The sequence below is a fragment of the Astatotilapia calliptera genome, chromosome 12, assembly GCF_900246225.1.
Source record: "Astatotilapia calliptera chromosome 12, fAstCal1.2, whole genome shotgun sequence".
Taxonomy (NCBI): Eukaryota; Metazoa; Chordata; class Actinopteri; order Cichliformes; family Cichlidae; genus Astatotilapia; species Astatotilapia calliptera.
This window is the reverse complement of record NC_039313.1, coordinates 4,009,383-4,081,471: the sequence shown is the minus strand read 5'-3', so window position 1 is coordinate 4,081,471 and position 72,089 is coordinate 4,009,383. Positions and strand designations below refer to the sequence as shown.

General features: G+C 40.1%; 3 protein-coding genes across 3 annotated transcripts; 1 reads left to right on the top strand and 2 right to left on the bottom strand.

Annotated features, from left to right (window-relative positions):
• Nucleotides 1-25,567: 25,567 nt before the first annotated feature.
• Nucleotides 25,568-31,584, top strand: LOC113033852 (kelch-like protein 10). The gene is made up of 5 exons (XM_026188005.1): nucleotides 25,568-25,947; nucleotides 26,882-27,368; nucleotides 28,354-28,947; nucleotides 30,853-31,002; nucleotides 31,237-31,584. Exons 1-5 carry the CDS (start codon nucleotides 25,814-25,816, stop codon nucleotides 31,534-31,536), a joined length of 1,665 nt encoding a protein of 554 aa, XP_026043790.1. The 5' UTR covers nucleotides 25,568-25,813; the 3' UTR covers nucleotides 31,537-31,584.
• A 67-nt stretch (nucleotides 31,585-31,651) lies between these two features.
• Nucleotides 31,652-51,482, bottom strand: LOC113033286 (gonadotropin subunit beta-2-like). The gene is made up of 4 exons (XM_026186953.1): nucleotides 51,479-51,482; nucleotides 50,964-50,986; nucleotides 40,454-40,537; nucleotides 31,652-32,571 (listed from the first exon to the last, which is right to left on the bottom strand). Exons 1-4 carry the CDS (start codon nucleotides 51,480-51,482, stop codon nucleotides 32,338-32,340), a joined length of 345 nt encoding a protein of 114 aa, XP_026042738.1. The 3' UTR covers nucleotides 31,652-32,337.
• A 1,261-nt stretch (nucleotides 51,483-52,743) lies between these two features.
• On the bottom strand, nucleotides 52,744-63,674 carry LOC113034305 (glutathione hydrolase 5 proenzyme-like). Its single transcript, XM_026188750.1, has 12 exons — nucleotides 63,208-63,674; nucleotides 58,610-58,737; nucleotides 58,428-58,535; nucleotides 56,662-56,839; nucleotides 56,413-56,573; nucleotides 56,042-56,188; nucleotides 55,773-55,903; nucleotides 54,938-55,122; nucleotides 54,742-54,833; nucleotides 53,287-53,393; nucleotides 53,010-53,120; nucleotides 52,744-52,923 (listed from the first exon to the last, which is right to left on the bottom strand). Exons 1-12 carry the CDS (start codon nucleotides 63,567-63,569, stop codon nucleotides 52,786-52,788), a joined length of 1,848 nt encoding a protein of 615 aa, XP_026044535.1. The 5' UTR covers nucleotides 63,570-63,674; the 3' UTR covers nucleotides 52,744-52,785.
• Nucleotides 63,675-72,089: the final 8,415 nt, after the last annotated feature.

Genomic DNA, 72,089 nt, shown 5'->3' with positions numbered 1-72,089 from the left:
CGCTGATCATTTTATTAAAGATGAAAGACTTTAGACAGTTTTTCAACTCTCAGTAATGCCATAGTGATCGTTTGATATATGGACCTGCAGCGGAGTTTAGACCCAGACACGGCTAGTGACGTCAGACTGAACAATCGGATTGGGGATCAGGCCTGTCTGCCCTTGTGTGTCATCCAACAGCAGCAGGTTTATTTGTGCAGCCAGGTGCTCATGGAGTGCAGTTAGCTTCTTTAGCCACTGGGCAGAAATCATACCAGGGCCTGGTGCTGTCTAACACTTCATGCTCGAGGCTCTTTCTTGGATGTCTGTCACTGTGATGGTCACTGGAGCTAGTTCAGGGAGGTCGCTGTAATGTGCTCTTATCTCCACTAGCCACTGGACATTGTTGTTATGTGTTGTGTCTTTTTCCATGTGCTATTCCAGTATTGCTCTGCAGCATAACTAATCAAGGATTCAGGGTCACCTGACCAAGCTGGTTCCACAGAAGAGGGACCTGAAAACTGAAGGCTCTGCCTCCCATTCTACTTTTAAATACTTTAGGAACAACAAGTAAGCCTGCAGTGCAAGAAGGAAGTGCTCTAATGGGGTGATATGGTACTATAAGGTTATTGAAATAAGATGGGGTCTGATTGTTTAAGACCTTGTATGTGAGGAGCAGGATTTTGAATCCAATTCTGGATTTAACAGGGAGCCAATGAAGGAAGCCAATATAGGAGAAATATTGAAGGGCATTTCCTGGTCAAAAATGACTCCAAGGTTCCTCACAGTGTTACTGGAGGCCAAGGTAATGCCATTCAGAGTAAGAATCTGGTTAGATACCATATTTCTAAGATTTTCTGGGCCAAGTACAATAACCTCAGTTTTATTTGCATTTAGAAGCAGAAAGTTAGAGGTCTTCCAGGTATTTATGTCTTTAAGACATTCCTGCAGTTTAAACAATTGCTGTGTGTTATCTGGCTTCATGGATTCATAAAATTGTGTGTCATCTGCATAGCAGTGAAAATATATGATATGCCTTTTGATTATACTGCCTAAGGGAAGCGTGTATAATGTAAACAGAATTGGCACAGAACCCTGTGGAATGCCATAATAAACCCTAGTGTGTGAAGAGGACTCTTCATTTACATAAATATATTGTAGATGTGATACAAACCACTGCAGCGCAGTACCTGTAATCCCTACAGCACGCTCTAATCGTACTAATAAAATATTATGGTCGACAGTATCGAAAGCTGCACTGAGGTCTAGCAGGACAAGTACACACCGAGTCCACTGTAAGAGGCAACATTTGTAACCTTCACTAAAGCCGTTTCTGTGCTGTGAGTTCTGAAACCTGACTAGATCTCATTTACAGTGGGGGCAGGCTCAATTACAGTGCATATGAAAAAAATAGCTATTTACAAAATCTTTAAGCAAGGAAAATCTACAGTATTTGTTTGCAAAGTCCATTGTTTTTTTTGTTGTTTTTTGCCTGTCCCGTTTGGCTCTTTTGTCATCAGAATTGTTGTCTAAAGGCAAAGAAAGATGCCCAATGGATTTACTTTACCAAATTGACCATCCCAGCCTTGCTGTAATGGTCCATTTGATTCACCTTTTATTGTTTATTTTATTTTCACTTACTGAATACGGGACAGACTTGACTGGGGGAAAGAAGGGGAGAAAGAAAGAGGGAAAGAAAAACAGCTGAGAAGAGGGACGGGGGAGAAGGGCAAAAAACAAAAACCAACAGAATGAGCAGGAAAAAAAAAAAAAAAGAAAAAAAATGCATATATCAATCACCTGGATCACCTGCTGAGAAAGAAAAAAGAAAACAAGCAGAAGAGAACAAGAGTAATAGAATAAACAACATCACAATGATATATGGGAATATGACAGTAAATACTAAATGTTAAACATTATTGTGCAGCACATAAGATCAACAGAACACAGTGTGCTTTGAGGTAGGAGCCAAAAAGGGTGTAGTTTGTGGGTGTGATCACCCGTGTGTACACCTGTGAGCATGGGCGCGCTTGTTTTTTTTTTTTTTTTTTTTTTTTTTTTAAAAGGTTCCTTCATGTAATGATCTGCTAGAGGGTGTGGGGGGGGGCACAGCCCCGTCCTCCAGGGCATGAAGCAGGTATGGAGGAGATCAAAACTCCAGACATCCAGAGGCCCCCAGAACACAAGCGACCAAGGAAGACCAACAGAGGGGCAGCCGCGCCACTGTCCCAGAAAGAGCTGAGGAGAGTCCCAGATGAGGGCTCACTCAGCAGCCGCGGAGCAGAAGCCAGGGGGAGTTGGCAGCCAGCCGTGCCTGAGTGACCGAGCCCCAGGCCGAGAGGCCGGGGGCACCCCACCTCCGAAGTGGCCCGAGCGAGCCCCAGGCTCCAGGCCCCGATAAGCGGCCGCCAAGGAGTGAGCCGGTGTGTACCCGGACGCCCATCCCCGGACACAAAGAACCACCAACGCACCGATGTCTGAGGGAGTCCGCCACCGGCAGGGGAAGTGGTGGTCGGGGGGAGATGTAACACACCCAAAGAAAGATTCTAGGTCTGACCAACCGTCTCTGTCGTGGGCAAAAAGATGACAGTCAATAAAATTCTAAAAGATAATTTATTGACAAAAAAATATATCAAGAGATAAAAGATAAAACAGTCCAGTGTCCCATTTATGAATTGTATAAAAAACACACAGTCCCAAGGCCAGAGCCAGCTATGCCACACGGCCAGTTGCACTCCACGTGTTGCCTGTAACAGGGTTAGAAGTTGTCCTTGGAGACCCACCACCCTGCAAGCATATAGCCAGTGGTCACTCCAGCCTCTGCAACTCTGCTACCTTTAGGCTGTGGCATATAATAGGCCCTGGCCTGCACAGAGAGACAAAACGACACTTTCACTATAGAATTCATAGCACAAAATCCATCCATCCCAAACATATCTGATTTCATCACATTACATACCTGCACAGAGAGACAAAACGACACAGCAGTGTTTGTAGTGTGGGCTATAAGTAGACCAGTGTATCAGTGCAATCAAGTACACCTGCCTCTAATTAGTCCAACCCCATTCCAGCCATTGGCTCACCAAAAATGTGACACACACACAAAACCACTCCCAACCCAGTGCAACTTCACACAATAATATGGAGCTGAATTAACACAGGCACATTAGTCTACCATGTTACAGGAGATAGGCCTCCAAACCTTGGAGGGCCTGAGATGTCCTCAGAGAGGTGGCGTCTGACACCCAACCTGACATATAGACACAGACATACAGGCACACACAGATACACCATATATAAAAATAAACACATCTAACCCTCACTTGATGCTACTCCAGTGTTGTTTACGTCCTGTTTGTAAATTAATTACTGTGCTGTTTACAGTCAGGATTGCACATGATGGGCTTCGGCCTAAAACTTCTGATACAGTTTAGTTGTTGTTGTTTTTTTTTACCTGGCCAACAGCCTGTATCCACAGGCTGTGAGGCTCCTGAACTCTCTGCCCCCCTCTCACGGACAATAACCATATCCAACTTCTTAATAGCACTGAACTGGTCTGGTGCATCATATCTTTATTCTCTTTCCCCCTCCTGCCTCTTTCTTAAATAGATAACTATTATATCTGACATCATATCTCACAGTACAATAATATTGAATGGGTTGCATTGTTGTACTTTGTCATGTTTCTCAGGTCTTTGTCTGAATTTCTTATGAACATTACTTGTCATGTTCTTATGTTGTTGCTAAGGATTGTCTTATTGCACTGGAGTCACACTGGGTTAAATATTTACACTTGGGTTTTAAGGGGTATTTATTATTTTCTTCATTATTTTATTTACGGGTTGTACGGAAGCCCCAAACGCAATTTCATTGTTCTCTGACAATGACAATAAATACTTAAATAAAATAAAAATAAATAAAATAAACAAACATCCATTCCCACCCTCATGCTCTCATATGCACTTACTCCACACTCAACCAACGTGGAGACAGACATGAAGAGACGCTATACACACGATCACACTCCCCAAGCGTACTCTACGAACCGGGTCTAGGTACCCTTGCCCCTGGAGGGGGGAACTGCACCCAGACCCAGGTGGTGTTACCCTTTTCCCTGCGGTGGGGGGAGGCAGACCGCCCCGACTCCGCAGCAGCAGGAAGGCCCCACACTCCAGACCGCAGTCGGAAGGACAACTCCTCCACCTAGCCCCCCCGCTCCAGCAGGCCGCAGAGAACGGGGGTGAGAGACGACTCCAAACCTCCCTCCACCCGCTCATTGTAGTGTTGATGCATGTGTGTTCTAAGGTGCATTTAAAACCCAGGAGGGCATGGAGCTACCTGCCAGAGAGCAGCAGGTAAGCGCATAGTCCCTCCTGCTAGCCCTCAATGTCTACGTGTATTTAAAATTGAGAGGTGGGCAACAACGCCAGGGGTGAGGTGTACACCCTGATGGTAATTTGGATTCCGTGTATCGTGCCCACCCCCAAGATCCTATATGTATGTGTAATGAGAGTGTGAGTAATGTGAATGTCTAAGTTGTGGGATAAAATTGAGGCAGAGGCAGCCAGAAGGGGACAGAGGGGGGGGGGGGTAGCCTCCTTTGCACCCTGGTGACATACCCCTACTCCAAGGTCCTGCATGTGTGGGTGGTTGTGGTGGAGCGGGAAGAGGGAGGCAGCTGGAGATGGGGAGGGAAGGAAGGGAGGGGCAAGTGACCCTAATAAAATCTAATGTATAGAAAAAAGATAATAGGATATGCCCATGACAATAAGAATGATAAAGGACTTCACAAAGTCAATTTATTGCTAAAGTGTGATCTTAGAAAATTGCTATTGTGCACCACACTAAACAGAACAAATTCTGTCAAAACTTACTTTTGCAAGATCCCACAAATGTTTTGCAAGATCTTGAGAGTTTTTTTCTTTGCATTTATCATGCTTCCATCAGTATCTGTAAAGCTGTACAGAGTACTGCAGCTGGTTGTTAATGAATGCAACAAAGACCACCAGATCAAAGTACACCTAGCAACGAGTGTTTCCCCTTCCACTGAGCACTATCTTCATCTCGCAAAATACATGTTCAAATTTTTTTTCTTCAATGTGCCTTGCGAGGCTCCATAACATACCTATCAATCTGTGAGCATTTCTCAGAGGCTGCAGCAACTGCAGCTTTTGAGGAAGTTGCAACAGCACATTTGTGAATTCTCACGCGTAGCCCTACAGGAACACCCACAGTTACAAATACCATAGCGACCAACATCAGTGCTACTACTGCCCACAGTTCATGTAAAGGAAACATAACGGTGTCATACAATAAACTACAGAATCAGCATTGTTGTCTGTGAAGGTTCTCAGTCATTCAGGTCATCGTAGTCAAAGGAGCTTGTAAAGAAAAGCATCTGGACTTCTTTAAGTTGCTTGAAGACGTTTCACCTCTCATCCGAGAAGCTTCTTCACTTCATCAGCATTGTTGCACAACCGTGTATTCAATCTTGTTACCCTTCTTTAAAGTCCACCACCTGTGCTGCAAGTGAAGTTGATGCATTAACACATTGAAAGTTGTGGCACTTCTCATTATTTGACGTGCACAGCTGCTCTGTGTGAGGGTCAAACATTTGTTTATTCAACACCTGTGAAGGTATCAGAAAAAATGCATAGATAGCAAGAGAAGCAAATTAAAGCACTGCACGTGCTTTACGTGCTATGACATGCTGCACGTCATAAAACCCAGTTTCTTGATTAACATTTTTAAGAGTTAAGTTGTAATACTTTTGTGCATTATTAAAACAAATCCTAAAATTCTGTATCACTGTGCTGTTACGAGAAGGTAGCTTGAATGTAGGTATCTGGCCCTGTGTAAATCTTGAGCATGAGTGATGTTGTGGGACAGTGCACCAACTACACAGGTACAACAGCCGGAGAACCAAGAACCAGGAACAGCTACTTGGCGATCCCGACACAGACTCCAGCTTTCCATATCTGCATCTGCAATGAATATTAATAGAGATAAAATACAATCTTTTATCCTGTCTTCCTTCTCTCAGCCCAACCGGTCGCAGCAGATGGCCCCGCCCCTCCCTGAGCCTGGTTCTGTCAGAGGTTTCTTCCTGTTAAAAGGGAGTTTTTCCTTCCCACTGTCGCCAAAGTGCTTGCTCATAGGGGGTCATATGATTGTTGGGGTTTTCTCTATATCTATGAAGCACCTTGAGGCGACTTTTGTTGTGATTTGGCGCTATATAAATAAAATTGAATTGAATTGAATACAATTTGCGCTCTCAGAGTGCTTCTTGTTTGTTTTTGTTGTAATCTGACTGTGGATTTTGATGTTTTTAAAAGCATAATACAGCAAAAAAAAAAAAAAAAAGCAAAAAAAACCAGAAGGCCTTTTAAATTTCTTTAAATATTGTTCTGCTTTAGTCAAATCAAAAGATTGTATATTATTAACTTGAAATTGAATTGTGATTTTAATTTTAGGAATAGAATTTTAAGAATATTAGTTTTTACTGTCTCCAAATGGACAGGTAAAAAGCAGCTTTGAATTGACAGACCTCAAATAATAATATATTTCTTGGATTCTAGGGGGCACCCAAACTCCAACTACACTAATGACCAGGGCTGGACTGGGACAAAAAATCGGCTCGGGCATTTTGACTAGAGACCGGCCCACCAGGTATTATAGGAAAAACCATAAATCCTTTGAATGAAAACAAACGCTGTTGTCACAGTGATGTACACTGTCTTGTTGGTATATATGTATCAGTCTAATAAACTTAAACCTACACCATCCTCCCTATTCTGGTATTTTAATCAGTACCCGAAAGTAGACTGCTTGGTCGAGTTAACCTCCTGAACTATCTACAACACTTGGTGAAAACCTGAAATTAAGACAGAGAAGACTAGAGGTGAGACATGATCATTACTGATTACTGATGACAGATTTAGATATATTTTCATAAACCATTCATTTGCCACATCAATAAACAGCATGGCAGGACTAAATATTTTTTCTAACATGGCAACCTTTAATAAGTGAAAGGAGACAGAAAGACAGGTGAGAAAGAATAAAACTTAATTGACTTTTTGATGGCATTTTACACACAGTACTGGTACAGTATCTAGAAAATGTGGGAAAATATTGGCATCATATACAGTACTTAGCTACTTCTGAAGAAATTATGATGGGACCCTAAAACAATTACTATGTACAATAATGGATTTCTATACATTTTACATCAGATGAAAACATTTGTTGTAAGATTTGGATAATTATTTGTTAAAAGCGAGACATTTTAAATGAGAATAAGAAAGAAAAGTATTTCTCTGTGTCCCCCTTTCCCTGTTAATGCCCTACCTGCCCCCCTGGCAGCACTTTGCTAGACCCGCCCCTGCACAGTTACCAGCTGTCAGCTACATAGAAAAGGATCCTGGTGTTATTTGTCTCTCAGTTCATAACTTCCCTTCAACTCATTCATGTCACCTAAAAGGTAAACCTGTTTCTCCATCACCTGTTCAGCTCTGATGATCCAGTAAGGACATCTCCTGGTTTCACCTTCATGTTTCCCTCTCACCAGATAACCAAACCGACATCATGACCAGCAGCTTTTTTTGCAGCTGTGGCTCCAGCAAACATCAGCTGATACTAGAAATTAATATTAAATACATTCTAACAACAGCTGATCAAGCTTAAAAGTGCTGCTGTTGTTTAGCGCGACATCAGCTGGTTTCCTCTTTCTGGCGCAAAGTGGGCGATAAACAAACAAGAGAGAAAAGCCGATCAGCTGATCACTGATCAGTTTCATGGTTGAAGTAGAAACGGGAGAGGGAGGGGAGAGAATGAGAGAAGAAGAAAGAGCTGTGCAGCAAAGACACAGAATAACTCCAGCTTTGTGTCTTTTTCATTGTAGCTGAAGTCCGGGACAAACTGTTCCTTTTCACCTCAAAAAGAAACGCGCAACATTTTCTCTGAATACGAGACCATTCCGATTTTTTACGGGACGGTTGGAAACTCTAATAAATAACCTTATAAATAAAATAAGATAAAACAAGTTCAACATCAATAATATCATAGCACCCACCCAGCAGTATATAAACTCTGTCATGCAAGCTAGTAAGCAGTACGAGTGTCAATAGAAAATTGTACTTAGTAGTCAGTATAATCTTTTAATAATATAAGTTTACATATGGTAGTGATAGGATGTGCAATCCTTAATAGTCTGGTTTAATTGGGCTTCAGTGTTTGTTAATGGGCCGTACTCCATGGGATCTGCCCGGGCACAGCCCAAAAAAGGGACATGGGCCCACCCTCCTGTAGACCCACCACACACAGGAGACACCATAGGGGTCGAGTGCACACACTGCACCCATCCCAATCGAGACTAGACTACCGGCTTGATATAGGTGGGCTCACCTCAATGCGCGGCTCGGGCTCTGGAACCAGTCTCCCGGTGAGGGGCTGCAATCTGTCTCAGTCTGGAGTTGATGAAAGGCGGCAGTCTGGGGTGGAAGTCTTAGCATCCCCTCAGGTTGCTGCCTGTATGTTGGAGTTTTTCCCAGTGGATGAGAGGGTTTGTTCCCTGCACCCTCAGGTTTGGTAATGTGTGACTGTCGTTTATGCCTATGCACCGAACAACAGTTAAGGGTACCCGGCCTTCTTGGAGTCCCTGGGTTGGGTGAGACTTGGAGGGCCGTGATTGGGAGAATTAGCCTGCCAGATCTGAACCTGAGCGGTGTTCTGTTACTGGATTTCTGTGCAAAACATTGTGTCGATAACAAACACCATGTTCAAACATAAGGGAGTCTATAAGTGTATGTGGTACCAGGACACCCTTGGGAACGGGTCAGTCATTGAATTTGTAATCATATCATCAGATCTGTGGCTGTATGTTCTGGAGAGTTGGGTGAAGAGAGATGCTGAGCTGTCAACTGATGAACACCTGGTGGTGCGTTGGATCAGGTCGTAGGAAAGGATGTTGGACAGATCTGGGGTGCCTAAACGTGAGGGTGCACTTGGAGCGCCTGGCAGAGGTCCCCATCTGTATTCTCACACATTCTCGTGCATCATGAATTCTTTCTAGAATTTTATTTTTAGCATTTATTTTTATATTGTAATATTTTAATTCTTGTTGCCTTCTGACCAGTGCTGTTTTGACTGTTTTTATTGTAATAAACTACAACTCCTTGGGGTGGAAAAGGTTTGCCATGAGTAACTGAAGGCTCTGGATGTTATAGGGCTGTCCTGGTTGACACGTTTCTACAATGTTGCATGGAGATTAGGGGTACCTCTGGATTGGCGGACTGAGGTGGTGATTCCCATCTTCAAGAAGCGGGTCGGGAGGATGGATGAGTTTCTTCCACTGACAATATGTATGTCCAGAGGCATAGATTAAACTTTTTGTGATTTCCTTACCTTAAGAGGGTTGTTTTTTAATTTTTTAGTTATAAGTTTTATTCACGACAAAATAAGTGTTTGTTGTAGAATGTGCAGCATGAAAGTAGCATGCATGTTTTGCATAGAACTGTTTTATGAAATTACATCAGCATTTCACAAAGAATGACAAATTGGTATACGGGACAACAAATAAAATCTAATGTATAGAAAAAAGATAATAGGATATGCCCATGACAATAAGAATGATAAAGGACTTCACAAAGTCAATTTATTGCTAAAGTGTGATCTTAGAAAATTGCTATTGTGCACCACACTAAACAGAACAAATTCTGTCAAAACTTACTTTTGCAAGATCCCACAAATGTTTCGCAAGATCTTGAGAGTTTTTTTCTTTGCATTTATCATGCTTCCATCAATACCTGTAAAGCTGTACAGAGTACTGCAGCTGGTTGTTAATGAATGCAACAAAGACCACCAGATCAAAGTACACCTAGCCACGAGTGTTTCCCCTTCCACTGAGCACTATCTTCATCTCGCAAAATACATGTTCAAATTTTTTTTCTTCAATGTGCCTTGCGAGGCTCCATAACATACCTATCAATCTGTGAGCATTTCTCAGAGGCTGCAGCAACTGCAGCTTTTGAGGAAGTTGCAACAGCACATTTGTGAATTCTCACGCGTAGCCCTACAGGAACACCCACAGTTACAAATACCATAGCGACCAACATCAGTGCTACTACTGCCCACAGTTCATGTAAAGGAAACATAACGGTGTCATACAATAAACTACAGAATCAGCATTGTTGTCTGTGAAGGTTCTCAGTCATTCAGGTCATCGTAGTCAAAGGAGCTTGTAAAGAAAAGCGTCTGGACTTCTTTAAGTTGCTTGAAGACGTTTCACCTCTCATCCGAGAAGCTTCTTCACTTCATCAGCATTGTTGCACAATTCAATCTTGTTACCCTTCTTTAAAGTCCACCACCTGTGCTGCAAGTGAAGTTGATGCATTAACACATTGAAAGTTGTGGCACTTCTCATTATTTGACGTGCACAGCTGCTCTGTGTGAGGGTCAAACATTTGTTTATTCAACACCTGTGAAGGTATCAGAAAAAATGCATAGATAGCAAGAGAAGCAAATTAAAGCACTGCACGTGCTTTACGTGCTATGACATGCTGCACGTCATAAAACCCAGTTTCTTGATTAACATTTTTAAGAGTTAAGTTGTAATACTTTTGTGCATTATTAAAACAAATCCTAAAATTCTGTATCACTGTGCTGTTACGAGAAGGTAGCTTGAATGTAGGTATCTGGCCCTGTGTAAATCTTGAGCATGAGTGATGTTGTGGTGTCCCACAACATCACTCATGCTGCACCAACTACACAGGTACAACAGCCGGAGAACCAAGGACCAGGAACAGCTACTTGGTGATCCCGACACAGACTCCAGCTTTCCATATCTGCATCTGCAATGAATATTAATAGAGATAAAATACAATCTTTTATCCTGTCTTCCTTCTCTCAGCCCAACCGGTCGCAGCAGATGGCCCCGCCCCTCCCTGAGCCTGGTTCTGTCAGAGGTTTCTTCCTGTTAAAAGGGAGTTTTTCCTTCCCACTGTCGCCAAAGTGCTTGCTCATAGGGGGTCATATGATTGTTGGGGTTTTCTCTATATCTATGAAGCACCTTGAGGCGACTTTTGTTGTGATTTGGCGCTATATAAATAAAATTGAATTGAATTGAATACAATTTGCGCTCTCAGAGTGCTTCTTGTTTGTTTTTGTTGTAATCTGACTGTGGATTTTGATGTTTTTAAAAGCATAATACAGCAAAAAAAAAAAAAAAAAAAGCAAAAAAAACCAGAAGGCCTTTTAAATTTCTTTAAATATTGTTCTGCTTTAGTCAAATCAAAAGATTGTATATTATTAACTTGAAATTGAATTGTGATTTTAATTTTAGGAATAGAATTTTAAGAATATTAGTTTTTACTGTCTCCAAATGGACAGGTAAAAAGCAGCTTTGAATTGACAGACCTCAAATAATAATATATTTCTTGGATTCTAGGGGGCACCCAAACTCCAACTACACTAATGACCAGGGCTGGACTGGGACAAAAAATCGGCCCGGGCATTTTGACTAGAGACCGGCCCACCAGGTATTATAGGAAAAACCATAAATCCTTTGAATGAAAACAAACGCTGTTGTCACAGTGATGTACACTGTCTTGTTGGTATATATGTATCAGTCTAATAAACTTAAACCTACACCATCCTCCCTATTCTGGTATTTTAATCAGTACCCGAAAGTAGACTGCTTGGTCGAGTTAACCTCCTGAACTATCTACAACACTTGGTGAAAACCTGAAATTAAGACAGAGAAGACTAGAGGTGAGACATGATCATTACTGATTACTGATGACAGATTTAGATATATTTTCATAAACCATTCATTTGCCACATCAATAAACAGCATGGCAGGACTAAATATTTTTTCTAACATGGCAACCTTTAATAAGTGAAAGGAGACAGAAAGACAGGTGAGAAAGAATAAAACTTAATTGACTTTTTGATGGCATTTTACACACAGTACTGGTACAGTATCTAGAAAATGTGGGAAAATATTGGCATCATATACAGTACTTAGCTACTTCTGAAGAAATTATGATGGGACCCTAAAACAATTACTATGTACAATAATGGATTTCTATACATTTTACATCAGATGAAAACATTTGTTGTAAGATTTGGATAATTATTTGTTAAAAGCGAGACATTTTAAATGAGAATAAGAAAGAAAAGTATTTCTCTGTGTCCCCCTTTCCCTGTTAATGCCCTACCTGCCCCCCTGGCAGCACTTTGCTAGACCCGCCCCTGCACAGTTACCAGCTGTCAGCTACATAGAAAAGGATCCTGGTGTTATTTGTCTCTCAGTTCATAACTTCCCTTCAACTCATTCATGTCACCTAAAAGGTAAACCTGTTTCTCCATCACCTGTTCAGCTCTGATGATCCAGTAAGGACATCTCCTGGTTTCACCTTCATGTTTCCCTCTCACCAGATAACCAAACCGACATCATGACCAGCAGCTTTTTTTGCAGCTGTGGCTCCAGCAAACATCAGCTGATACTAGAAATTAATATTAAATACATTCTAACAACAGCTGATCAAGCTTAAAAGTGCTGCTGTTGTTTAGCGCGACATCAGCTGGTTTCCTCTTTCTGGCGCAAAGTGGGCGATAAACAAACAAGAGAGAAAAGCCGATCAGCTGATCACTGATCAGTTTCATGGTTGAAGTAGAAACGGGAGAGGGAGGGGAGAGAATGAGAGAAGAAGAAAGAGCTGTGCAGCAAAGACACAGAATAACTCCAGCTTTGTGTCTTTTTCATTGTAGCTGAAGTCCGGGACAAACTGTTCCTTTTCACCTCAAAAAGAAACGCGCAACATTTTCTCTGAATACGAGACCATTCCGATTTTTTACGGGACGGTTGGAAACTCTAATAAATAACCTTATAAATAAAATAAGATAAAACAAGTTCAACATCAATAATATCATAGCACCCACCCAGCAGTATATAAACTCTGTCATGCAAGCTAGTAAGCAGTACGAGTGTCAATAGAAAATTGTACTTAGTAGTCAGTATAATCTTTTAATAATATAAGTTTACATATGGTAGTGATAGGATGTGCAATCCTTAATAGTCTGGTTTAATTGGGCTTCAGTGTTTGTTAATGGGCCGTACTCCATGGGATCTGCCCGGGCACAGCCCAAAAAAGGGACATGGGCCCACCCTCCTGTAGACCCACCACACACAGGAGACACCATAGGGGTCGAGTGCACACACTGCACCCATCCCAATCGAGACTAGACTACCGGCTTGATATAGGTGGGCTCACCTCAATGCGCGGCTCGGGCTCTGGAACCAGTCTCCCGGTGAGGGGCTGCAATCTGTCTCAGTCTGGAGTTGATGAAAGGCGGCAGTCTGGGGTGGAAGTCTTAGCATCCCCTCAGGTTGCTGCCTGTATGTTGGAGTTTTTCCCAGTGGATGAGAGGGTTTGTTCCCTGCACCCTCAGGTTTGGTAATGTGTGACTGTCGTTTATGCCTATGCACCGAACAACAGTTAAGGGTACCCGGCCTTCTTGGAGTCCCTGGGTTGGGTGAGACTTGGAGGGCCGTGATTGGGAGAATTAGCCTGCCAGATCTGAACCTGAGCGGTGTTCTGTTACTGGATTTCTGTGCAAAACATTGTGTCGATAACAAACACCATGTTCAAACATAAGGGAGTCTATAAGTGTATGTGGTACCAGGACACCCTTGGGAACGGGTCAGTCGTTGAATTTGTAATCATATCATCAGATCTGTGGCTGTATGTTCTGGAGAGTTGGGTGAAGAGAGATGCTGAGCTGTCAACTGATCAGCACCTGGTGGTGCGTTGGATCAGGTCGTAGGAAAGGATGTTGGACAGATCTGGGGTGCCGAAACGTGAGGGTGCACTTGGAGCGCCTGGCAGAGGTCCCCATCTGTATTCTCACACATTCTCGTGCATCATGAATTCTTTCTAGAATTTTATTTTTAGCATTTATTTTTATATTGTAATATTTTAATTCTTGTTGCCTTCTGACCAGTGCTGTTTTGACTGTTTTTATTGTAATAAACTGCAACTCCTCGGGGTGGAAAAGGTTTGCCCTGAGTAACTGAAGGCTCTGGATGTTATAGGGCTGTCCTGGTTGACACGTTTCTACAATGTTGCATGGAGATTAGGGGTACCTCTGGATTGGCGGACCGAGGTGGTGATTCCCATCTTCAAGAAGCGGGTCGGGAGGATGGATGAGTTTCTTCCACTGACAATATGTATGTCCAGAGGCATAGATTAAACTTTTTGTGATTTCCTTACCTTAAGAGGGTTGTTTTTTAATTTTTTAGTTATAAGTTTTATTCACGACAAAATAAGTGTTTGTTGTAGAATGTGCAGCATGAAAGTAGCATGCATGTTTTGCATAGAACTGTTTTATGCATCTGCATTTCACAAAGAATGACAAATTGGTATACGGGACAACAAATAAAATCTAATGTATAGAAAAAAGATAATAGGATATGCCCATGACAATAAGAATGATAAAGGACTTCACAAAGTCAATTTATTGCTAAAGTGTGATCTTAGAAAATTGCTATTGTGCACCACACTAAACAGAACAAATTCTGTCAAAACTTACTTTTGCAAGATCCCACAAATGTTTTGCAAGATCTTGAGAGTTTTTTTCTTTGCATTTATCATGCTTCCATCAGTATCTGTAAAGCTGTACAGAGTACTGCAGCTGGTTGTTAATGAATGCAACAAAGACCACCAGATCAAAGTACACCTAGCCACGAGTGTTTCCCCTTCCACTGAGCACTATCTTCATCTCGCAAAATACATGTTCAAATTTTTTTTCTTCAATGTGCCTTGCGAGGCTCCATAACATACCTATCAATCTGTGAGCATTTCTCAGAGGCTGCAGCAACTGCAGCTTTTGAGGAAGTTGCAACAGCACATTTGTGAATTCTCACGCGTAGCCCTACAGGAACACCCACAGTTACAAATACCATAGCGACCAACATCAGTGCTACTACTGCCCACAGTTCATGTAAAGGAAACATAACGGTGTCATACAATAAACTACAGAATCAGCATTGTTGTCTGTGAAGGTTCTCAGTCATTCAGGTCATCGTAGTCAAAGGAGCTTGTAAAGAAAAGCGTCTGGACTTCTTTAAGTTGCTTGAAGACGTTTCACCTCTCATCCGAGAAGCTTCTTCACTTCATCAGCATTGTTGCACAATTCAATCTTGTTACCCTTCTTTAAAGTCCACCACCTGTGCTGCAAGTGAAGTTGATGCATTAACACATTGAAAGTTGTGGCACTTCTCATTATTTGACGTGCACAGCTGCTCTGTGTGAGGGTCAAACATTTGTTTATTCAACACCTGTGAAGGTATCAGAAAAAATGCATAGATAGCAAGAGAAGCAAATTAAAGCACTGCACGTGCTTTACGTGCTATGACATGCTGCACGTCATAAAACCCAGTTTCTTGATTAACATTTTTAAGAGTTAAGTTGTAATACTTTTGTGCATTATTAAAACAAATCCTAAAATTCTGTATCACTGTGCTGTTACGAGAAGGTAGCTTGAATGTAGGTATCTGGCCCTGTGTAAATCTTGAGCATGAGTGATGTTGTGGGACAGTGCACCAACTACACAGGTACAACAGCCGGAGAACCAAGAACCAGGAACAGCTACTTGGCGATCCCGACACAGACTCCAGCTTTCCATATCTGCATCTGCAATGAATATTAATAGAGATAAAATACAATCTTTTATCCTGTCTTCCTTCTCTCAGCCCAACCGGTCGCAGCAGATTTGGCGCTATATAAATAAAATTGAATTGAATTGAATACAATTTGCGCTCTCAGAGTGCTTCTTGTTTGTTTTTGTTGTAATCTGACTGTGGATTTTGATGTTTTTAAAAGCATAATACAGCAAAAAAACAAACAAACAAACAAACAAAACCCAGAAGGCCTTTTAAATTTCTTTAAATATTGTTCTGCTTTAGTCAAATCAAAAGATTGTATATTATTAACTTGAAATTGAATTGTGATTTTAATTTTAGGAATAGAATTTTAAGAATATTAGTTTTTACTGTCTCCAAATGGACAGGTAAAAAGCAGCTTTGAATTGACAGACCTCAAATAATAATATATTTCTTGGATTCGAGGGGGCACCCAAACTCCACCTACACTACTGTGCTAGACAGCAATATCACAGAACAGTGAACTCTTGGCACACACAAAAAATCCCCAGTGTAATCAATCCTCCACAGCAATGAAACACTGGATTATTGGGTACAGACACTCTCTTGTAGCCAAAAGGTCAGAGGGTTAGTCCTTTCCAAAGCTATCAAAACATCATTTAGCAGGGCAGCGGCAAACAGTGTCTGAAAAGTGACTTTTCATAACCACTGTCATACTTATTAGATATTAAATTTATAATTGTTTTCTTCTCTGTATTGTTATCCATTCAGAACCAATACAATTATCCTGATAGATGCAGAAGGGAATGTGATCTTCACAGAGCGCACCATGCTTGACTGTGACACAACCAAATGGAGCACCAGTTCTTTCCAGTTCAAACTGCAGGAGTGAAGACACAATGGAGGAAACCTACTCTGTGCCTTTCTGCATCATCTCTCCTTCCGTTACCTTTTCCTCACCATCTCCTTCAGCTGAGCCTCATGTGACCGCAAAGACTCATCAGCACTTTTTTTATTCAGCTAGTCACTAGCTGCCTCGTTAACATCAGTTTCATATATTTCTTACTTTTGATTTAATTTAAAGATGTATGCTAATTTTAACAAAAAAGCAAAGATGCCAAAGGACATTTAGAGTTTTGTAGAGGAAAATATTTTACCTACATGTCATGAACCTTCTCAAAAATTATAGCTTGAATGTAATTTGGTAAATATAAGATTGGTGTGATGCCATTTTCTGTCATGAACGCTAGACATTGTGGCCCTTTCACACACATGGCAAAAGACAGGAGATGATCTGTGTTAGGCACATTACATGCAGTACATTACGACTGGTTCTGACATTAGTGGTTTTAAATACAGCTTGTCTGGGTGAAGTGTAGAAAAGCTCGTCTGCGGTGCATGAATACATGCTTTTTGGTGTCCGATGTAACCTTCCATCCATGATTTACATTTTATGCTCTATTTTCAGGCTGCAGGCTAAATTGGCATCCTATGACAAGTCCTAGGGTCACATATATTTTTCTAGAAGATTTAAGTTCACACGAGTCATCACCAGGATTACTGGCTACTTTGTAAGTTTCTGATTACCCTTTCATTGGTGTTTAGGTAATTTTGCGTCACAGCATCAAATGTTTCAATGCACTGTTAAATGCACTGGATCTTGAAAAAACAGCCTGAAAATAAATAACAGTTTATCCAAACACCTCTCTTTTTGATTGTTGCATTATGATTACGGATACAAAATAACTGTCAGGAACCATGTGCTCACACACATATCAGTATAGGACGATCTGATTTCCTCGTGTCAGCATAAATCATCGTTTGTGCTGCTTCTGTTTTCAAAGACATTAATGAAAATGTAAAGGTCAAATGTACTGTTTATAAGATTGGGGAAAACTGCAGTCAGCTGAGACTGAAGAAGTCACTTGGATGAGTGACGAAACGTTTCTCCCACTGAAAGTGTCCGGATGAACAGAATCAACCTTTTGGAATTTACTTACCCGGATGATTAAGCACGCATCAAGACGTTGTTTTATTAATATTTTTAAAATGATAGCGGCACAAACAACAATTTTAGCAGCACAAACCAGCACAAACATAGCACAACTGATTGACACCAATTTTGTTTGATTCCATTAATATGAGGGGGCTGGTTGACCTCTGATGACCTCTAGAAATTTTTATTAATATCTTTAAAATGATAGCAGCACAAACGAAAATTTTTGCAGCACAAACGTAGCACAAAAGTTTGATACCACTTTTGTTGGATTTGAAGAAGGTGGGGGGGCCAACTTCACTCACATTTTGGAGACCGTTGATCAAACGTAAATATGTCCAGTCACTTTTGATTCAACCTGCTTAGCTTGATCTCACATTTGCCGTTTCCTCTATCTCTATCCCCTGTGTGTGTCTGTTTGTGTGCTTGTGCGTTTGTGAGTGTGTGTGTGTGCGTGCGATGATCTCACATTTGTCATTTCTTCTTTCTCTCTCCCCTTGTCTTGTGTGTGTGAGTGAGAGAGAGATTATCATCTAACATTTGCCATTTCCTCTATCTCTTTCCCCTGTGTGTGGGTGCATGTGTAAAGGTAAGAAGCTTAGTAATGAAGTAAATGAATTCATTGACGGGTGAACAAACAAGGGCAACACGGTGGCACAGTGGTTAATATAGTTGCCCGCACAGCAAGAAGGTCCTGAGTTCAACTCCACTATCAGGCTGAGGTCTTTCTGTATGGACTTCTCATGTTCTCAAAGTGTTTGTGGGGGTTCACTCCACGTGCTCCGGCCTCTTTCCAAAATCCTAGTTTGTGGAGAAACTCTGAAATGCTCTTAAGTGTCTAGGGTTGTCTGTATCTGTGTTAGCCCTGTAACAGACTGGTGACCTGTCGAGGGTGCACCCTGCTTCTCGCCCTAAGATAGCTGGGATAGGCTCGAGCTGCCCTGTGACACTGGAAAAGAAACACAGCAGAGAATGGATGGGTGGCTGATCTAACGTAAACATTTCCAGTCACTTTCAGTTCAAGCTGCTTAGCATGATCTCACATTTGCCAATTTCTCTATCTCTTCCCCCTCTGTTGTGTGTGTGTGAGATATTCTCACTTTTGCCATTTCTTCTGTCCCTTTCAACTGATCTGTGAGTGTGTGTGTGTGTGTGTGTGTGTGTGTGTGTGTGTCCCACATATTGCATACTCTGCTTTTGTCCTCAAATCAGGTAGGAAGTGTCTGTGTGGTTGAGCTGGTCTGGTCTGTCTAGACTTTCACTAGATAGATCAGGCTGCACCCACCTGTGAAACAGGTGGAGGGTCACCAGGACATGCAGAACTCGCTGACAGACTCCTGGCCACCTCTTGCCTCCTTAGTAGAAAGGGGCCACTCCCAGAGGCAGAGGGCTGTGAGGCACCGCCCGCCGGGCCCTCTCCTTTGGGAAAACCCTCAACACTGGGCCGAACCTTGGAGTTCTGTATGTCCATTCAGGCACACTCCATGCTTGATCTGTGGGCAATTCCTCTCAGAAGTGGAGGTCACGGTGGAGGCGTCGGAGGGCGGAAGGCGTTCCCTCAGTGGCTCTCCTCTTCTGAGATTGTGTAAAAACATAAGTCAATGTAGTGTAAGCAGCTTGAAAAGAAAGTAATTGAACTTGTTGAGATGGTTGATCAAACTGAAATATTACTGTCATGGTCCAGTTACGCTACATGTATTTGTTTTTGTTTGTCTCACTTTCTTTCTTGCTTCCCTGCTCACAACGCGATGCCTGGGTGGACCTAATCATGGGCTCCCGGTTGCTGTCCTCACACCTGCAAGCAATTTCTCACCTGAGGTTCATCATCCTGTTTACCAGCCACTTCTGAAGGCAGTTGCTTGGAGCCCTTTGTCGCTGGACTACTGTGTAACATTCGTTAGTGCAATTCTAGCTTTGGAAATATTTTGATTTCTCTTTGTGCTTTGCTTGGCATTTAACATTTTGTCCTTGTATATAGATTTTCCGTGCCCCGCCTTGAGACCCTGTTCGTGAGTGTGGCAGTTGCAGTGAGCCTGTGGAGCCCCCACCCTCCATGGACCTCTGGATTCGCTGGACCCCTTCTCCCCACTTGTATATAGTGCACTCTGTGTCATGTACATAAAAAAAATGTTTATTGTGATTCGTAGTCTGCGCTTGAGTCCTGCTCAGCCTTGACAATTTTTAGTCACTTTCGGTTCAAGCTGCTTAGATTCCCATGATCTCACATTTGCCATTTGTGTGTGTGTGTGTGTTTGTTTGTCCCACATATTGCATACTCTGCTTTTGTCCTAAAAACAGGTAGGAAGTGTCTGTGTGGTTGAGCTGGTCTGGTCTGTCTAGACTTTCACTAGATAGATCAGGCTGCACCCACCTGTGAAACAGGTGGAGGGTCACCAGGACATGCAGAACTCTTGCCTCCTTAGTAGAAAGGGCCACTGCCAGAGGCGGAGGGCAGTGAGGCATCCAACCCCCATCTCATCAATAGGGGGGTATGATCTGAAATAACAATAGATTGATAATTGCAAGTTTCAATAAGTGGAAGAGGACATTTATCAGTGACAAATGAATTTATCCAATAGAACATTTTGTGGACAGGAATATAGTCGGAGCATGCCCTGGATGAGTATCCTTATTAGAGCTTCTTTCTAGGTTAGAGAGCACACAGCTTGTACCTCCAGCTAAAATGAGATTGTGTGTTGTCATATCCAGAATTCACGAGAATTAATAGACAATTAAGGTTTCATCATCCCATTTGGGGGCGTAAATGTTGGCTTAAATCAGTTCATAAAGTTGTCCATAAAGTCCATAATGTTGGCCAACCACAGTAATACGGACCCATAATAAGGACCCATAGGATCAGATAAAATGGTTGATACAGGAAATGGGACGTTTTTACCCATAAGGATGGCCACCCCTCTGTCTTAGAGTTAAAGTTGGAATGGACTATTTGGCCAACCCAACCAGTCTTCAATCTATATCGGTCTGCTATACAAAGGTGAGTCCCCTGTGGTAAAGACATATCAGATTTTTTCAGTTGTGTAAGCACCTTTTTGTGCTTAACAGGGTGATTCATAGACTTAATGATCCAACTTACAAAGTTGGCTGCATAACCCGTAAGCTTCGCCTGTATATTGACAGCAGCCATAGAGTTATCTAATCAAAGAGCAACAGTATGAATGTGTGTGTGTGATAGCCACTAACGTCTAATCACACTTATGTGAATTAACTTATATTTCAGCTATTTTACTTTAAATGTAAGTGATATTTTCTTTTGAAAATCCTCTAAATTAACTAGTTTTAACTATAGACCTGGTAACTAGTCTGGGATATTTGTAGCTGATGCTCCATTTTTGTACCAGTAGGTGGCAGTGTGAGACCATGGTTTGGCCTGTTGTTAGTAGTCAGAAGCATGCTCAGCACTGTTTTCTCATAATGTTACATGTACTCCCTGCCGTATCATTTCTTTCCTGCTTGCAGGCTAGTATTGTACCAGAAATAGAAAATAAAAGCAGTCACACCCGATATATTGCATAGATTTAATTGTAATACTTATTACTTGTTATTCTGTTTTCTTTTTATTCTGTTTCTTCGTTACTCTGTTTCTTTCGCTCCGGGACCACGTGCACGTAATTTTCGTTACACCTCATGTAAACATGTGATGCGAATGACAATAAAGAATCCATGAATTCTTTTGGACCTAATACTGATCTTTGAGGTATGTCACAAGCAACATCCATCAATTTAGATTCCTACTCATTTATTTGTACATATTGTTGCATATTCACTACATAGCTTTTTATCAGTCCAAAACCACTCCCCTAAACCCATACTTTCCATTTTTTTTATTAGAATTTCATGATTGACAGTATCGAACAGGGCTGCCACAAACGTTTATTTTGATAGTCGACTAGTCACCGATTATTTTTGCGATTAGTCCACTAATCAGATCATGCAACACAGAGCTTACTGCACCAGCATGCATCTGCTCTAATATAACTATCATTAGCTTACAGCTTTAAGTGTATGTGCTAACTAAAAAATAAAGACAAGATGATAGTTTATTAAATTTTAATTAAATTTGCAGATTGTTTCGGTGAAGTTTAATAAACTCAGCCGTCTGCTCCTTGCTATCTAAAATATAACAGGACACCGGAGTAAATTCTCAAGCATCTCACACTTCTGATGATCAGTTGTCTGCTTGACGTTTATTCAGCTGTGTAAAAACCAATGACTGTATAAACTATAACTTTAATCTCAGCCAAACCGATTTACTCAGGAACAAATAAAATACTGAAAAAACCCAAACAATAACATTTTTAAGTTATCTAAGTGACTTATATATCATGTTTAACCTGAGTAGCGAAAGACGGCGGTGGGTTTGAAAACGATTTGCCGGGAGTCCGGTGTTCTCACCGGCTCTAGCGAGCCTTGAACCCCAGCTAGCTATCGAGCTAGTGCTCTTGCTCTAGTGTGAGAGATAAGTAGTTTTAAACCTTGTGATCCACAAAAAGTATAACGATAAAAGAACTGACTGCGTTACAGTCAGTGCGGGAGCAGCGGCTTCGCTCATGCGCGATTCATTTGCCGTTTGGACGCACAGGTGTTGTCTCATGATATCACAGGTCTCCTGCCCTGATAGCAGCTGGGGGAGGACTATCCTCCGCCTGTGAGCGCTTTGGCATGGGTGAGGTGCCCAAGGTATCACCGCTGCCTGTTGCGAGTAAGAGCGATATGCGTTTTCACGTCAAAAAGTCGTCATAAATAAGTCTCCAATAATACCAGAAAAAGTCGCCAGATTTGTCGCTAGTCGCTTTTTAGAAAAAAAGTCGCTAAGGGGGTCTGAAAACTCGTTAAATATAGCGACAAAGTCGCTAAGTTGGCAACACTGCAGCTGGCGTCCTTGTACATGCAGTGCTGCCATCTTCTGTTTCAGTCCGTTATTACACTCTCAAATCCTACTACTTATTCATGTGTCTTTTGGGATCTTACAAAGCTACGGAGCCCCGCAGGGGACATGGGAGAAAAAAAAAATTAAGACAGACTTTTGCGAGATCTCGCAAAAGTTTTAGCCGCATTCTTCGGAGGCCGCCAGCTCGAAGCCGACCGGGAGGTCGAGGCACGATGTGCCGGGAAAGCGGTGTTCCTCCCGGCTGTAGTAGGTCTCGACCTCCCGTTAGCTTCGAGCTAGTGGGTGTCAGATCTCCAAAAACGTCGGAGCACTTTTGCAAATATGTGATGTCTTGTAAACCGAGCAGGTATCTGACGTTTACACAACTACATTCACGCCTCAAAATATCTTAAAAGTGTATTTTGTGACCCAGAAAGAGTAATATTACAACTAAGTAGCTGCCGCCATTGTTGGAATTCAACTTTTGCGAGATCTCGCAAAAGTCTGTCTTAATTTTTTTTTCTCCCATGTCCCCTGCGGGGCTCCGTACAAAGCTTCAAACGACACGTCGACTATTAAATTAGTCTTCGACGATTTTGATAGTCGACGTAATCGTGACTAGTCGACTAATCGTGGCAGCCCTAGTAAATGGTAAATGGCCTGTATTTATATAGCGCTTTACTAGTCCCTAAGGACCCCAAAGCGCTTTACATATCCAGTCATCCACCCATTCACACACACATTCACACACTGGTGATGGCAGCTACATTGTAGCCACAGCCACCCTGGGGCGCACTGACAGAGGCGAGGCTGCCGGACACTAGCGCCACCTGGCCCTCTGACCACCACCAGTAGGCAACGGGTGAAGTGTCTTGCCCAAGGACACAACGACCGAGACTGTCCAAGCCGGGACTCGAACCGGCAACCTTCCGATTACAAGGCAAACTCCCAACTCTTGAGCCACGATCGAACAGTTTTTTTAATTAAAAAAAAAAACTCCAAGTGTGTACTTCTTATTATGTAGGCCAGGGGTGTCCAAACTTTTTGCAAAGAGGGCCAAATTTTATAAAGTGAAGACGCCTGGGGGCCAATGGTTCCTTTTGACTTTTTTTTTCATAACAAAGTTACATGAAAATATAATGAAGAACAATTTTAATAGTCACAATTACCCGTTATTTTTAAAATAGAAATGTACCTAAATAAAAGACACTCAGGCAAGCATTTACAACTCTAAAGACACAATTCTGCCTTTCATTTATATCTGGAGAGTCAGACAACATTGAACAAACTGTATAGAATACCCTAAATTTCCATGAGTTTGCAATATCTTTGCCTAATGAACATTTAAACAGGCGTTATAAGTAATGAAAAGTGTTCTGTTATCAATAAAGTTTTTTTTAAAGTGAATTTCGCCCTTTGACTTTTACAAGACCTTTCAGGAAGCCAAAGTTTTTCACATACTGGAAGATTGCACAACTGGAAGTTCACTTGCTGCAAGAAATAAACACATTTGTAAATTTACACAATATGTACACAACACACTCAACTATGAATTAAGAGCATAACATCAACAGTTAAAACCAAATCTTAAGAGTTTAACAAAATACGTTTCCTTTTGTGTATTGCATTAGCATGCTTTATGCTTTTTACTGTTGAGAAACACATGAGTAATGCAGGGATGTCACTCCTGGAGGCCTGCTCTTCATTTGATTCAACTGTGCTAAACCAGAAAGAACTAAAACATGCATAGCAGCTCTCCAGTACAGAATTTGGGCATCCCTGGACTAATGAGAGGGGTGATACTGAGATCTAGATTTTAGTAAAGCAATTAGGTGTGCTTTGAGGGCAGTGGTTGAGATGCATAAAATATCACGCAAGTGGGAGTCACTCATCCTTGATCTCAATCGGTTCTTGTTTAAGTTCATGACAGAGAATGTTTGCTCACACAAATATGTGGAACCAAATTGACCCTGTGTACGAGAAAATGCTAAATTCCTGGTTTGAGACCGGATGTGGGGTTGTACATTTCCGGTAGCTTGACTTTGCGGTCAATCGCTACTGCAAAGATATACTCCAAAATCATGTCCAAAACTCGAAAACGGAAAGATCGCGTTAAGTTACAAAGAGCAGAAGGTGGGAACACTCACCACTGTTGTGTCATAAAAAAATCTAATGATCAATTTTGACATTTAAAGAGTTTAGATCGATCAGTTGTTTACGTCACTCAACACAAGCAGAACTGCATCACTGCAGCAGAAGACACCTCGTCCACATTCAGAAGCACATCTCTGTATAGTGACTGGTCTCATGATTTAAACAGGCAAATGTTCAGCATTCAAACTACAGGTGAAGAATAGTCAAACCAGATGTTTCCCCCATTATGTCGAGATCAGCTAGTCAAGTACACACCTACACAGCATGTTAACAAACCCTGAAAAAAGCCACACAAAAAATGAATGATTGCTGGTAACGGTTTCTATACATTAGTATTTACGAAGAGTATGTTGTGACTTACCTTCAAAATTACAGCGGTCCCTCGCTAATAACGCGGTTCACCTTTCACCTCGCTGTTTCGCAGATTTTTTTAGTGCAAGTTTGCATGCTTATTTTTTTTTATGTCACATTGTGTCCTGATCGCTGCAGACGATCTCCTCCGTGACGTCTCTCCTGTACAGTACAGAATCGCTGCATCGATCGCTGGCAGTGTGACTCTGAAGTGCAGTACTGTATGTCCACGATGTCCACGAAACGTTTTGCACCGTCAAAAAATAAAATTGGCAACTTGATTTCACCTATCGCTGGTTATTTTTAGAACATAACACCCGTGATAAACGAGGGACAGCTGAGAAATATAACATTTGAATCCCTTTTCTCTTTTGCCCTGAGGTGCAGGGAAAAAATATCAACAAGTCGATGAACATCATTTACAGATATATTGGGTAAATGCCCAAGACATCTATAGAAATGTAAATTGCCGCTTGATTCATTCATTTGCTTAACTTGTTTTGGACCATAAACCAGGTGCGAATAGGACACCGGAAACAAAGCTCCCCAAAGGCGTTTCCGCACCGGAAGTAGCATATGCTAACGTTCACACAGTCAATTAACGGAATGATGCACTATGATTTTCAAATATAAACAGAGTAGTGACACTTTCCAGGCAGCATAAGTTAACGTAATCAGTAATTTAGACAAAGTACCTCACAAACTGTAGGCAGATCTCTAAAGGAAAACACTAAACAGGAGATTTTTTAGAAGTTTAAACATCTTGAGTAACATCTGAATAATGACCAGCGCCCGTAGTACCGTCTTTAGGGAGCTTTTTCTGGATGGACAGGTTTGTGACTCTGTGATCCGAGCTGGAGATGTTGAGTTTAAAATTCACAGGATCATCCTCTGTAACTGCAGTGCATACTTCAGGTGAGCAGGCCTGTGTTGTTTGGCTGTGGTTTGGTTCTGCATTTATCCTACTTCAAAGTTTTCATGTAACACAGTGCAGCAGGTATTGGGAGGTTTCAATGTTACACTGTACTTTTTGATCACTAGAAATGTTCTGGAGCAATTTTTAGGGGGGAAAAAAAAATCAGTCCTGTATTTTTATTTAGTTATTTATTTTGGGAGGTTTGTTGGGATACATATATAGTGTAGGTTTGTGTTTGACTCCACAATGAGCCGTTAAGAGGTAGTTTGAAAGATTACAGACGCTATAAACTGGCTTTCTGATTATATTTCATCAGCACGACAACAGCAGCAGCAGTTCTAATAAATTTGTGCACAAACTGGCCTGCACCAAAAGGACCACATCAGTGGTGATATTAGCTGTGCCTTCACCAGTTTAGCTGAAATTGTATGTCTAAATAGGCAGGTAATCAATTTGGGGCCAGACTGAGAGGTGGCCAATGATATGCCATTTCTGTTGCAGTGGGACATGTCCGCTCTTTCCAATTCTGTCTAGTCAGTAAATTTGATAATGTGAAATTCAGTTATTATATTTGCAGCTATTTAATGCCTGCTGTCCCCTGTCGCTCTAACCCTGTTACTGTATAGGAATATTTGCTACAATGCCTAGACAACTCTATATCTTTCTGTCTGTCTAAACATAGCAGCAATGCTGAATGTTTTTCTGCACATGTCTGAATAGATGACCTTAAATAGGAGATTGCCCATTTGAAATCAAGTCATTTTAGATTTTTGTTACTTTAATTTCATATCTCTTTGATCACAGCTTGCTCAAGTAAGCATGCAGCTGAAAAATTATACAAATGCTATTTAACTATGAGCTGCACGACATCAGGTACTTTTTAAGTTCCATGACAGAGAGACAATGTGAAAATGCTGATCTGAATCTGCACAGGGATCTCTTCTCCTACAAACCACTACCATCAAACAAGGTCTACAACTTCCCCACTGTGTCTCCAAAAGCAATGAGCCTCATTTTGGAATATGCCTATACCCAATCTGTTGTGGTGACGGAGGACAATGTACTGGAGCTGTTGGCGGAAGCAGACCACTTTATCGTGACTGGCATCATTCAAGCCTGCTGCGACTTCCTGGAGAGGAAGCTTTGTGTAAATAACTGCGTCAGTATCTACAATCTGGCACACTTACACAACTGTCCTGACCTCAGGGGAAAGGCCTTTCTCTACATCCTCCATCACTTTGAAGAGGTTGGTGCACTCTCCTTGGAGTTCCTTCAGCTCTCTGTGCAGCAACTATCAGATCTTATCGAGAATGATGAGCTCAATGTGAAGCAGGAGAGCACTGTGTTTGAGGCCATTCTCAGATGGATCAACTATTCCCCTGTGGAACGTGGGTGTGACATGCCCGCACTGCTCAAGCAGGTAACTGAAAATGGGATATCAATTTAATTGCTCCTCTAAGTGCATTTATTTTGTTTATTACTCAGTGAGGGGCTGTTGAATGAATGGTACAGTTTGAAAGTATAGAAAGCAACTTCCGCTGTAGCAATTTGAATTGGGAATAAAAAATAAAACATAAGCTTGATGCCTGATGCAAAAAAAAAAAAAAGAAGTTTGATTGTACACTATTGTGTTTACAGAGTTGGGTGTCCAGGCCGCCCACCTGCTCGCCCATCAGCCTTTTATGGCTGACGTGTAAAAAGCTAAAATTGCAATGGCAGAATTACTCAAACTTAAGGCTTGGTAATAGAGTTAATGTAGGGGAATCATTCTTCTTCATTCTTAATCACATTGGGGGGGGTGTTTCTAATTCACTTGGGAGTGTGCATCAGAAGGTGCTCATCATTTAGTCCTTAATAAATTGTAAAAGTATTATTTACACTTGCGTCCAGATAAAACTGGCCGTTGATTTGTAGTTTCAGAAGTGCATTATTGATAATGTGTCTGAACTGCACTTTAGCTTTTCTGACAGAAAAGTTGACTATGCCCATAGTGTTCTGCCAGAACTTACTGACTGGACCTTAGGCATTTACAACAGGACAAACCCTCATTGTGGGACCTGTTTCTACAGCAGGAGGTTACTCAGTGCTCAGATAATGGCATTGAAGCTTGACTGTGGCACCACTGCTTGTTTGGAGGTAATGCCATGACCTGCCTTTGTTGTTTGGCAGGTGATGCTGTGGCTCTTTACAGGTAATGTTAGGGTCTTTAAGGGCAATGCCACAGCTGATTGGAGGCAATGCCAGGAGCTACCATAGCTATCTGGGTGATTCCATGACATTTTGATTATAGGGATAGTGCTATACTTCACTAATGGGTGGTGGCATGGTGGCTACATCCAACTCTTATATACAGTCTAATGTTGTATTTCTTGCCTTTTTCCCTTATGATTCTTGTTTTCATCCAGGTCCGCCTACTATTAATACCCACTGAGTACTTGGTTGGCACTGTGAGCAGAAATGATGTGGTGAGTAGTAGTCCGGCATGCATGGATATGGTAACCACTGCCATGAAGATGCTAAATGAGTCCATTGTGGAGAGACCTATACCCCAAACACGCCTGCCGTCTGAAGTCTTATTGGCCGTTGGTGGATGGGTGAGTCATTTACCAAGTGACAAGATTGAGATGTACAATGTTCGAGCTGACTACTGGGTGCCGCTGAGCTTGACACCGTATGCTTCTCTGGGATTCTACGGTTATGCTTACCTCAATGGATGTGTCTATTGCATCGGAGGTTTTGATTTCACAAGCTTTTCAAGTCATGTGAGAAGGTTCAGCCTCACCAGCCAAACCTGGACAGAGGTGGGGCCGATGCATGAAGAGCGGGGCTTTCTCAGTGTGGCCACACTGAATGGCTGCATATATGCTATGGGCGGGTGCCAATACCAAAAGACACTGAAAAATGCAGAACGATATGAGCCTGACACCAACCAGTGGACTATGATTGCATCGATGCACAAGCCCAGGGCAGAAGCTGGTGCTGCAACACTACACGGCAAGGTAAGTGGAATTGAGGTAGTGGAAGATCTCTGCCATGTTGGTTTTGTGGAGAAAGTGGTGGACAAAGTTAACTGGTAATGCTAACAACCTTGGTTAACAAGCTGCGTCAATAAAATGTACAGTCACATAATTCCATTAGAAATGCACCTGCCACTGCCTTAATCTGTCAGTACACGTCCCAAAGCAGTCACAAACCCAAATTGTAGCCAGGACACTATCCATATGGATTAGGTTTTTTTTGGCCTTTTGTGTCTGGCTGTAAAAATGATTTTTAAGGCTATGTAGTTGGATTTACAACATATGGGGATTTATTATCTTTTGGAGCCAGCCAACCAACGCATTTATGCACTGGAACATGAGAGCACAGTAAAATATTACTTTTCTGTGAGCTTCTGTGCAAAAAACATTTTTTTAATAGTCTTATAAAGCTGGCCAATGGGAGTAATTTTTAAAAAGTGAATATTTATTTATTTTTTTTAGATTTATGTCATGAGTATTGAGAAAGACATTCTTTCCTTGGTTGGTACTTTTTTTTCTTGCAAACTTATAACAATCCTGCAAAGGATTGTTTTGGTTTTTTTTGGTTCGGTTGGGATCTCTTTGTTAATTTAATCTCAGTAAACATATGTTTTTTTAAAAAGAATATTATGGCTTGGCAATTTCTTTATTCCTGTTTTATTTGTTTTGCTTAACATGGCACTGATTTGCAAATGTACTTTTCAGCTTGAGGGCTTAATCATCACTGGACCTTTCTGTGGAAAATATGAATAGTTTATGAATTGTATCAGTTTTATAATATTTTATTTTTAAGCTAAATATTTCTATTACCATTATTCCAACAGCTCAGGGAGAAGGTTATGGTTACTTCACCCTCACATCGTGAAAAATAGCAATTTTATAATTTCTGCATCCATATTTTTTAAGTCTGCAAAATACAGAAAATAAATGCAGCAAACCTCTGCTAAAACTAAATGTTTTAGGATAACACCATCATTTTTAGATTTTTACTACTATTATGCAAAGTAGCTACACAGAAATCTGATGAAAACATTTTTAGTTTTTCACAAGCGCATGGCACAACATCGAAGAGCCACCTCCACGGGACAAGACTCAGCAGTCCATCTGCATCTAAAGGACCACGGTCACTCTTTCGAGGATGCCAATGTTCACATTATGGACAGGGAGGACAGATTGTTTGAAAGAGGAGTGAAAGAAGCCATTTATGACCACTGTGAGCGACCATCTTTGAACAGAGGCGGTGGCTTACGACACCAGCTGTCTGCCATCTATAATCCAGTTTTGAGTTCCCTTCCCAGACGTCTTAACGCCCACTCACATCCTGGGCCATCTGATCTCAGGAATTCGCTTGATAAGGTGGGGCCAGGTTTCACAATGAGCTCACCTGAAACCCTGGCTGATTGTGACCCACACCCTCTTTCACACCTTGGCTCATGTAATTAGGTAGAGGATCATCAGGGGGTCCTTTGTCCCTCTTGGGGGGAAACTCCCACAGGGCTTAAATCTGGGACTCTCCACCATTTGACTCTTAGATCTGAAGAAGCTTCTCGGATGAGAGGTGAAAAGTCTTCAAGCAACTTAAAGAAGTCCAGATGCTTTTCTTTCCAAGCTCCTTAGAATACGATGACCTGGATGACTGAGAACCTTCACAGACATTTTTAGTGTTTGTAAGTTTTTTCTGGAAGCTGAAACATTTAATTCTAGTAAGGCAAGGCAAGGCAAGGCAAATTTATTTGTATAGCACAATTCAACAACAAGGTGATTCAAAGTGCTTTACAGAGACATTAGAAACAAAAACAGATAAAAGGCATGATTTAAAATTGATTAAAACAAGCAAGCAAACAAACTAACTAGTAATTTTGACTTAAACTTGATTTTAATTTCTAGGTGTACATTTTTGGTGGTGTTACTGAAGATGAACCTCTGTCATGTGCTGAGTCCTACAACCCTGACACCAACCAGTGGACACTGATCACACCCATGGAAACCGGGAGGACTGGGGGAGCCGTGGTCGCCTACAATAACGAAATCTTTGTAGTAAGAAGAGCTTAAAACATAATCTTATTACGGACAGAAATTCAAACATGGAATGTTTACTGTACCTGTATTTGGGAGTCTGTATTATTTTCCAAGTACCATGTACTGGGTTATTGGAATGTGATTTCTATAATTACCCTAGAATCAGATATTTTGGAATCTGGAGACCTATTTACTTTTTTACAACAGAACATTTTTACGTTACAGACTGTAACAAGTCCTTTGTCTGCACAGGTTGGTGGCTTTAACGGTATCACTCAGTTGCGTAGTGTCATCGCATATGACCCAAGAACAAGACGCTGGCGCAACGTTGCTCCCATGTTACACCCTCGTGAAAGCTTCGGCATTGCAGTGCTGGAGGACCAGCTGTATGTGGTTGGAGGTTTCCACAATGGCGGCTTATTCTGCAATCTGGAGTGCTATGATGAAAAGACCAACAGGTGGTACATTGTCAGCGACAAAGGGATGACCCAAGGTGCTGTCAGTTGTTGCGTTCTGAAGCGACACCCCGATCTGACTGCTTATCTTCCATAATTATTTCACATAAAGAAATAAAGAAATACATTTTTCATCAATAAAAAACTGGCTGTTTCTCTGCTTAAGATCCTGAGGTCTGACATCCCAGTGAAAAAGTCTCTTTTAGCTGAACAGAGAACTTGAACTTTCTTTTCAACATGATGGGCATTGCAGCTTCCACATTTTATGGCCACAAGGGAGGTTAACAGCTATGATATTAAGATCCCATTGGTAAAAGTCAAATCGTTTCTTCACTAATAGGTGATCCATTCAAGCCGCCATCTTCATCTCTACCACCAGCGTTTAGCCAGCTCAACCATCTTCAATGTAGTTTTCTTGCCTACTTTAATGTCCAATTAAAGTAGATGAAATCCAATTAGAGTCACAAATTAGAGTTACTAAGGCTGACTGTAATCGGATCCACAGTTTATGAAGTGAATGCATCGTGTCACATCAGTAAGACTTGAAACTAGCAATGGGACATAAATTCTTCATAAACTGTTGAATTAGGTTATATATCACTTTACAGAAAGAACTTTTTTCCATGTAAATTTTACACAGATGTCATTTTGAATCTCTGCTGGCCTTAGGATATGAGGAAAGTTAAAGTTACTCCAGCTGTGGCGTCAACTTTCAGACGTCAGGCGTCAATTACCTTTTATCTTTTTTTTTAAGACACTGTTTGAGAGAAATATTCATCATGTGTTTATTTCGATAGCAGAAACATTTTTTTTTTTTTTGTAATTACTGGTTGATTCTAAACAACAGGGCAGCTTCCGTATACTCTGTATAATGTGTTTAAATATGATTGAGCTTCTTTTAGTAGTAGAAAGGGATGTCATTCATGCAGAAGTCAGGTTGCAGGCTCTCAAAGGTGCAGTCAGATGTGTCCATGGCACAGCGACCGCAGTGGCAACTCAAAGCCACAGGGTAGGTGACGATCGGGTCTACACCAGGTGGGCAGGCGGGAAGCTCAAATGTTTTATAGTACAGGTCCCGGTATGTGCACACATGCTGGTACACATTGCTGAATGGTATCTTGATGACAGGGTCCTAAAGGGAGGGGAAATGAAAACAGTGTCCTTACAAAAATGTTGTTATAACACTACAGAAGCAACTGTTTTTAAACAAGAAATTCACCTAAAATGTTAAATGAAGTTTCAAAGTCCTGGTTTTAGGCATAAAGTCTTACTGTTAAACTGTTGTGCATCACAGTGAGGGAAAGTTGATGCTTTCAATGAACCATGTGCCAACACAGTGCAGGGGAGCTACCTAAACGCTACTCCCACAGAGGTTGATTATCTTGTTAATAGTGTTACATCTTCAGTGCGTTCAAGTCTGCATACTGTGCTCCTCAAATTTAGAGCTAATGGACTCCCTGGTATAACTCACAAAGGTACACCATAAAGTCATCAAATATACTTTTGGTTCTGAGGGATTTTTAAAAGTAGAAAGGGAGGCAGAGCCTTCAGCTTTCAGGGCCCTCTTCTGTGCAACCAGAGTCAGACACACTCTACTGTTAAGGCTTAAACCTTTTGGGGTTTTTTTTCATAAAGCATATAGTTGGGCTGGATCAGGTGACTGAATCCTCCCTTAGTTACACTACAATAGGTCTAGCCTGCCGGAGGCTTCCCATGATGTGGTTTTATTGGATTTATTTTCTTATGCTCCACTCTGCTTTTAATCATTATTTATTATTAATCTTTGGCTCTTTTCCACAGTGTGTCTTTTTTCCCGTCTTCCTCCCCTCACCCCAAACCAGTCACAGCAGATCGCTGTCTCTCCCTGAGCCTGGAACTCCTGGAGTGTTATTCCTGTTAAAAGGGAGTTCTTCCTCCCCACTGTCACTAAGTGCTTGCTCTAAGGAAGGGGGGGGGGGGTCATCTAATTGGTGGGATTTTGTCTGTATTATTATTGGGTTTTTGCCTTATGATATAAAGCACCTTGGGGTGACTGTTGTTGTGATTTGTTGCTATATAAATTAAATAGAATTGAAATTTAATATATTCCTTTACTTTTGCTGAGAAACCAGAAAGTTTTTAGTATCTGTGACACAGATACAGGTGAAATACACTGACTTTCTTCCCAGTTTAGTCACTTACATGTTTATAATAAAGGTCTGGAGTCACATGACAAATATACTAGACACACAGCTTGACTTTACTGCAAACAGCAGCTGGCAGCATGTTTGTGACTTTATGAGTCATGAGTTTTTCTTTTTGAAATGACGTCATTTTGCTGAGCGCGGAAATCTAAATGCGGCGATGGTTTCCACTATCAGCAAAGAATGGATGAATGAATGAATGAAAGACTGGAAATAAAAACAAACTGACTGACTGGTAAAAGCTGACAAGACTTGACCACGACTCAAGGTTAACCTCCACCAAGGCACATGAGAAAACAAATAAGAGATGCAGTTTTTATGGAACAGTTTAATAGGGGGCTCATAGTGATAAAACAAGTGGAGTGACATTGCTTAAGGAAGTCACTGATTAAATTGTGGATAAAATAAATTGTGGCACTAATAGTGATTTAATGATTTGAGAAATCCTGAACATGATACTTGTCTGTTATGCTGAATACTTTATCGCTTTCATGATTTATAGTTGGTTGTAAATAAGATGTTTGATTTAACAGATTTGTTTTCCAGGATACAGGTTCCAGGTGGAGCTGGGAGTTAATTCAATTCAATTCAATTCAATTTTATTTATATAGCGCCAAATCACAACAAAAGTCGCCTCAAGGCGCTTCATAGATACAGAGAAAAACCCAACAATCATATGACCCCCTATGAGCAAGCACTTTGGCGACAGTGGGAAGGAAAAACTCCCTTTTAACAGGAAGAAACCTCCGGCAGAACCAGGCTCAGGGAGGGGCGGCCATCTGCTGCGACCGGTTGGGGTGAGAGAAGCAGATGAAGTTAAATGAGCTTAACATGTAACTGCTGACTAATGTTTTTACACAGGGTTACAGGTTGGCGGGAGATTGTTTTAGAGAGAATGTGTAACATTCTTGTACAGGTCTCAGTAGGGAGTTGACACATGGCGGAAGCCAGGTGCAAGAGGAGGGTCATTTTAATTTGTAGGTGTCGTGAGGTGCCATGACGAGAAGTGAGTGAGGAAGGGCGCCTACAGGATGGAAGCGGAGGCCAGGATAGAGGCTTGAGGAGGATCAGTGATCATCTTGAGGAACGGCAGAAATAGTACAGGCAGCTGTGCTACTGAGCTTGCAGGAGATTGAGAGGAGTCTTCCCACAGCAACGTTTTAAATAAAATGAGAGATTCATCGTGGACATTGAGGAAGACAACTAAGGTGTACGACGTGCTCTGCCTTAAATCTTCAGCAGCGTTGGAACATGAGAACCTGAGGGATGAAGGGAGCGTGCCAAGCTCCAAAAGTGACGGCTCGTACCACAACAGCAGTCCAGTTGAAGGGGACAGGCGGGACCTAGTTCCATTGGTCTCAATGTGCAGTAGCAGATGAGAGTTTGGTGGAGACAAGCTCATCTCCAAATAACACGGGTGGCAAAACAGAGGCAGAATAAACCCTCTGACCCGTGCAACGACTAACCAGTAGTCTACCTGGGAAGTTGAAGAAAGAAGAGAAGGATCGCAGAGCATCATTTCACTCAAAGAGGAGGTGGCTGCGTGGCCCGAGGAGTGAGACAATAAGAGGAGTGTTGGCCTTTTCGAGGCCAAAGAGGAGGAGTATCGAGATGAAATATTATTTTACATTCATAATCTATGTTACTATTCATAATCCTTATTATTACTGTTGCATCATTTATGATTTATCATTATTGTCATTTCATTGACACATTTATTGAAACTGATGATGTTATATTAAAGTCTGTATTTCAGGTGTTAGCATAAGCACATAATAATCTTTCATTGCAGGTGCAACTGTAATCATGTTATACACATATTGCATAATTAAAGGGTTGAAGCTCGGTCAAGTTAATTAATGGTTTGAAGCTACGGGCAGCGCGATGTCTGGCCGATCAATGGAGCAAAGTTCAGCTATTGAAAGGTTGCCTACATGTTTACAGTATAATTTACTACATATTGCCTGTGTGCATTCAGCAGCCTGCTGCATTGGAGTTTGCCTGGTAACAGATGACTCAAACGGAGTCAGGAAGTATACTTCTAAAATGTCTTTGTTTGTTGAGTGAGGTCATGTACTGAGGTTAAAATACAGACATAAGTCTGCCTGCACACAGACTTGTGTTGCTTGTAAACGGTATGCTCATGCTCTGTTCTGAAGTGCAGAGAGTAGAATAACAGGAAGCATCTGGAGGAACAGAGGAAGTAGCGGTTCCTTTTTTAGAATATGTCCTCACTGGAGTTACTGGTCATCATAAGTATAAATATCACACCCACCTATTGTCAGGCGGGAGATTGAGCCTGATGTTTTGCAGAGCCCATCTTCACCACATATGTATTTTAATAAAATCATTTGTGTTGACCCACTATGGACTTTCTGTCCTATGTCTCTTCCTCAAAAATTCGAACCGCAACAGTGGCAAATGTCAAACTCCTACAGTCTCCTCAGTTCTCCTCAAATGTTCTTGTCACATGCACAGTGAAGTTGCAGCTTGTTGGAAACACAGTGCCATTCATCCAATCAGGCAGGGTGATGGGTTTGCTCTTCTTCTCTGATGCTGTTCGTCCACACTGCTGCTGCTTGCTGGGACTCTTTGCTCAGGACTTTGCTGCTGTCTCTTTATCTGCCATGTTATTGCTCTTTGGAGCTGCATTCCTTGTCTTCAGGGAGGAGTGAGAGCTCGCTTGTGAGTTTGAGAAACACATGGCACCGTAAATAAGTCAGCCAGAAACTTGGCCTGCATGTTTCCTTTCTTAAAAGCAGAAAATGAAATTGTAGTTGTTCTTGGCTGATCAACACAAAACCTTTTTCCTATGATTATTTTTCATCTACAATGTAAATTTTGTCTCTTTTTCACTCTTTTTTTTCTTTACAATAGCTGGTGACCTGCAGAATCACCGCTCTCACAATTGGAGGCAATTACTTTTACACAGCGCACAAAAACACTGTGACGTCAGACACATTCACACTCACTTTTTTCATGTGCATAAATAAATCATATGGCTGGTGATATGTGCCATGGTGATCCATGAGTATGATCACAAGTTTATTTATTTTTCAACCCAACAAAACAAATAACAAAAACATGATGCTGATGCTATGAACACTCTACACACATGAGTCAAGATGCAGAAAAACTGCTCACGGAAACGCTGCACACTCCAGTTATCACAGTTATCACAGTTCTGTTTCCCTCTCTTTGAGGAGTTCTCAGCCAGCTCTCGATCTGATAATGTGTAGCTTGCTCATCAGCTCAGAAGAGACCGCAACGCAACCTCACACAGTGGTTGCGTGCTTTGCCCACAGTGGCATAGACTTGCACTTTCATATTCAATTCAGCTTCTCCATCATCCATTACAACGCAGTTTTCACACAGTGACTGCGTGCTTTGCCGCACACAGTGGCAAAGACTTACAACGCAATGATCATGCACTTTATCGCACACAGTGATAAAGAATTTCAACGCAAACTCACACAGTGGTTGCGTGCTTTGCCGCACACAGTGGCAAAGACTTAAACTTACTTGGTGTTGCTTAGCATGTAATATCAGCCTCGAATCCCGCCGATCGTCATTCATCGAGGAGAGAAAACAGACAGCTAATCCACCTGCCCGATGACAAATTCTCACGTCTCGGGACTTTACTACAGGAACTTCCTGGCTGACCTCAGTCTTTCAGCGTGTCTCTTCTCCCCTCGGTGAATGTCGACTCCAGGGCTCCGGCTCTCGAAGGACCAATTAATGATAGGTTTGTAGCTTGAACCTATTCGCTGGAACGTTGAAGACAATATAATTACACAGCAAAAGCATTGAACACCAAGTAGGCAAAGTTCTTCGTGTTACTCATGCATGAGGGAGACGTGTCGTTCAAGTCGGGGGTCAAGTGTCGTTCCACCACTTGACCCCTGTCAGACTCTCAGCCATGCCCGCCCACCTGCCTGCCCGGCTGGGTGACGAGAATCTCCCATCAGCCCTTTACAGCTGCGGGGCCAAAAAAAGAAGCAGAGAACTGTGTATTTTGTACATTTTTTGATTTGTCTTTATGTTCAGCAGAGCTTCTACCACCCAGGCCAACCTGACCTGCCCCAATGCACCGCACGCATTTTAGTTGAATTATTCTAATTCCTGAAGCCAACAATAAAATACAACAGAAAGCACAAATATTCAGATAGACCATGGCTCACTAAGGGTTTACAAAATGCATGTAAAAAGAAAAATACACTCTATAGGGAATACCTAAAACAAAGAACAAAAGAAGCTGAAAATAAATATAAAAAATACAAAAATAAGTTGACCAATATTATACGTGTATGTAGAAAGGAGTATTATAGTAAAATATTGAACAACAATAAACATAATATGAAAGGAATATGGGATGTTTTAAACGGTATCATTAAAAATAATTCTGGACAACAAAGTTATCCACAATACTTTATCGATAATGGCAATATTATGGAAAACACTGCTGATAAGGTCAACAGCTTTAATCATTATTTTGTAAATATTGGACCAAAACTGGCAGAACAAATTCCTGAGTCACTGCCATCAGTAGAATGTAGTGAAAACCTGATTGATAGGAACCCTAACTCAATGTTCCTCACATCAGTGGAGGAAAAAGAAATAATTGACATTGTACACATGTGTAAATATAAAACATCCACTGATTGTAATGATATTGACATGAAAATCGTCAAGAAGGTCATAGAAAGAATTGTAGGACCTCTAACATATATTTGCAACTTATCATTTCAGACGGGAAAAGTGCCAAACAAAATGAAAATAGCTAAAGTTGTGCCGCTGTATAAAACCGGGGATAGACGCCACTTCACAAATTACAGGCCTGTTTCTTTACTACCACAATTCTCCAAAATCCTAGAAAACCTGTTTAATAAACGATTAGACAAATTCTTAGATAAATATAAATTACTCTCTGACAGTCAATATGGATTCAGATCAAAAAGATCAACATCTCTGGCATTAATCGAATCAATTGAGGAGATTACGAATGCTATAGATCAGAAACAGTATGCAGCTGGAGTATTTCTGGATCTCAAGAAAGCATTCGACACAATCAATCATGACATATTAATTAATAAACTGGAACGGTACAGGATAAGGGGGGTTGTACTGCACTGGGTGAAAAATTATTTAAGTGACCGGAAACAATTTGTGAAGCTGGGTGTCCATTCCTCATCATGCTTGGACATTGCTTGTGGTGTTCCACAAGGCTCTGTACTGGGTCCAAAATTATTTATTATTTATATAAATGATATTTGTAAGGCATCTGATATATTAAAATTAGTATTATTTGCAGATGACACAAATATTTTTTGTTCTGGGGGGAATCTAAAGGAGCTGCTGGATACAATTACTTCAGAAATTTGCAAAATTAAAAAATGGTTTAACAGGAACAAACTATCGCTAAATCTAAGTAAAACTAAAATTATCTTATTTGGGAATTCCCTTAGAAATGCACAAGTGCAGATTCATGTAGATGGTGTGGAAATTGAAAGAGTACTTGAACATAAGTTTCTTGGTGTGATTATAGATGATAAATTAAACTGGAAGTCTCATATAAATCATATACATAACAAAATTTCAAGAAGTGTCTCAATCTTGAGTAAAGTAAAACACATTCTGGACCACAAATCACTCCACATTCTCTATTGTTCCCTGATTGCACCGTATTTGAATTACTGTGCAGAGGTTTGGGGCAATACTTACAAATGTTCGCTATCATCAATCTTTATATTACAAAAAAGGGCCATAAGGATAATCCATAAAACTGGTTACAGAGATCATACAAATCCACTATTCTTAAAATCAAAAATTCTAAAATTCACAGATCTGGTTCATTTTCTCACAGCACAAATTATATATAAAGCAATAAATAACCTGCTTCCTGACAATATTCTAAAAATGTTTTCTAAAAGGGAACGGGGATACAATTTGAGGGGGGAATTAAATTTAAAACATCCTCGTATCCGTACAACATTAAAAAGTTTTTGCGTCTCTGTGTGTGGAGTGAAGCTGTGGAACAGACTAAGTAAAGATATGAAGCAATGTCCGAGCATGGCGCAGTTTAAAAAGCGGTTTAAGGATATGGTTTTTACAGGGTACAGGGAAAAGGTAGAGATTTGATAGGGTGTTCTTGTCTAATATTTTCATGTGTGTGCGCATGCACGGGTTTGTTGGTATGGGTATATATGTATGTGTATATGTATGTATGTATATATATATATGTAATTGTAGGTTGTGTATCCTTCAGGTGTTAATGGGGTTATTGAAAATGTGTATATGTGCGTATGTGTGTATATACGTAGGTATGGATAGATAGAAACATATATGTGTATATATTAAAAAAAAAAAAAAAAAAAAAAAAATTACACATAACATATAATGTAATTACAAGGAGGTATTTCTGTAGTCTATTGATACTAGATAGTGGAAAGGGGGTGGGATTAAATAAGCTTATGCTTCTTCCTGCTCCTTTTTGAACATGGACGTTATTTGGAGTTGTGGTTGCTCGTTTTCCTTTTGTTTGCTTTGTTCATTTGTCTCTTTTAATTCTTTTTTTTTTTTTTATACTTTTTCAACATGTTCAAAATAAAGATTCAATCAATCAATCAATCAAGCCACATCAGTCCAGCTGATCCCAGAGAAACACTAAAACGTCCAGTAGATAGTCCGTACCGGTGCGAGGTCTTATAAAAACTGAAACTAAATGTTTGTCAAACAGTCTAAGAGCCAGAGAGTGAACTAATACACAAAACAACCAACCCTCAAACATGAGAGTGCTTCTGCTACATAACTGTGTTTGTGTTATTTTTGTACCTTGACCCAGTCCTCCGTGTCGCCATCATCGATGACCTCCAAGATTTCCTGCTCCTCGATGGTCAGCTCGTCTGGCTGAGAAGCCTGCAGACAGACAAACACGTTAATTCAAATTAAAGCTGCGATGTAACAGTTTAACCATCTTCATTTCACCCGTGATGTATATTTTTCAAATACCGCCACACTGGTGAACGGACAAAAATGCTCACTGTGGCTTCAACAACATCAGCCAGAACACTGAAGAAAACACTGAGACCATGCCTGCATTTATACCACACTTTACTCAGGACTCGGGTAATATAAAACAACTAATACTCCAAAGCAGCCCAAAACTCAGACTTACACTAGAATTTCTGTACAAATTCAGAGAGCAGGTGTTTTAAACCTGGACACAGAATCATTAGTGCCACAAAGTTTGGGAAAGTAAATCTAAATGGTGGTTAAACACAACTGGAACTGATTAAAAACAGCCAAAACAAAAAGTGTCTTTACTTCAAAGTCAGAATTATAATTGGTGACATGTTAAAACAGAATCTAACATAAACATTCTTGTTTGGAAATAGCTCTAAGATGTTAGGAGAATGTGGCAAATGAGATCACAGGATGGCAAAAATGTACTGTAAAATGATATGTTCTTGTTTCACTTGAACAATACCACCTATGTTTGCACTTATGTATGAACAAGTATCACTGCTATGGAGTTTTCATGTTTTGCATGCAGACTCGGGGCTCCAAGTCTCCTCTTGGCATTTTCTTATTTAAACACTGATGACTTATAACCTCAAAGTTTAGCAGCACAACACTCTTTTTCCTTTTTCCATCAAACATTTCTTTCAGCCATCTGTTTTTATCAGTTTATATGTGGCTGTAATTAATCTACGGCAGACCCGACCATGTTTCCATGCTTTTCAGCATGCACTTTATTCACGCTTGTCGTTCACACACTGGCTGCAGCTTTCCAGCTTGCAGCCACAAACTCCAACATGAACAAACAGTCAGGACTGAATTCAGACTTTAAGCCAGCGAGGTGTGATTGTCGTCCACATGCGTCCGCCTACCTTGCAGCCGCACCGCAGACCACACCCCACCACAGTGGCTAATATTTATTCAATAACCACAAAGTACAAAAGATAAGATTAGATATTTTATTTTTCAAAGATACATGATTATACATAGAATAAAGAAAGGTTCTATAAAAATTACACATGGTGTAGAAAAACATTATAACATACAAATGAATGTTTTATGAAAATCTGACATGTTTATTCAAAGCATAAGAATAAAAGTTTTATACAGGGAGTGCAGAATTATTAGGCAAGTTGTATTTTTGAGGAATAATTTTATTATTGAACAACAACCATGTTCTCAATGAACCCAAAAAACTCATTAATATCAAAGCGGAATGTTTTTGGAAGTAGTTTTTAGTTTGTTTTTAGTTTTAGCTATTTTAGGGGGATATCTGTGTGTGCAGGTGACTATAACTGTGCATAATTATTAGGCAACTTAACAAAAAACAAATATATACCCATTTCAATTATTTATTTTTACCAGTGACACCAATATAACATCTCCACATTCACAAATAGACATTTCTGACATTCAAAAACAAAACAAAAACAAATCAGCGACCAATATAGCCACCTTTCTTTGCAAGGACACTCAAAAGCCTGCCATCCATGGATTCTGTCAGTGTTTTGATCTGTTCACCATCAACATTGCGTGCAGCAGCAACCACAGCCTCCCAGACACTGTTCAGAGAGGTGTACTGTTTTCCCTCCTTGTAAATCTCACATTTGATGATGGACCACAGGTTCTCAATGGGGTTCAGATCAGGTGAACAAGGAGGCCATGTCATTAGTTTTTCTTCTTTTATACCCTTTCAAATTCAAATTTTATTTGTCACGTACACAGTCATACACAGTACGATATGTAGTGAAATGCTTGGACAACTGCTCGTGACCTAAAGAAAACAAAAAAGGAAAAGGCTATGAATAAGACAGGAAATAAATATGAAAAATTAAAAAGGGTAAATTTAACTAGGAAGGAATAAAATATAAATTAAGGTTAAAAATGAAATAACTGTACAACACAAATTAGAATGAAGGGTAAATTTAACTGGGAAAGAATAAGATAAAAAAAATAAAATAAAATAAATAAATATATATATATATATATATATATATATATATATATATATATATATATGTATATATATATATCTTGCCAGCCACGCTGTGGAGTACTTGGACGCGTGTGATGGAGCATTGTCCTGCATGAAAATCATGTTTTTCTTGAAGGATGCAGACTTCTTCCTGTACCACTGCTTGAAGAAGGTGTCTTCCAGAAACTGGCAGTAGGACTGGGAGTTGAGCTTGACTCCATCCTCAACTCGAAAAGGCCCCACAAGCTCATCTTTGATGATACCAGCCCAAACCAGTACTCCACCTCCACCTTGCTGGCGTCTGAGTGGGACTGGAGCTCTCTGCCCTTTACCAATCCAGCCACGGGCCCATCCATCTGGCCCATCAAGACTCACTCTCATTTCATCAGTCCATAAAACCTTAGAAAAACCAGTCTTGAGATATTTCTTGGCCCAGTCTTGACATTTCAGCTTGTGTGTCTTGTTCAGTGGTGGTCATCTTTCAGCCTTTCTTACCTTGGCCATGTCTCTGAGTATTGCACACCTTGTGCTTTTGGGCACTCCAGTGATGTTGCAGCTCTGAAATATGGCCAAACTGGTGGCAAGTGGCATCTTGGCAGCTGCACGCTTGACTTTTCTCAGTTCATGGGCAGTTATTTTGCGCCTTGGTTTTTCCACACGCTTCTTGCGACCCTGTTGACTATTTTGAATGAAACGCTTGATTGTTCGATGATCACGCTTCAGAAGCTTTGCAATTTTGAGACTGCTGCATCCCTCTGCAAGATATCTCACTATTTTTGACTTTTCTGAGCCGGTCAAGTCCTTCTTTTGACCCATTTTGCCAAAGGAAAGGACGTTGCCTAATAATTATGCACACCTGATATAGGGTGTTGATGTCATTAGACCACACCCCTTCTCATTACAGAGATGCACATCACCTAATATGCTTAATTGGTAGTAGGCTTTCGAGCCTATACAGCTTGGAGTAAGACAACATGCATGAAGAGGATGATGTGGACAAAATACTCATTTGCCTAATAATTCTGCACTCCCTGTAAAAATCATGTTCTTTGATGATCATGTCAATAAAATCATGTTTCACATTTTAAAACATACGGTACTTAGAAAAGTGTTCACAAAAACGGTTTTAGAGAACTCACACACATTTTTACTTTTTCCACAGTGCCTGTATGCCTCTTCCAAAACTTTGGGCTTTTCACCCTCACACACAATAATAATATTAAAATAATATTTGTACATAAAAATAAAAATGTTCAAATCTAAATTCTGATTCTAATGAATGAGAATACTTTATCAAATCCTAAGGAAATTATAAGGTTACAGTTGCTCCAAGACAATGAGAACAGTAACAGACTGCATATGTTGTTTTTTAATTTAGTACAAAGTTTACAAAATATAAGAAATAGATGTAATATGTACAAATAGCTCAATTATAAATATCCAGTTTTATGATTATAAGTTTCTGCTGCGCTATATACATATGGACAGTATTTTTTTTTTTTAAATATCCATGGAGGAGAGAAAAAGAGAACTTATCTCAGACTGAGCTTCTAGTAGGAGATCAGTATGAGAACAGAAAACAAAAAAACCATGTGGTGGGTATGGGGTAAGAGTTTCCCGGTGTAGACAGCAGCATCCAGTCCTGCAGCATCTCTGCGCTGGAGGCAAGTATCTGAGGTGTTTGGAGGGAGGAGGGGGATGAGGGTATGTCTGTGTCTGTATACGTGTGTGTGTGTGCGCATGTGTATCCTGTGTTCAGCTGAGAGAGTGTCCCTTCACCCGGTTGGGCAGAAGTAAACAGTCCTACAGCCAACCTTTTAGGCTCTCTGCGCCTTGAAGGGTGTAGCGCAGAGAGCCATAACACAGTCTCGTTATAAGGGAGAAGAATTTGTTGTTTTCAGCCACCCTCGGCCTTGAGGTCCTTCTAGCAGTAACTTGGGTAGTTAGATGAGAGAAATGGTGGTTGTTTGGGTTTAGTGCGATCGAGCTGCATCCAATTTTACAGCAGATCTAAATGTCCGTCAATGATCTGTGTTCAATAAGAACAGTCTGGGTACTCAGAGCCCATCTTTAGGTTTTATAGAACATGACTGAGAGACTCTCTGAGGGTTAAAGTTAGACAAAACTAGACAAGGACATAAGAAACCAAGCAGGAAAGATAAGATGAGGGAGAGGGAGAGAGATGCAACCGCCTCCGTTAGAGCCAAAGAGAAGAAGTCAGTGAACATGTGAGTTCTGGGTGGTTATAGCTTTTTGGGAAGAAACTATTTTTGAGTCTGTCAGTCTTTGTGCCGATGCACCTGTAGCACTTTCTTGAGGGAAGCAGGTTGAACAGGTCAAAACCAGGGTGGGAGCTGTCCTTGATGTTTGTTGCTCTGTTGAGGCAGCAGAAGGAATAGATGTCCATCAGGGAGGGGAAAGGGCCACAGGTCATCATATGTGTTGCCTTGACTACTCCTCTATCCACCTTAGTGCAACTGTCATAACATGCTGTGATGCAGTATGTCAGCTGGCTCTCAATAGACGAGCAGTAGAAGGTCAGCAGCAGGTTGGAGTCCAGTTTGTGCTTCCTGAGGACCCCTACAATCAATTCTTTGGTCTTTGTCACATTGAGCTGCAAAGGATTCTGCTTGCACCATGTGACAAAGGACTTACTCACAGCCTCACTCTCATCACCCATGTATCCAACCACCACAGAGTCATCAGAAAACTTCTGAAGATGGCAGGTCTCTGTGCAGTGGATGAAGTCTGTGGTGTAGAGGGTAGAGAGCTGGTCCAGATGGGCGTAGACATGATTGAGCAGGTACATGATGGCGTCCTCAGCTCCGAGGCGGGGCTGGTGGGGGAACTGAAGGGGATCCTGTTGTGGCATGACAATAGGCTGGAGCTGGATGAATTTTTCCAGTGTCTTCATGACGTGTAAGTCACAGGCCTGTAATTCTGGGGGCCACTGGGACATGGCGTACCAGTCGGGGGACGAAGGAGGAACTGTATGCATCCTTAACATTAGCATACAGTAGGTCTACAATTCTCTCCCTGTGTGAAAGTTAGCAGTATAGTCAAAGCTGACATGGTTGAAGTCACCCATACATAGCAATGAAGGCACTCGGGTGCTGAGTCTATAACCAGGCTATGGCAGAGTGGATAGAATAGAATAATCCTTTAATTGTCCCACAAGGGGAAATTTGGTGGATAATGTCACAAGCAGCCTCGCCTGTCTAAAGTGTTATGTCCCATGCAGTCCTTGCTATAACTTGTGTCCGTCGTTGGAGCTAACTCTGATAGCTTAGTCAGCTAGCCGCTAACTGGCTTTCTGGGCAGAGATACAATGGCTTGTCCGAGCTGCACTAACCCACCTCTCTTGGATGGACATGGGATGGGTCACAAGTGAGCCCTCAAATATATCTCTGGGTAACATTACTACATTTACTATAATAGCCACACAGGTTTACAGTTGGTTTTGAGCTCGGTCTGCTTTATTTTTTGATCACAGTATGTGAATATACGGTTGTAGTGAGGAAGATATTTTTAATGAGATATTTTTAAGAGTTTGCAGCTCTGTGTGCCACTCTCTCTCTGCTTATACAAGTGCATATATGAGCTCACCCAGCAGTATCTTGCCTTCTCACATCTCTATGCCAGTAATTATTCGAGTAGAATATTTATCTATATAATATTTATTTGATTACACTTTAAATCCAGGTCAGAGAGAGGGTATTGTTTTCTTTTACACATGCACATTTAATAAATTAAAGCGGTACTATCTAAAACAAATCTTTATTACAAATCACTCCGGTTGATAAAAATGTGAATTCTGGCGCCTGGCAGTACCTTGAAGCAGCAGGTACGCCACGTGTTGGAACTGGGGTGAAGTGCACCAAAACTTCAGATTTTGTCACAGTCACATGACCCGTGTGTTTTGAAAGCAATTGTTTTCTATAAGCTTCTGTCTCTTCTGCAGAACATAAAGTTTCTGACTCGTGATTTCCAAAAGGCAGCTTAAATGTAATCCAACAATAAAAACAAGGCAGACATTAAAAACTGAAGAAAAGAATTTATTGTACACAAAGCTGACAGTTTCAAAACAAAACATATCCAGTTTAAGTCCAGGTTATCTATTCCTATCAGTAAAACACATTAAACAGCTATAAAAAGAAAACTGTTGCTTTTCAAACTCCTTTTCTGATTAACTTTAACCCTGAGCACATCAGCAGAATTACCTACACTTTATAACAGCAAAACAATAACAGGATGAACTGTGCAAAAAAATCTTAATATGCAAACTGAAGGAAAAAAAAAAACTAATATTGAAAAGCATTTAAATGTGACTTAGAATATTCAGATAAAAAAACTGACATTTCTATTTGGCTCTAACAGTGTGTGAGATCTAGCTTTGTTGATACTGACATGCCAGTAACAGTAACTGCTAGGGATGGGTATCGTTTAGGTTTTATCCGATACCGGTGCCAAATCGGTACTTTTGAAACGGTGCCGGTGCTCAAACGGTGCTCAAACCGGTGCTTAAAGAATGGAGAACACAAAATTGGTCCAAAAACCTCTCATGTTCAGCTGTTTTTTGTAAAAAGATAACAATGTTAGCCTTTTCTGCAGCTATGGGGCATATATGGTATCACTCTTGGCTGGAAGCAGTGCTTAAACAATGGAAAAAACACAAACTTTGTCCAAAAACCTCTCATGTTTAACTGTTTTCCACTTTTTCTTTGGTCATTTTAGCCTTTTTGGCCAGGGTGAAGGGAGTATCTGCCATCAAACAAGAAGACAGCCGCATGTAGCTATGATGATGTTTGCTAGTTTATGGAACGCCAGGACTGCCATAATGAATTAATTAAATACACCATTAAATAATTAATTAAATGTATCAATAATTAATTAAAATTGGAATTAATTAATTAAATAAATAGTTATGACACATGTAATTAATTAATTATTGACACATTTAATTAATTATTTATGTATTTCACATTTTAATTAATTATTGACACATTTAATTAATTATTGACACATTTAATTAATTATTGACACATTTAATTAATTATTGACACATTTAATTAATTATTTAATGATATATTTATTTATTTCATTTTGGCAGTCCTGGCGCCTGGCTCTCATCATGAAATAATTTTATCTGTCAGCCTCACCCATCAAACTCAGGGGGCGGGGTTAACGCTGATCGAGTCAAAACCATTGCTTTGGCCTGGTGGCCATTGTTTCTAGCACACAACCGGCATGTGGAAGCTAACAGAACTGAGCTTTGAAAAACCCTGTTTGTGTGTTACCAAATACCGTTTTAATATTTTTTTTAGCCGAGAATGTAGTGGTTTAATCTTCATGTGTCTGGTCGGTTTGTCAAGATACAGCCTCTTTGCAAAAGTGCTTCGATGATGTCGGAGATGTCGTCCCAGTCTCACGGCAAAGCGTGGGATAGACCCGCTCGCCTCGCAAGCAATCCCACCGACAAAGCGCAGGCCCCGGTACACAGCTGTAGTAACCCCCGCTGACTTCTTTTACTGAGGTTATATTTATCGATGTTTTATTTCCTGATGTTCTTATGTGTCCTACGTGTTTCAGTCGCCAATTCTGAATTATAACTAACATTAAAAACATGTTTAAGGAGGAGAGAGAGCAAATAAATCTGTTTAACATCTGATCTTTGGGTTTTTGTTCAGTAATCAGTGTGACCTGTGTATAAACACATAAAAGAGATAACGTTGGTGTTTCCGTCATGTAGTAACTGCTGGCTTTAACTGTACAAAGGTTGTTCGACACTATGAAACACATACAGACTTCATGATGTTCGGCTAATATTTTTATAGTGAATATTAATCATGCTGACCTCGCTCTGTACACCACGCAGCGAGGTCAGCATATCCACGATATCCTCAGCTCCATGAGTTAACACAAAGTTTCCCAGCTGACTATCTAACTGCCAACTATTCCAGAGACGTGAAAATATACAGCATAAAGAAAAGTGTAAGAGACTCGGCAGCAGATTAGAATAACAGTTATACATTTAATAAATCACCAAATGAATCCAAGAAACGAGCAAACCTGTTCCGACAGTTTGAGTTTGTATTCCCTCAGCTGCAGACTCGCTGCTGTTTAAATGTTTGAAAAGGAAGATTAGATATAAACAAACCTCAAACATAGACTCAGTCTGCCTTCACATTTGATATGAGGCCAGCACGTATAGTGGCTGTGTCCTGTTTTAAGATCATACATGTAAAATTGTCGTCTGACCTCCGTCGATCCAGCCGCTCAGAGTCCGTGGTTACCATGGTTACTGCATAAGCAGCTATAATGTTAACAGCTGGCACTGAGGAAACCTACTGGCAGCATGGGTGTTTATGTTTTTCATTGCAAAAGAACCGTCTGAATGGTTAACTGAAGTTAACTTGGATAAATTATAGTTAAGGAGTATCACAGATAACCCCTATGTGAGCTGTGTGACTGGTCACCACTACACTGAAATCAGCAGGCTATTACTGAAATACACGTGCTATATCATAAACTATGATATAAATAGGGAGGTCCCATTAACATGTTTAGTTTTAAAGGACACCTTCCTGCCTTTAGTCTCATTCATGAGCAGTATTCGTTTTCTTCTAACATCCAGAAGTCTGCACAATGTGTTTCATAGTTTGTAACAAGCCTTTGACAGGTAAACATAACATGACCGAAAAAGCAAAAAAAAAGAAAAAAAAAAAGAGAGAGAGTGTTGACATAAGAGAAAATGCTCTCAATTATGGAGACAGACAAATGGTTCATTTATGTTTGACGTGTGTTTATTCCTCCCTAAATATCGTCGGTGAAGTTTGCCATGCACGTCAGATTTTCCTGCGCATTTTTATACCTCTGCCAACAGAGAGAGAAAAAAAATCACATTCTAACAGACAGCTGGTGCTTAGAATACAGTTGAATAACTATTAAAAAACAGATGATATTTAGATGATAGTTCAGTCTAACACATGTGCCAGTGAACCATTAAACGTCTGTGAAACTATGTAGTTATGAGAAACTTTAACCTCAGCCAAACCGATTTGCTCAGTTGTAAATAAAACAGCGAAGTAAACGTGACCCGACAGACAGAACCTGAGTGAATGAAGTCCAGCGTTTAACCACTGAGAGCTAAAACTCAGCTGAGGTTTGAAAGCTGTGTGCCGGTGATTGGACATCAGCCGCTGATAAAGCTGTTCGCCTATAAAGTGCTCTGTAAGGAAACGAGCTCCAGCAGCTCTGCGCTCGGGGAAAACACTATATTTACTTATCTTGTGCAGAAAAATGCGCTGACATTGCGTTATATCGAGCACCGGCTGCCCAGTTAAACTGTGACTATCACCAGGTAACTAGGCGCGTTTCTTGAATTAGCAGCAGGTGTTAAACAGCTGACAGATGAGGAGGAGAATGCATGCAGGTAAACTGAGGGTCTGTTGAGCTGATCGCTGGTTTCGTAAGAAAAATGTCAGCTCGTTCTTTATGTTACAGAAGCACAGAGACACAAGACCAGGCGGAAAGAGACGATCGTTCGGTGAAAATGAGAATCTGCGAATGCAACATGTGGAACACGGAGAGTGGAATATGTAAACAAACCGGTTAACGTAACCCCCTGGGTGCACTCTGCATGCTAATTGTTAGCAGAGCTAGTGAAATCTCTGAAAACATCTGAGCACTTTTGCAAACATGTTCTATGTTGACAACCTGACCAGACATACGTCGCGACATTCGCGGCTAAAACACTGTTAAAAGTGTAGCTGGTGACAGAAAAACGGGGTATTTTAAAACTACACCACCACCATTGCTGCTTGTGATTTGATCTGCATTCTGGGATACCTGGCTGCCCCAAGTCTACACAAGCAATCGATTATCTAGGATCGACCTGTTTTGACTTACTTTGCACGGCAACCAATCAAATGTTAGAGAAGCTGCATGGGCAGCGTTAACGCCGCCCCCTGAGTTTGATGGGTGAGGCTGACAGATAAAATTATTTCATGATGAGAGCCAGGCGCCAGGACTGCCAAAATGAAATAAATAAATATATCATTAAATAATTAATTAAATGTGTCAATAATTAATTAAAATGTGAAACACATAAATAATTAATTAAATGTGTCAATAATTAATTAATTACATGTGTCATAACAATTTATTTAATTAATTAATTCCAATTTTAATTAATTATTGACAAATTTAATTAATTATTTAATGGTGTATTTAATTATTTCATTATGGCAGTCCTGGCGTTCCATACTAGTTCACCTTACATGCATTAATGTAATAACGTGGTTAGCCTACTCAACGAAAATTACACACGGACAACATTAAGCTACTCACGCAGAGAAGAACGGCTGCTGCTGCATCATCATCCGTCATCATTTCTGCTACACTGGCAGGGCTAGGGGCCAAGACTCCATTCTTCGGGTTTTTGGGGGATATTGCTCCGGGTCCGATAACAGGCAACCCACCCGCAGTAGATGTGCACGGTGTGAGGTCTCGCAGCAAGCTATCAAATACGGCGCATTTCTCGGCTTTTTAAAAAAACGCTATGCGTCGCCAGGTGTTACCTCCTTTGCACAGTATCACAGTATCAGCTTAAAGCACTTGTTGCTGCTGAGTTTGCATATTTTGCTGTGAAGTACAGTCAGACTTTTGACCGCTTCGTCTTGGGCATTTTTAATCTGTAGCTCTGCTCTAAAAGAACGTACGTACCTGGCCCCGCCTACCATTCTTGGGAACGTAAAATGATTGGCTCGAATCGAAAAAAAAAAGCACCGAAATAAAGCACCGAAATGTGCGCTGCTTTTCGGTCTGGTTACTACCGTTTATGTCAGACCACCGGACACCGGTACCCATCCCTAGTAACTGCACTTGTGTAGTAGGACTCCTAATGTTTTTGGTTTTGTTTATACTACAAATCAATTGATAGATAACTTAGGGCTGCCCTAAAGTGTACCCTACTTTATCTCCCTTCTGGACTATCCAGTGGGCTAAAACCTACAAAGTAAACATGAATTTGATGAGACTTGAAAATATGAATTGTTTACTGGTGGAATGGAACATGAAGTCTGTAGCTCATTTTCCAACAATCTTTTATATAACCAAAGATTTCTGCAGTCAGTCTCAACCTGCTGGCCTGATGCAGGTTGAAGAAACATCGTCATAGGCTTCACATTTTGACCTGAAAGCTGTTTCCTTGTTTTTTTATATTCTATGATTTATGATGAACAAATATTTAAAACGTCATATTGATCGTATAAAATTGAGGCAGATATATAAATCCCTAACATTTTTCAAAAACATTCTAGTTTACAATGCTGTCTTTGCACTATTTTGCATGAAATTTGGGATTTAACTGATCTGATCGTTGCATTATGTTTTCAATATTACAAACTTTTTTTTAGACACAAGCAGTGACGTGAATAACGGCGTTAAAAGTACTTTTATCAGTAACTAGTAATCTAATTACTATTCAGTCTTTACAACGCAGTTACCCTTACTAACAAGAAAATGCGGTGCGGACGCGTTACTATTTTTCAACACTCAGACAGTTGAAGCTGTCCTCAGGGCGAAACAATCGCAAAAGTGCTGCTGATTTGCTGAGGAAAAATAGCCACAATAAACCAATCACATGACCAATTTAAGATGCTATAGCAACAACCCAAGACAACCCTGAGTCTTCACTTTTGTGTTAAAAGTGTGTTGATAGGCCATGTAAAACTAGAGTCATGATAAATAAATATATATTTAATGTTTTTTCCTGAATACTATCGTTGTTTATGTTTACTGAGGGAAGAAACAGTAAAAACTTCACCTCTGCTTGTCAGCAAAAATTTAAAAAACAAAAAACAAAACCATCCTTTCCTATTGGTGTTCTGTAAATAGTTTGAAATAGTTATCAGGTCTTTAAGTTTGATGTCATTAACTGTTTCTGGGTCCCACAGTCAAACGATCACTGTGGCATCATTGAGAGTTACAAACTGTCTAAATTTATGAAATTTAACAGAGTTAGAAGTTAGCAGGAAGTTAGCTCGCTAGCTTCCACTTAAACATAATACACCATGTTCTGACTGAGAGATTTCGAAAAAATGAAAACAAACAGCTCTGCTATCATAACCTTAAGACCATGCTGTATAACTGACATCACTGACTCTTGGTCTCAGTAACCAGCAGCTTTGCCTTTTTTCCTTTCATCAGACCATGCAGAGATACAGCTGCCCGCCTTTTCCACAGCGTTAACTGTGTTGTAGAATTTTGCTATTTTATGTCCCAGAGCTTCAAGACCATCAACTACATCCTGCAGGGCAAAGAGGAGAGAGACTCAGATGGAACAAGAGAAGTACAACTTATTAATTTATCATTTAAATACATTGAATAAATTACCTTTTCAAGCTTGGGTTCAGGTTTTACTTCACTTTTAGAGTCTACAAGAACAACAGGCGTAATAATTGCCTCCTTAAGGCTCTTTCCAAACCAAAGGTGGTTCATGAGCGCCTTGGAGAGAAAAAATAAATCTATGAGGTGAGAATGTGATGATTACAGGATAAATTAGGTCGAAGAATCTTGTTGCTATGATGCAGCAAAGACGGGCATCAGTCCGTATCAATTTATTTTATTTAATATATAATGGCACCTTTGTGTGTGTACCATGCATACATACCGAGGCCACTGCCGGTGGAATCGTTTCAGCACCAGACCCTCCAATCACCAGCGTCTTCGACGGAGACTTCAGCACAGAAGGGGCCATATTGGAGGGAGGCCGCTCCCCTGAGAAATACAACAAAGACCTTGAATAGCAGGACAAAACTACAGTCCAAAATGTCTCCATGAATCTCGGAATGATGAGATCAAGCTAAAGCCATTCTGTTATACCTGTGTGCAAAAAATGCACTGCACCCGAAATATTTCATAGTTCAGCAAAACTGATCAATCTAATAAACATGAACCTACACCATCCTCCCTATTCTGATATGTTAAAAAGTACTTAGCAGCAATTTTAAAGAACCAAACTAATAGGGTTACCAATTCCCAACAAAAAAAAGAAATAAAAATAATAAAAGGGAATCACCCTCCACCTCATGATGCTTAATAGTTACTAGATGAAAACTTTGGTTGTAAGATTCAGATATTTTTTTTTAAACTAGACATTAGAATAAGAAAGAAAAGTATGTCTTTGTGCCCCCTCTCCCTGTTCATGCCCTACCTGGCCCTGTGGCAAAACTTTGCTCATCCAGACTGCTGATCGGTACTGCACGCTACATCCACTCTATCACGTGACGCATACTGCTCCGATGTGCTACAAGGTTATAAGCTGGGTTACGCTATGTCGCAATTTTTGTGAGGTGCTTTTGTGATATTCAATGGATTGGATTACATTTTTTATTTCTCTCCGATATCCGATTCAGTAATTTAGGTCAGTATCGGACCGATACGTAATATCAGATCGGCCCATCTCTAAGGTTAACCCACTTCAATGGAGACAAAACCCAACAATAAGATGAGCCCCTATTTGGTGACAGTGGGAAGGAAAAACTCCCTTTTAACAGCAAGAAACCTCCAACAGCAACAGGCTCACAGAGGGGCAGTCATCTGCTGTGACCAGCTGAGGACAGATTTAGAGAGTTTATGTAATTTGTGTTTATAGAAGTTCACTCAGAGCTCAACTGTGCCTGTTCTTAAACATTCAAAACATTTCAGCAGGCTATGACATTAAATGAAAAATGCCATTTTAATTCAAATTTACCTGATGTGCTTTGGTTTGGCAGTTTTGTTGACCATTTTCATGATCAACAAAACATGATGCGCCACAATGAATTATGAAATGCCATTTTCTCCGCAAATTTCCTCAGTGGTGCTTTTTTTGGTACTATTAGATTAAAAATTCATGGTGTGCAGTTTCCCCAGGTGTTGTTGTATTTTCTTTCAAATTTCTTATGTTGCGACACGCTAATATGTACAAACATGCATATTTATCAAGTATATGTTATATTAACCACGCTTAACACATTAGTTTAGAAGATGAATTAAAATTGCAAATTAGTACTATCAGAACTCAGAGGTCCAGAATATTTGTTATTAAATATTAAATTTAGAAGGAATCCTGCTGATCCCTTACCATGAAAGATGTTATCAGCTCTACCACAGAAGTCAGACAGCTGGTTGTTGAGAATGATTCCAGTGCTTGGAGAGAGGACATTGGACCCAAATCTGTAAAGAGTAAACATTAAATGAACTAGGTCTAAACCCTGTGAAACTGTTGTGGAAAAGTCAGCTGGTTTCTAGCAGTGAAACAGAATGATGCAGGTACTGACTCGTCATTGATGCTGCTGGTGACAGACACAGCAGATCCATCTTCAGCCAGCACAGATACATGTGTGGTGCCGATGCTGTCCAGATATGAGTTTTTGCCGTAATACTGGGGATCGTGAGTCTTGTCGCTGCTGATCAAGCTCCGTATGTGGTTGGCAAAGCTATCCACTGTCAAATTCTTTGCCATCTGTGTGAAATACAGAGCATCGGAATTACACAAAATTAACAATAATCATAATATGAATAATAATACATACTAAAATACTTTGAGACAAATATAAAAGTAATTTAGGTTTATGTGCTTTTAAAACTTGTATTTATATGTATATGTTTTAAAAGCTACATCACTGCTCAGAATGATGCTGAAATGAAAATGCAGAGTTACTGGGAAAGGCTGAGACACAAAGCATTTTTTCAGAGTACTCTATGCAGTAAAATAATAAGTACATCCTCAGTGCTTCTATAAGAGCTTATAGAAGAGGGTAAGTACCGGTAGTGATATGCAAATGCCCTTGATAAACTGATCATTAACACAAAGTCACAATCTCAACCCAACAAATTAACCTAAAGTCCAACTGTGCAAAACTCAGAGATATTACAAAAAACAAAACAAAAACAAAAAAACAACACTTCAGACCACAACTCATTATCAGTGTGCATAAACTGACTGTGGTGGGGTGTAGTTTGTGGATGAGCTGCAGGCGGGGGTGGAGCAGTGGGTTCAGGCAGAGCAGAGGCTGATGTGGTATTGCTCCTTTTACCCATTTAGTCACTTAAATAGAATAATTCTTTATGCAACAAAGCAGGTGCAAATCTGTAGGATTTTGAGATACTTACTTCATCTGAGCTGAAGTTTGGATCGCTGATATTTGTCTTTAATTCATTGGCAAATTTTAAAGCTTCAATATAACGGTGATAAAACAAAATCTTTTCATCAGTCGTCTTAGGTTCTGATTCCATTTTGTATCCTAAAAATATAAAAACAAAATTATTTGTTTTTTATTTAAAACATCAATTTCTTAGTGTATCACATTTGTAAAGATTGTTTCATATAAGAAAATGATCCTTATTAAACACTCTACATGCTAGAAGCAACAATCAGGAACCTTTCATGATGTTGAGGATGAGGCTGAGGATGGCTCCTCCTGAAGGGGGCGGAGGGAAGTACAGCTTATACTCTCCCAAAGAAATATTCCACGCATCAGTCACTTTAGCTTCATACAATTCCAAGTCCTCCCGTGTGAGGTTTCCTCCTGAGCAAGAACAGTGAAACAAATGATTCTGCTGAGTACAAATGAACACAATGAATTTCATAATCAAGACTTTGAATGGATCGAGACAGATCACAGTGTAGCCTGTGAGAGATGACAGATTTTTCCAAAGCCAATTAATTTTCTAATTTGTAATTAGATCATTGTGCCTGGCAGACATAGAAAACGGTCAGAAAGAGAGCAGGATGAATCCCGTCTGATAATACCTGCATCCTGAATGTCACTGGTTAAATTCTTTGCTATTGTTCCGTTGTAAAACACATCTGGTCCCTCGTTTGCGATCATCTCCAAAGTGTCAGCCAGTTTCTCAAATTTCACAGTATCACCGGTCTTAAGCAGGTTCCCATTTTTATCTAAATATAACTCCCTAAAAGACAAAGACAGTGAAATAAAGCTGAAACATTCATTGTTTGCTCTTTGTATTTTTGAAATCACATTGTGGGTGTATTTCATACCGTAGTGACGTGTTACCAATGCGTGGGATGTGTTGACCTTGGTAGTAAGGAATAGGGAATCCTTCTCTGGCTAATTTGATGGTCGGCTGAAAGAGGTCGGCCCACGGCAACTTCCCATAAAGCCGGTGTGCCGCTTCATAACCTCGAATTTCCCCAGGAACCCCAATCCATTTGCTACCTGGTTAGATAGATAATGGGTAGTCAGTGCTGGAAAGTCCCACATACATTTGCTCGTGTTTTGAGTAAACTGTAAGGTCCTGACCTTTAATGATCTGAGATGATGTCTGTTATAATTTGGTGTAAATAACTAACATATAAACTAACTAACATACATATAAATAACATTTTGCATCTTACAGTTATTTTAAGTTTATTTCACTATATTTACACTATTTCTGGCTCAAAGAAGCATTTAGCATATCTTATATTTACTTTTCTTACTGTTTATGCAGCCTGTGTGCAGGAGTGTAGCACAGAACTCTGGGCCCCATAAATAAATAGTGTCTGTAGCCCCCTTTCTTTTCTTGATTCATCTTTCTCACACATATTCTAATGTCTAATTTCTTTATTTTTTTTATGTCTGCCACAAGTGAACTGCTCCAACTACTCCCAGTTCTTATTGCTGTCCATCCCATACTCAAATGCTGTCAAAAGACGCTTCTTAACAGAGACTATGCTGATTCTACATATGGATCCACAGCTTCCCTTCAAAGTCAACACACTATAGACAATCAGGGAGTAATGCATGAAGGTCATTTGTACTCTGCTGACAGGAACATATGGGACAGGGACATGTGCATCCACAGCAGCCTGTGTCTCTGGCCCCACTTTAGCATCTCACAACATTTCCAGCTTCACCTCCACAGACAGATAATCTGCCAGGGAACGAGTGGAGATTAGCCAAATTAGAAACAATGACTGATAAAGATGGACTTGTGAGGAGAGTTAAGATTGGTCTTGGGGAGGAATTAACATTAATTGAAGACCAGAAAATGGGAAAGATGGGACAGCATTCTGGCAAGAAAGCTTTAATGTTAGCTTATCACCAGCTGTTGTACTTTAGCTGGTTTGTTGACTGCCTGGAGTTGGAAGCGCTGATTGTCCAGTCTGTTTACAGTAATTAAATAATAATGCTTATGCACTCCTTAGTGTGTTAGAGTCCTGACTTTTGTTCAGTAGATGAGGTTTGAGGTGAGGAGGAGGATGACATTTTAACGAGATACCTGTCATGCTGTCTCTTTCCTTCGCTTCTTTGATGACAAGAACCCTCTCAGGTGATAAAACAAAGGTATGATCCTTCATATCTTGAGTTTGTCTTGCAGACTAAAGTGCTGAATTAAAAAAAAAAAAAAACCTCTACAGATAACTGACTACAGCTTTAACATTTTTGTGTTACATCTTGTGCATGATTTGGAGAAAGACCTGTTAAGACCTGTTTGGAGAAAGATCTAACTACTCCAATCTCTCTGGCTTTTTCTGAAACTAATTAGCATGTGTTTCATTGTGTTTATGTTCGATTACTCTGACAGATGTCATATAGGAAACTGACTCGCTGTCTTTAATAAATGCCAACGGCCAAACCCTCTGTAGTGGTTTGCTCTCTTTTTTATCATTTCTGTTTTGCTTTCTTGAGGAAAGAGGAATGACTCAGTGTGCATTAGCAGCCACCTGTACAGAATAAATTAGCTGTGGCATAAAGGTGAGTCCAAGAGCAGATTAGACTAAAACATTATAAATATTAGCATTATGGCAGAAAAACAGCCCACCTTGTAGCCACTCCGTGGTCTGCTCTGTGGTTTTACGACACAACTTAAGCAGGTCAGAGTTCACATTTCTGGGGACAGTCTCTCTGGAGTTGATGATTTTCACTTTACCTTTGAAAAGATGACATATTATTATGTTATTCCCCAGCAGGGCTGAGCTAAGAGGAGCGAGGGTGTTTTGTTACCAGAGCTGTCCATCACAGTGAATATGACCCCGCCTCCGATCCCTGCGCACTGTGGGTTGATGATGGAGGTGCACAGCAGCGCAGCAATGGCAGCATCTACTGCAGAGCCGCCTTTCCGAAGAATGTCCCTGAAACAGTTCATTGTTATCACTTTAGTGTTATTGTTATCATGTGTGCACAATTAAATTTTAATCTTTATTAAAATTATAATGTCCCACAATTAAATTGCCATGACTGAATAACACGACGATGTGTTGTCTTCGTTGATGCATGTGCTAGGGACGCACAGTTCACTGAATTTTAATCTCAATCACGTCCCACAATCAAATTAACCTAATTAACCAACCTATTGCACGCAATGGCAGCGTCATCTTACCCTCCGACCATACATACATTACACAAAACATCAAATGGGAAAGACAGGTCAGAGAGGTATAACAATGGAAAATGCACCACATGAGGAAAGATAAGGAGAAAAAAAATAACTCCCCCCAGACTGAGCTCCAACAGGGAGATCAGTTTGAGAACAGAAAAAAAACACCTCTGCACAAAGATCATGAAACAACCCTTAATACGCCAAAGAAACACATGACAAGCAACAGGGGTGGGTAAAGGGTGAGAGACAGCCGAATTAGACAGTACATCCGGGCCTGCAGCCTGTGCGCTGGTCTCCTTGATCCCCGTCAGCATCGGAAGGGAATTAGCATCGAAGGCGTTTGGAAAGGGAGGGGAGATGAGTGTGTGCATATCAGTGTATATGTATGTGTGTGCGTGTCCAGAGTTCAGCTGAGACAGTGTCCTTCGCCCTGCCAAGCTAAGTAAACAGTCTTCCAGCCAACCCAGGTGGCCTTGCATGGAATGGGAAAGAACAGACTCAACAGTCGTTATCAGGGTGTTGTTCAGCTCCAGCCTTGAGACCACTGCAGCTGGGGCCAAAGGGGTATCCGCGTGAAGTGATGGTGGTTTTTACTTTAGTGCGAACAGCTCACATGAATTTCAAAGCAGTTCTACAGTCCAACACTGGTCTCTCAATCTCCCGTTGGAGAGCCGCGAGCTTCACCATACTTGCGTTCTGTGATGTTGCCATTTCTTGTGCTCAAGGAGCCGATTCTGAGAACTCACGGCAGTGAGCCTCCCCGAGATGTCATCCAATTTGCGCCCAGAGATGTTATTCCGAGCTAGCCCTTCCGAGATGTATCCAGTCTGCAGTCAGAGATCTTATTCTGAGTATTCACAGCAGCCGTCAGCCTCTCCAAGATCTTATCCGTGCTGACTCAATGAGCCCATTTTGAGAAACTCACGCCTCTCCCATCGTTCCAATCCCAGCGGGCAGCCTTGTGGGGGTTTGAACAGCCCGTTCCGCTTTCTTAATCCTTCGATAAGTCAGGGCCAAGCCAGCTCCGATCAGCCAGAACCCTGTTACCATGGTTCCGAATAGGTAGATATCTTCAGCACTCAGGCTCACCCGAGCCCAAACATCTTGTTGAGAAAGGGGTGTCAATTGCATTTAGGGACCAGTTGATCAAATCCATAATTCCTCTTTTAGGTTTTAGAGAACAGACTGTGAGAGAGTGTTCCAGGGAAAAGTAATACACGAGACTAGACAAGGACATAAGAGGCTAAGCAGGGAAGCTAAGGGAGAGGAGGAGAGGAGAAAAGTGCGACCGCCTTCGTCAAGAGCAGAAAAAAAAGAAAGTGATGCAAGAATACTACACTGGCCAGCATATGACACAAAATTCACCCCCGCAAAAACTGATAGTAGGTTTAAATATTGGTGAAACTTTGGTATTACCGCATACTGAAAAATATCATCTCAATAAGGTGTCGATACCTTTCAACAAATGTCAGACAGTTACAACCTTCTTTAGATATCTCCAATTAAGACATAATTTTAATACAGATATTGTGTCCAAGGAGAAATAGCCATTAGTGCAAATATTTATAAATGCATGTAAAGGGAAACTGACAAAACAAATCTCTATGACCTACTCAATACTACAGACAGAAAGGAAACTGTCTACCACCTACATTAAACTCAGATGGGAGAAAGAGGCTGGAATAAATCCATCTGAAGAAGATTGGTCTAAAATATGTAAAACCACAGCCACTACTTCAAGCTCTGATCCATGGAGAGAGTTCACCTGGAAACAAAACTCTGAGGTTTTTTTAATCGCCCCTAAGATTAAAGAACTCCATAAACTTCAGTAGGCCACTTCCATATTTTTGGAGAATGTCCTAAAATCGCCCCCTACTGGACAGAAGTGGTCTAAAGAACCAAGCAGATAACTGGGTTACATCTTGAGAGGAGTTTCAGTGTCTTTTACTTAGCCAACATCCCAATTGGACTGAAGAAACAAGACAGATACCTGCTACAGGTATTTCAGGTGGTCAGCCAAAAAGCTATAACACACAAGTGGTTGAAAAAGGAACCTCCAACTGTTTCGGACTGGACAGAAATACTACAAGAAATTCACGTTATGGAGCGACTAACCTTCTCCTTGAGACTGTCCTCAGAAAAATGTGAGCAATACTTGAAGAAATGGAAACATTTTCTTTCTGAGAAATTACTCTCTAGTCTTGTGGTATTCCTTTATATTATCTCTGGTAATAATATGTATCCAGGTTGTACATAATTTTCAACTTGTAACCTTGTGTATGTCAAACTTATACCTAAATGGCCTAATCTCCCTGATTTATTTATTTTTGTTTGGTTGGTCCTCCTTTTGTTGTTTATGTTCAAATGTTATTGTCTATAAAAATGGAAGAAAAAAAACACTCGATAAACAAAAAGTTGTTTTTTTTTAATTAACGTGATCATTTCCAGACAAACAGGTGGGTCTTAAATTGTATAAATCCTAAATCCACTTTTTCGGGTGTCTGTGAGGAGCCTAGCATCAGGACTGTGGACAAGCTGGAGACAGGGCAGAGAGGACTGACTGAGACCAGTGTAAAGTCAGTTGCAATCGTCCAAGTGGGAGGAAATAAGAGCATGAATTCCAATTTAACCATCTATCACAGAAAGAAGAGTCCTCATTTCAGTATTTAACCACCAAGTTAAATATGTCAAATATCACACACAAGATTTTTTCCATAGGGTTTGATGCTGGACAGATGAAGCTGACCACAAAGCTCTCTGATGGAACTAAGCACTTTGAGCGCTCAGTTTCAGTAGAAACGCAATTTAAACAGCAGTTTAAAAGTGAAAGGATTTAATCCTGTGTTAGGTTTTGGTAATTGCACTGAACCTGCACTGAATTTAGGTGAATAAGGAGGACCAACTTTATTTTGATCCAAAGACTTATACATTAGTGAGAAAGTTAAAATTTGTATGCAGAAAATGCAGAAAAGACAGTAGCATTGTGTTTGCAGATAAAAAAAAAAGTGGAAGTAAATTATTACATACTGTTTCAAACAAAAAAACTGAGAAAAATATTAAAAGTTGTAGCAAAAAAAGCTTAAATAAGACTGAAGATTACAAGGTTTAAATTAACTGAATTGAACGCTACACGAGAAAAAGCTGAGTAATTAAAAAAAGAAATGACAGAATCAGAAAAATGGTGAATGTAAGCTGATATTCTTTAGGGGACTGGGAAGACTTGATACTAGAATTGTGACCTAAACAAGTTGATACCAAGGGTTATGCTAGTTAGCTGATATGCATTTACATGTAAATGTTTTCGTAATATAGTAAATGGCTTTTCTACTAGCAAAGGGCTTTATACAACTTGTTCATTCACCCAGGTTTTCAGTGCTACCTAACTACCATCCAAACCATTCACACTCCGATGGATGCATGGGAGAGCAACCTGGGGTTAGTATCTCGCCCAAGGATATTTGGCATGCAGACTGGGATCGAACCAACAACCGGTTAAGAGGTGACCCGCTCTACTACCTAAGCTACAGCCACCCCATATGCCACTAATCATTCGAATAAGATACACTCCAGATACATTCCAGTGTTTAACTGACTGAATAGTATGCATTGTTCTTCACAATCTGCAGCAAAAAAATCTTTAAAAATTTCTTTTCATGTTGGCTTGAAATAAAATATCACTGTTGGTACTGCAGCTTACTGCAACACAAGTATGCGTTTAAATTAGGAGAGGCAAAGTGTGATATCCACATGTTGGACCAGCATGTCTACACGCTTTACCCTGATATTGTACTGATATTGTACTGATATTATTCCCTATATGCCTCTATGTTGTCAGTACAGACGATGTCAGTAACAATACTGATTTTTCAGTTGGGAACAAAACAGGTCTTAGATCCGGGTCTTTGAAGTTAATGATGGGATCTGAACACACACACACACACACACACACACACACACACACACGTAAACAACAGTGGGTACAAAGAAAACCGTCTGGAAAGGTTGAAAAATTAAACAGTCAAACTGTTACCTTGATGCTTTTTTAAAATTTTTGCTTAGCATATTTGAAGGTATATTTTGTTGTGTAACTGTAAACATTTTATAAATATTATACATGCGTAATTCTCAAAGATGTTTTTAGCGCTAAAGTTTGCATTTGGTGCGTAATATTATGTGTAATGTGAAAAACAAAAATGTGTCAGAAGTTTAAAATGTTACTCACCGTCCAATCCGTGAACATTTCTCGGAGTCTGCGGCCACAGCAGCTTTTGAAAAAGGGCAATCAGCACTGGGTTCCTTGACACACTCACTTTTACCCTTCAAATAAAGGATAAAAGCTGGTAGACCAACTACTAGAGCACCTACAATTAGACAAACTGCACCTACCACTAATAGGGGGTGAACTTTGGGCGGGCAAGTACAAGTCGTTTTTGCGCTCTCAACATCCTCGTCCTTAACGTCCTCGTTGGGGGGACACATAGGAGTCGTATTTGCCCCCCCAACGTCCTCGTCCTCAGTGTCCTCGTTGAGGGGGGAAATGGGAGACATATTTCCTCCCTCAACGTGCTCGGTTGATTCAGGCATCGCTGCTTTCTTCTCTGCATAAACGTCGGTAATTCACTTCCTCTGACAGTTAACCGCCTGATTTCCCAGAACCACGTATTGCGCACATATATCCGCTGTGTGAGTACTGACAGGTACAACGTGGCAGAGAAGTGTGTTTGTGGTAAGCAGAGGTAGCTGCTACGACGTTTGATTGATTGATTGATTGATTGATTGATTGATTGATTGAATCTTTATTTTGAACATGTTGAAAAAGTACAAACACATAGAATTAAAAAGAGACAAACAAACAAAGCAAAACAAAAGGAAAACGAGCAACCACATCTACAAATAACTGTCATGTTCAAAAAGGAGCAGGAAGAAGCATAAGCTTATTTAATCCCACCCCTTATCTAGTAATCAATAGACTACAGAAATACCTCCTTGCAATTATATTATATGTTATGTGTGTTTGTGTTTTGTTTTATATATATATATATATATATATATATATATATATATATATATATATATATAGATATATATTTCTCTCTATCCATACATACACATATACACATTTTCAATAACCCCAGTAAGACCTCAAAGGATACACAACCTACAGATATATATACCCATACCAGCATACCCGGGCACCCGCACACACATGAAAATATTGGACAAGGACACCCTATCAAATCTCTACCTCCTCCCTGTATCCTGCAAAAACCATATCCTTAAACCGCTTTTTAAACTGCGCCATACTCGGACATTGCTTCATATCTTTACTTAGTCTGTTCCACAGCTTCACTCCACACACAGAGATGCAAAAACTTTTTAATGTTGTACGGACACAAGGATGTTTTAAATTCAATTCCCCCCTCAAATTGTATCCCCGTTCTCTTTTAGAAAACAGTTTGAATGAGTTTTACTTTACTCAAAAATGAAACACTTCTTGAAATTTTGTTATGTATATGATTTATATGAGACTTCCAGTTTAATTTATCATCTAAAATCACACCAAGAAACTTATGTTCAAGTACTCTTTCAATTTCCACACCATCTATATGAATCTGCACTTGTGCATTTCTAAGGGAATTCCCAAATAAGACTATTTTAGTTTTACTTAGATTTAGCGATAGTTTGTTCCTGTTAAACCATTTTTTAATTTTGCACATTTCTGAAGTAATTCTATCCAGCAGCTCCTTTAGATTCCCTCCAGAAAAAAATATTTGTGTTGTCTGCAAATAATACTAATTTTAATATATCAGATGCCTTACAAATATCATTTATATAAATAATAAATAATTTTGGACCCACTACAGAGCCTTGTGGAACACCACAAGCAATGTCCAAGCATGATGAGGAATGGACACCCAGCTTCACAAATTGTTTCCGGTCACTTAAATATTTTTTGACCCAGTGCAGTACAACCCCCCTTATCCTGTACCGTTCCAGTTTATTAATTAATATGTCATGATTGATTGTGTCGAATGCTTTCTTGAGATGCAGAAATACTCCAGCTGCATACTGTTTCTGATCTATAGCATTTGTAATCTCCTCAATTGATTCGATTAATGCCAGAGATGTTGATATTTTTGATCTGAATCCATATTGACTGTCAGAAAGTAATTTATATTCATCTAAGAATTTGTCTAATCGTTTATTAAACAGGTTTTCTAGGATTTGGGATAATTGTGGAAGTAAAGAAACAGGCCTGTAATTTGTGAAATGGTGTCTGTCCCCAGTTTTATACAACAGCACAACTTTAGCTATTTTCATTTTGTTTGGAACTTTTCCCGTCTCAAATGATAAGTTGCAAATATATGTTAGAGGTCCTACAATTCTTTCTATGACCTTCTTGACGATTTTCATGTAAATATCATTACAATCAGTAGATGTTTTATATTTGCACATGTGTACAGTGTCAATTATTTCTTTTTCCTCCACTGCTGTGAGGAACATTGCTCTGCCCTATGCTTGTATTTCATAAGTGTAAAATGTATCCAGCTGATCCCTTACCAAAATTAGATATTGTGCAGAAGTCAAACAGCACATCATTGAGGATGATTCCAGTGCTTGGAGAGAGGAATCTGGAGCCAAATCTGTAAGTACAAAATGCTAAATGATCTACAACACATACAAGTAGAGACATTTTACAAAGCAGCTTCTAAAAATAATCTCTTAAACCTTTTCAATCTTTCAGTTTTAAAGGAAGACACATTTTTGATAGCTGCTTCCTAACAGTAAAACAGATTCATCCAGACACTGACATGTGGTTGATGTTGCTGGTGACAGACACAGCGGATCCATCTTCGGTCAGCACAGACACATGTGTGGTACCCATGCTCTCCAAATACGATGTGATGCCGTAATACTGAAGATCATGAGTATTGCTGATCAAGCTCCATATATTGTCTGCAAAGCTCTGTGATTGCAAAAACAAATGCATTAGAGAAAATAATGAGAGACAAAGACAAACAACAAATAAAAGCTGAATCTTAAAGAGATTTGAGTTCAAAAACCTCTGATACTTATTTGTTTAAAATTTTATGCCTTTTTCTAGTTTGAAATAACCATCAATTTAGTAATAATAATAATAATAATCATTTTTTGAAACCAGGAGCTTCACTTAAATATATTATCTATATTTAGTGTTTTGTGCTGGAATGTTGCTATTTTTACTCCAGTCAGATCTAAATACTGCTTCCACCACTGTTCAAGCCATAACTAAATCAGTTATTAAATTAAACAGCTCAGCTCAACACATTAAGATTTCAAGAAAATGTCAGTTTGTGATTTTGTGATTTCAAAGTGTACATGAGCAGCAGCTCAACAGTCTGTGTCTATTGGAAACTTTCATGATGTTGAGGATGAAGGTGAGGAGGGCTCCTCCTGCAGGGGGAAGAGGGAAGTACATCTGGTATTCTCCCAAAGACATATTCCACGCATCAGTCACTGTAACTTTACACGAGGCCGAGTCCTCCAGTTTCCTCCTGAGCAAAAACAGTGAAACAAATGAATCTGTTGAGCAAAACTGAACACAACGCATCTTATAATCAATACTTTTAATTGATCCAGACAACTCACAGTGTAGCCTGTGAGGGATCATAGCAAATATTCACAGAGCCAATTGCTTTGTTTGTTTGTAGTTAGATCATTGTGCTTGGCAGACATAGAAAATGGTCAGAAAAGAGAGCAGGATGAAACCTGTCTGACAATACCTGCTTGCTGTATGTCAGTGATTAAATCCTTTTTTATTGTTCTGATGTAAAACACATCTGCCCCCTGCTCTGCAATCATCTCCAAAGTTTTTATCCAGCTTCTCAAATTTGACAAAATCATGGCTTTTAAGCAGGTTCCCAGTTATATATGAATAAAACGTCTTAAAAGACAAACATAGTGAGAGAAAACAATCATCATTTGATCCTCATATTTTTGAACTCACATTGTGGGTGTATTTCATACCGAAGCAACAGGGTTCTGTCATTTTTAACAGTCTCCGAGTTGTGTTGACCTTGGAGTTGAGAAATAGGGAATCCTTCTCTGGCTAATTTGATGGTCGGCTGAAAGAGGTCGGCCCACGGCAACTTCCCATAAAGCCTGTGTGGTTCTGCACTACCTCGAATTTCTCCAGGAACACCAATCAATTTACTATCTGATCAGATGAATAATGGATAGTGCTGGAAGGTAACGCATACATCTGCTCGTGTTTTGAGTATACTCTAATGTCCTGTCCTCGTATAATTAAACTTCAACTGATTTCTAACCTACTACATCACAAGGAAACACTGTACTTTTTAAATGCTGTGTCCATTTATAACTAGTATGTTAGAGATAAATATTTAGTTTTATTAGTTTTACATTTATTTATTTGTTTTGCTATATTTACATATTTGCACTTTTCCTGGTTTAGCTAAGTTTTCAAGATATGATATAGTTGCCTTCCTTTGTATTTATGCAGGCCTACATGTAAGGATGAAGGAAATAACTCAGGGATCTATACATAAGCAGTCTCTGGTATCATTGCTTTGCTCATCTCACATCTCTCACACATATTATGTTTTATTTTATGGGGTGGCAGTGGGGCGGGGTCATTAACTGTATACAACAATCTACTACTACTACTAAAATTAGAATTAGTAGCATTTTTTTTCAGTGAGTTTCTTACCGTTCATTTCTAAGATTTTAGAAAAGGTTGTGGCTAAGCAGCTTATAGCTGTTCTAGATGAATACAGCATTCTGGATAAATTCCAATCTGGCTTTCGTAGAGCTCACTCTACTGAAACTACACTTCTTAGAGTCTCCAACGACATTTTAATGAGATGTGATGCAGGAGAATGCTCCGTTCTGTTGATGTTGGACCTGACCTCCGCCTTTGATACTGTGGACCATCATATTCTGCTAGATAGGCTGAGAGACTGGGTGGGTATATCAGGGGCTGCTTTGGACTGGTTTGAATCCTATTTGCATGAACGATCCTTTTCTGTGGCTACCTCTAAGTACAGTTCCTCTTCTACTTTTCTTGCCTATGGTGTGCCACAAGGTTCAGTTTTGGGGCCTTTATTGTTCTTACTGTATTTACTTCCTCTTCAACACTTATTGAGCACTTTTAAGGACATTTCGTATCACTGCTATGCAGATGATATTCAGGTATATATCTCCTTTAAGCCCCATGATGTTTCCAAGCTACAAATTTTGCACAAGTGCATAGACTCCATTAGATGTTGGATGGCTGGAAACTTTCTTCAACTAAATGAGGAGAAGACTGAAGTTCTTGTTTGTGCTCCTAAAACTTTTGTACCTAGTGTTATGGAAAACTTGGGTCCACTTGCTACATTTGCAAAACCGTCTATCAGGAGCCTTGGTGTTAGTATTGACTCAGCTCTGACTTTGGATGCCCATGTAAAATCTTTGGTTCGCTCCTGTTTTTATCATTTGAGAAACATTGCTAAGCTGAGTCCCATTGTATCGCGCTCCGAATTAGAAATTGTCATTCATGCATTTGTTTCATCTCGTCTGGACTACTGTAATTCTTTGTTTACTTGTTTATGTAAAGCCTCTTTGGATCGTCTGCAAGTTGTTCAGAATGCTGCTGCAAAGCTTCTGACCAAGTCCTCCAAGTTTTCCCATGTCACACCCCTGCTGATTCAGCTGCACTGGCTCCCCGTTAAATTCAGGATCCAGTTTAAGGTTTTAACCTTGACTTTCAGGGCCCTGCATGGACAAGCACCAACATATATAAGTGAACTTTTGCATCCATACATACCCAGCAGGTCCCTGAGGTCATGTGACCAGGGCTTGCTTGCTGTCCAGTACACGAGGCTGAAAACAAAAGGCGACAAAGCTTTTGGAACTGTGGCCCCCAGATTGTGGAACTCTCTCCCTTTGAGCCTGAGATCTGTGGACTCAGTGGTCACTTTTAAAAAACAGCTAAAAACCCATCTTTTTAAACTTGCTTTTAGTTGATTTTGATTTTTAGGTTTCAGCTTCTGTGAAGCACTTTGTGATTTTTATCTTGAAAGGTGCTATATAAATAAAGTTTTACTTACTTACTTACTTACTTACTTACTTACTTATCTCAGTAGCTCCCATGGAGAGACTCTGGCAGGCAACGCCTTTTCTTGCACCTAAAAACTTCTTTCTTTTAATGGTAAAGTATACAAATCGATTACATCAATTTATTCTTCAGTTATTTTCTACCTCAGTTTTCTCAGTATTAAACTTTGCATTTTTCTTCATTTTATTTATTTATTTATTTATTTGCTTTAAAGTAAACAACAGCAACAACAACAAAAAACTTTCAAAAAAATCCTTTTGTTCCTTTTTGTCTTTTCCCTCTAAAGACATCCTGACCAGGCTCAGTGGTTGAGATGGAGGAGCATAACAGCAACATGTTAACAGAAACTGCTGAGGTTCTTGGATGAACTGAAAAACTTCAAACGAAGGAAAAGTTGAGTTTATTTTCTGTAAAGCTCAGGTGGAACTTGATGGGGTGACATTGAAGGCTCCATTCTGGACTTTGTCACACTGGTACATGAAGAGAGGTACCAAGAACAAGAGTGTGCACTGTACACACACACAGCGTCTCAATTCAATGCTTGCTCTTCAGCTGGTGCCACTTAGCAGTTTTGTCTTCCTGCACAAGCAGAGGTTTTTGCTCGGGAAGTAACCGTGACCTGGTTTTCAGAGATTTCTCTAACATTTAATGGTCGTGAAATATGTCAAACTTTTCTCCCCTACCTAAAATTAAACAGCTGCGAGCATCTTGAAGACAGCAGAGAAAATAGTGGCACTGAGGATTTTGAACTATGGCACTCAATATGCCCTACCTCCACCCTGATTGGAGGATAACTGCACTTACAACATTCATGGACATTACACCTTATTTATAAACCGTATTTCTATTTATACTTCAATGCAACCAACATCCTTACCTCTTTAAACTGTATTTATTATAGCCTTATTTAGTATAGTTGCAACAGCACCCCCCCACTTGATGTGCAATATCACTGATCACACTGCACCTCTCAATGCACCTCTCAATAGATGGCATGTATTTATATGTATATATATATATGTAAGCGTGTATGTGGAAATATGTGTGTGCATGTATGTACGCATGCATACATGTATATATACACATATGTATGTATGTTTGTATGGGTGTATCCGTATGTTTGCAGGTATAACCTGTACATATCTTTCTTGTGTAAATGTAAATTTGTGTGTGATTGTGTAAATACTTATGCTATTGTGTACTTCACACACTTGGAGAAATGCCAAACAGCCTTTCATTGTTCCTGTAACAGTGACAATAAAAGCTATTCTATTCTTCTATTCTATTCTATTCAAGCGATGCCACTTCTGGGGATTTTTGGACACAGGAGGAGTGTGTACACAGATCCTTATTGACTTAGCTGCTGTCTACAGTTCTAATGTCTCCATCAGAATAAGCACTTCTAATTGTACTTTGCTCATGTTTTATTCGGTGTTTTATTTATTATATGTCCTGTTCTAATAAACTTAAATTTCAGGAACACCTTCTTTAGATCTGTTCAGTTTTATTCATATAGCACCACTTAACAATCAACAGTTCTTTTCTCAGAGCGCATTATATCGTAAGGTAAAGAATCGACAGTGGTACCGTAATCTAGGACAAATGTTCACTCGGATTCATTCATAACGTGAATGCAATTCTGTAATCAAAGGTGTGTTTTTGGACATAACTGACTGCATATGTATACTGTATCATGAGTGCACAGACATGGATGTAAACCACAAATTAACTGTTTGGCTGAGTCAAAACAACCATAGCAGTGATTCTAGCTTAAAGGTGCTCTGGATATTGTTAAATATGCAAATATGGTTAGGTCCATAAATATTTAGACAGAGACAACTTTTTACTAATTTTGGTTCTGTAGATTACCATAATGAATTTAAAATAAAGAACTTAGGTGCACTTTGCGGGCAATGACAGCCTGAAGCCTTTACCGCAGCAGCTTTCAGTTTCTGTTTGTGGGCCTTTCTGTCTGAAATTTAGTCTTCAACAAGTGAAATGCATGCTCAGTTGGGTTACGATCAGGTTGGCCATTCAAGAATATTCACCTTCTTTGCTTTAATAAACTGTTGGGCTGCTTTGGCTGTATGTTTTGCGTCATTGTCCATCTGTATTATGAAACACTGCCCAATCAGTTTGATTGCATTTGAGCACACAGTATGCATCCCAGTCTCTTTGTGTTGCTGAGTTCATCTGTTTTTTTCTGTATTTCACAGGATGGACCAAACTATAGATTTTGCCACCCCTAATATTGTAGCAATTTCTTGAATGGGTTTTTTCTGTTTTTGCAGCTTAAGTATGGCTTGTTTCACCTGCATTGAGCGCACCTTTGACTGCATGTTGTTTGTTCACAGCACAATCCTCCAAATGTAAGCACCACACCTTAAACCAACTCCAAGCCTTTTATCTGCTTAACTGACAATGACATAATGAAGGAATTACCCAAACCTGCCCGTGAAATAGCCTTTGAGCCAATTGTCCAAATACCTTTGGTCTCTTATAAAAAACATATGTTTCAGTAAACAGGTTAAAAAAAAACTAAACTAAACTTGTGTCAGTGTCCAAATATATATATGGGCCTAACTGTACTGTTAAATTTTTTTTTCTTTTTGTCAGTGTTTGTCAGATGTTCTGTTTAAAGAAAACACTTTGGAACCCCTTGAATGCGAGTACATATATACACATTTACATAGCGACAAAGTGACTTCAAAGAAAATAAAAATGCTCAAATTTTTAAGATTGTGAGTTGAATCCTTCCAGGAAAGGTTGTTTGATGTGCACTGTCATAAACTATAACCAGCAAACTATTGCTTTGTGACTGCTGTGGGTGAAATCAAGGCAAGTTGCAATGCATTTTGGGAAATGATGTCTCCAGAAATGTTAAACAGCAGTCGATGGGCGAGCCATGAGACATGCGGAAGAGCTCCATCAAGTAAAAATAATCAAGAGACCAAAATCAGAGGGAAGGCAGTTTTTCTTTCAAAGTAAAATAACTGACTACAGTA

What these genes read in the sequence shown, in the direction of transcription:
- LOC113034305 (XM_026188750.1), bottom strand. Translation starts at nt 63,569, where the DNA reads ATGCCTGAATCAACCGAGCACGTTGAGGGAGGAAATATGTCTCCCATT. An exon ending in GACCACGGAGTGGCTACAAG is followed by an intron (nt 56,840 to 58,427) that starts GTGGGCTGTTTT and finishes CTATCTAACCAG; the next exon opens with GTAGCAAATGGATTGGGGTT. An exon ending in CTGAACCCAAGCTTGAAAAG is followed by an intron (nt 52,924 to 53,009) that starts GTAATTTATTCA and finishes TTTGCCCTGCAG; the next exon opens with GATGTAGTTGATGGTCTTGA.
- LOC113033852 (XM_026188005.1), top strand. Translation starts at nt 25,814, where the DNA reads ATGACCAGCGCCCGTAGTACCGTCTTTAGGGAGCTTTTTCTGGATGGA. An exon ending in TGCCCGCACTGCTCAAGCAG is followed by an intron (nt 27,369 to 28,353) that starts GTAACTGAAAAT and finishes GTTTTCATCCAG; the next exon opens with GTCCGCCTACTATTAATACC. An exon ending in ACAATAACGAAATCTTTGTA is followed by an intron (nt 31,003 to 31,236) that starts GTAAGAAGAGCT and finishes TTGTCTGCACAG; the next exon opens with GTTGGTGGCTTTAACGGTAT.
- LOC113033286 (XM_026186953.1), bottom strand. An exon ending in CAGCAGCCGTTCTTCTCTGC is followed by an intron (nt 40,538 to 50,963) that starts GTGAGTAGCTTA and finishes GTCTGTCTGCAG; the next exon opens with GCTTCTCAGCCAGACGAGCT. An exon ending in ACACGGAGGACTGGGTCAAG is followed by an intron (nt 32,572 to 40,453) that starts GTACAAAAATAA and finishes CCCTCCCTTTAG; the next exon opens with GACCCTGTCATCAAGATACC.